Source organism: Hippopotamus amphibius, chromosome X, assembly GCF_030028045.1.
Source record: "Hippopotamus amphibius kiboko isolate mHipAmp2 chromosome X, mHipAmp2.hap2, whole genome shotgun sequence".
Lineage (NCBI taxonomy): Eukaryota > Metazoa > Chordata > Mammalia > Artiodactyla > Hippopotamidae > Hippopotamus > Hippopotamus amphibius.
In genome coordinates this window covers 2,816,319-2,886,714 of record NC_080203.1, presented here as the reverse complement: position 1 = coordinate 2,886,714, position 70,396 = coordinate 2,816,319, and the positions used below count along the sequence as shown (strand labels likewise).

Here is a 70,396-nt window from a genome sequence, read left to right as displayed (position 1 = left end):
AAGCTACACCGCATGTTAAGCATACCACAAGTCTCAATAATCGTATAAGAAATGCAACTACACAGTGAATGGTCCGCAACACACAACAGAAAGACATCTGTAACACTCTCAAATACTTGTGAACTGAATACACTTCTAAGTAAGACATTGGTTAAAGAAATAATCACGGGGAAAATGAGAAAACATTATGAACTGCATGTAATGGAAACAGAACACATCCGAACGAGTTGAGTGCAGCTAAATGCGTGCTCCAAGGGAATGCGTAGCCGTAAATGCTTATGTTAGAAAAGGGAAGGTTTAAAATCAGTGATTTAAGGTTATGCTTTAAGAAGCTGGAAAAAGATGAGCAAATTAAACCCAAAGTGAGATTTATTCCCCCAACAAGTAAGAGAGAGGACACGATAGAGCGGAAAGCAATAAAACAAACAATGGAGAAAGATCAGTGAAAGCAAACTTGCTTCTTTGAAATGATCAACAAAATTGATAAGCCTCTATTTAGGCTGATCAAAAAAAAAAAGACACAAATTACCAATATTGGGGATGAAAGAGGGGCTATTGCTATAGATCTGACAGACATAAAAGGGTAAGAGGGGGATTATTAAGTTTATGCCAATTTAGATGAAATGGGCAAATTCCTTGAAAGCCACAAATTACTAAAACTGACACATGAAGAAACAAATTCTGAAGGGCCTGATATCTAATTAAAGACACTGAATTTATAATGAAAAATCTTCCCACAAAGAAAACTCCAGGTGCAGATGACTTCACTGGTGAATCCATCAGACATTTAAAGAAGTAACACTGAGTATGCGTAAGCCCTTTAAGAGCACAGGAGGAGAAGGAAAGACTTTCCAACTTGTTTCATGATGCCCAGATACCAAAACCAGATGAAGATACCAAAACCAGATGAAGATACCACCAGACAGCTACATATCAATATCCCTCATCAACACAGATGCAAAAATTCTCAAGAGATATTAGCAAATGGAATTCAGCAATATATAAAAGGATAACATACCATGACCAAGTGCTGTTTTTATCTAAGAAATACAAAGTTGGTTTAATATTGGAAAATCAACTTATGGGGTTCACCACATTGACAACATACATCTATGACAATCCTATAGGTAGCATCATATTTAATGGTGAAAGACAACACTTTGCATCTAACATTGACAAGGCAAGGATGTTCACTTTCACCACTTCTATTCAACATTTGACCAGAGGCCCTAGCTAGTGTAATAAGGCAAGAAAAAGAATTGAGGGAATTCCCTGGCGGTCCAGTGGTTAGGATTCCATGCTTTCACTGCTGTGGGTCCAGGTCTAATCCCTGATCAGGGAACTATGATCCTGCAAGCTGCATGGTATGGTCAAATTAATTAATTAATTAATTAAAAAAGAAAAAGAACTGAAAGGCATACAGAATGGAACGGAAGAGGTGAAACTGTGAACTGAAGCAAGGCCAATACACAAAACTCAGCTGTTTCTATGCACTACTAATGATCAATTAGAAAATGAAATGAAAATACCATTTACAATAGCATCAAGACCCATTAAGTACGGGAAAACTTAAGAACCTGTGCACGTGCTGCTGGGTAGTAGTGTTGTGGATCTGCCACCAGCATGGTGGCTTCATGGGAGTGGAAACAAGAGCCTCCAGAGGACTTGGGGGTAGGAGGTTGGTGTCTGGGTTTGGACAGTCAAGAGCCCTGAGATGAAAAGCATTGGAAAATCTCACGGCTTTCAGTGCCACAAAGTCTACAAGTGCAGCCAGAGATCAAAGTGTAAGCTTTTATTACTCCAGGACAACTTGGACTTCACCAATGCCTAGCTTCACGGGGCATGTAGTGTGACTCACAACTGCAGACACAAAATCATCCGAAGCCTGTGCTACAGCCCTGGGCTACTTTCAAAGACATTCAGTTACACGAAACCTGACTTGCTTCTAAAAACGTGAGTCCCATTTTCATTTTCCTTCTTCTCTGCCTTGCTCCCAACTTCCTGCGTTCTTGGGGCTTTTCACTGTCTGGGTAACACAAGGCTTGGGGCTAGCCAAACTTCCGGTAGTGACCCCTCTGTCACAAGCAGAGCCTGGGCCCGAGGCCTCCGGAGCCCGACCTGGCTTGGTGCCCGCGTGCAGCACCCAGGGGTGGCCTGGCTAGCAGGCAGCCCTGTTAGGCTAGCTCCCAGCTCCCCGGGGAAGCCTGCAGACACTGACCTGATGGGAGGCGCTGCTGGACTCCCTAGGGCCTCTCAGAACTCCCACTTCTAGTTAGTGGACTGAACCACGGGACAGCCACACCTCACTTTTCCTTTTCCCAATTACAAGCGGCTGGGAGGGCCCCCGGCCTCATGGGCTCTGTCATCCGAGTGGCTGCTTTCCCCCAGGGATTGAGCAAGGTCCAAAAAGGAGGGCTCAGCGCTGCTGGTGTAGGCTTGGGCTGCGGACACCCTGCCCAGCTCTCAGGGGAGCTGGTGCCCTGCTAGTCCCACTGGACCACTCACCTCTCCTCCTTGGCCCGTGTAGCCGGCAGCCTTCAGACCTGCCCTCCTCCCCGCCACACGCCCCTCCAACGACATCGGCTTTCCTCTCCCGCATATGCTGGACTGAAGGCAGGCCGCTGAGGTGTCCTGCCCTCCCGACAGCCAGCAGCAGCCAGCCCGGGGGCTCTGAGCCCTGCCTGTGCCCACGTCCCAAGAGTCGCAGGGCCACCACCGGCCCTCCTCCGTGAGGATGGAGCCCCCACCCCCACTGCCCGGCTGTCGAGGGTTCGCGAGCTGTGAGAACTTCTGACCATGAGAACTTGGAATTCCGGGTTTAGGGATCTGCCCAGGTGGACAGTTCAGCTCTGAAACTCATCACTCTCTTCGGGCCCCGGCCTGTTCCGGTGGTCCAGGCCCAAGCCTGTGGGGGGGTAAGAAATGCCAGTCAGGTAGCAAAGAGGGGGAGGGGCTCGAGGGCTGGGCCGAGCTTCCCCCTTGTTCCCGGAATGGAACATGGCTGCTGGGGCTTTGTATGTTCTGGAAGCATGGGGGGTGCTGGCACCCCCAGACTAAGGGAAGATGCGTGCTGTCAGGACAAGGAGAGGGAGCTGGGACAGGGCTGTGCCCAGAATACACGATTTCCCAAAGGAAGTGCGGAGGCAGGCTGGGTTCCTGGCCACCGTTCAAGGAGGCGGCTGGCTCGGGGAGCGGGGGTATTGTCTGCGCCCCATCAGAACGAAGGCTCTGAGTGGCCCTCTGGAGGGCCAGCGCCCGGCTGCAGAGCGTGGTCCGGGGGTACCTGGCAGGGAGCTGGACGACAGCAGCTGCAGGCTATCCAGGACGCCATCCTCATACAAGGCCAGCTTCTGCAGCATCTTCTGTCGCGCCGGGTTGATGACTATCTGCGGAGGCTGTGACAGCGTGGAGCCGCCCAGCAGTGGTCCTGGGGTGGAGAGAGCGCCCCCTCAGCTGCAGGGGCCGATGGCCCTGGAACTCCCTGCTGACGTTTGTGGCTTCACAAGCCTTTCTGGTCCCCAGCCTAGCTCTCTGCTGTTCGGAAGGACAGAGGTCCTCAGCGCTCTCTCTGAGGGCAGGGCCTGGAAGGGGCCAAGCTGGGGCCCTGGCTCCCCACTGGGCCTGGAGCCTGGTCCTGAACTGGGCCTTCCTTGTCCCTGGCTTTTGGGCAGCAAGCTCCTGGCCTCTTCTCAGCCAGTTGTGGGTGTGGCCTGGGGAGATGACAGGCCAAGGGAAGGTCCTCTGTGGGCCTTTCCAAGGCCGGGTGGGGGGCCTCTCCAAGACAGTAACCTGTACCTTACTAAGGACACAGTGAGCTTCACAGCAGGCCCCAGTTCCCTCCTACCAGAAGGTTGGGAGTGGGAGGACGGGGACTGGAGGAGGGACAAAGATGTGGACAAAGGAGGCCCCTGCTCCCTCTTCTGGGCACACGTCCCCAGGTACCTTCCACAGCTGTGGGCTGGAGCCCCGGGCTGCTCCCCCAGCTGGACTCTTGGGTGGCACCCCCTTGAGTACAGCCAGCCTGCCCGAGGGGTGCTGGCGTCCACATGGCAGCCTCTGAGCCAGGGCTGCCTGGCCGGGCTGGGCCTGGGGTGCAGCTTGGGGTCAGGTGCCAGGAACGCAGGGCAGCAGACAGGCCGGACACGCTTTCGTCGCTCTCCACGGGCTGGTTGGCACCTTTCTGCAGCCGCTCTGTAGCCTGGGCCAGGGCTCCCAAGGGCACCGCCAGGGGCTGCCACGGGCTGGCACCGCTCAGGCCGCTGCCAGTGGTGGACACGTAGGAGTTCTCCTGCGGGGAAGGGGGGCTACGGCTGGTGGCCTCCGGCTCCAGAGATGCCCCTGCCACTGCCGCCTGTAGCTTCTCCAGCCTCTGGTATACCTGCGAGGAGGGAGAGAGGTTCTCAGGGCGAGTGGCCCAGACTTGGCCGCATACAACAGTCACGGTCCTCACAGAAGGTGGTCCAACTGCAGAGCGGCTCCGGGTCATGGACGAAGAAGAAAGCTGTAGCCACCAAAGCTAAGGACTGTCTTCTAGAAAGTGAACCTCGCTGTCCTGATGCCCTCAAATGGGGCTTCTTTCTCTTCTCAGAGGGAAAAAGGTGGGAGCCAGAGATGGGACTCGAAAAGGCAAATGCAGCAGCACCGTACACCCAGAAGGGGGCGCAGTAAAAGCCTCGCCTCCCTCTGTGCACCCGGTGGGGTTCAGTGGAGCTCCGGCCACTACAAGCAGAACCACAGGGCAGGTGAGGAACGTTTGGAGACTGCCTGCAGAAGGAGGTCCGGGAGGTGCTGGGTTTGGCTGACTACAAGGCAGTGCCAGGAATGTGGGGTTTCCAGCAGGCCACTGCCCCTCCATGGGCAGCTGGCATCTCAGCGGCTTCACATTCCCCTGCCTCACGGGACTACCTGGGTCATGGGGGGTCTCCTCTTGGCCCGGCGGTGCAGGCAGCAGCATGCCAGCTGGCCCAGGGCCAGGCCCAGCTCTGGCGGGCATGGCCCGGGCCTGGGGTCCAGGTGCTTCTTGTAGATCTGCGTGGCGATCGGGGCAGCCCAGGCGTCAGCGGCCACACCTGCTTGGAGTGTGGTGTGGGTGCTTCTCAGGGGCACCCCAGCCTCCTCGGCTTCCTCTTCAACCAGGTCTTTCTGTGGGACACGTAACGTGAGCATGGCCACTGGGGGCTGTGCCTTTCGTCGCGACCCCCAGGCCCTCATCACTGTGTGCCCAGTGCTGCCCCAGGCCCCAGGGACCCAGCCCCACACACAGCAACCGGGCCTGCTTTCACAGAGTGGACTTCCTGGGAGGGGAGAGATGCCGACACGCCTCTAAGCCAATGGAAACCGCGGCAGGGAGGCCAACAGGGCTTTCAAGTGGGGCCCAAACAAGTGACACTTCAGCTGGGATCTAAAGGCATGAACTAGTCGGACAGGGCGGAGCCGAGAGGCGAGCGCCTCGCAGACAGGCACCCCAGGGTGGGAGCAGGACCAGAGGCCACCTTGAGTTCTGAGAGGAAACACCAGGGTGTGGGGGTGGCCTTTCAGGCAGAGGGCAAGGCTCTCACAAAGGCCCTGGGGGTGGGGGGGATGGCCGCGTCCGGAGGCCAGACAGAGGGCCAGTGGTGGCGGGACCCAGGGAGTTGCAGGGTCAAGCCAGGTTACGGGATCGGGCCTTAACCCCAAGCACAGCGGGCAGGTAAAGGGACTTCCACAGTCTCCTCCGGGTTCTGAAAGATCGCTTTGGCTGTGGCACAGAGAACCAATGGGCAGGGCCCCTGAGGGAGGGGGCATGCAGCGCTGAGGCGGTGCTGACAGGCAGAGCGGCCCAGGTGGAGGCGATCTCCTGCTTGCTTGCCCGGTTCTGGTGCAGACCCACCCGAACCCAGTGACGGACAGAAAGAGCCCCAAGTCCGGAGCAGAAGTGCGGGACACACACCAACCTACAAAGCGCGAAGCACAGGCGCCCCCTGAGCGGAGACAGGCCCGGCAAGCCGACGGGAACGCAGGAGGCCGGCGGCGGGTAGCTCGCGCCTGCCCCACAGCACCCGGCCACAGCCTCTCCCAGGCCCCGCCCCCTCGCTTTCCAGGGCGGCCGGGGCGCCCCCTCCCCCGCCCCAGGCGGGGTCTGGAAAGGCCCATGGCATCTGCAGAGGACAGACAGGTTTGTCCTCGGGAAGGTAAAGGAAGCCATCTGGGGCCCTGCCTACTTTCAGGGATGAGTCAGCAGCGGCAGCGGCTGGCTCCTGTGGGGCACCGCATTCCAGATCATTCCGCCCTCCAGGTCTACACCTGTCGGTGGCCAGGAGCAGCACCTCCCGGCCTCCTTCTCTCCCTTCCCTGCGTCGGGAGGCTCACCAGATACTTGGTCTGGGCACCGTGCATTCTCACAGCCCTCTGGCCGGCCAGGGTCTCCAGCACCACCTGGAGAGAGGGCAGGCTGGAGGGTGCGGCAGGCAGGGCCGTGTGCGGGGTGGGGGCGTGGTGGACGGGGCTGCCCGGCCCGCAGAGGCTGCCGGGCGTGGACCGGGGCTGACGGGGGCACAGCCCTCAGGGACAGAGCCGCGCAGCTTGCGGGACTAAAAGCTCCGGCGGTTTGGAGGGCCCGCTTGTAGCAAAAGAATTCAAAACTATACACACGACATGAGGTGCGGGGCTGAGGAAGTGGCCCGCAGCGAGGAGGGTGGGGGCCTGGCGCTGAAGCTTCAGCAGCCTCCCGCCAGGCTGGCCGCTGGCCGACATGGAATGCTCTGGGGCTTCCTGTCCTGGCCTGGCCGCAGCCCCCACCCCCGGGCCAGCAGCGGGCCCAGTGGCTCACCACGCCGAAGCTGAAGGTGTCCGTCTCCACGGCCAGCCTCCCCGTCTTGACGTACTCCTCGGGCAGGTAGGCCAGGGTGCCGCGCACAGTCCGAGTCCGGGCCACGGCGCTGCTCTGGCCAGGGTTGGCCCCTGCAAACCGGCTGAGACGGGCCAGGCCAAAGTCTCCCAGTTTGGGCATCAGTCTCTCATCCAGAAGGACGTTGGAACTTGGGGAGGGAAGGGAGTGGTGTCGGCCGGGCCTTGGCCCCGGCCCACTCGGCAAACCACGGCCCCCTCCCCGGCCCCCGCAACCTGCCTGGTCTTGAGGAAACCAGACTGGAGCCGCCAACCTGCACCTCGTCCACAGACAGTGGCCGGTGAGCCAGCTGGGGCTCTGAGCACCCGGCGCCCAGAGCACCCTCACACAGTCCTTGGCCTGTTTCCACACCTGTCCCACTCTGGGTACTCAGTGACCTGGTCCCCCAGCTCAGCCTTGAGCAGGAGAGGGTGGGCCTGTTCTCATGGGGGGCGCGCAGGGCACCAGTGCTCCCTGCCGGCGGGAGGTTTGGGAGTGGCGCCCCTTGCCAGAGACTCGGCTCCTGCCGCTCTCAGGGGCCCTGAGGGCCTGGCTGTGTCCCCTCCTCACCTCTTGACATCTCCGTGGATGAGGCTGGGGCTGTCTTGATGTAAAAACTGAATTGCCCGGGCCGTGCCCAGAAGGATGTCCAGTCGCTGAGGCCAGGTGAGAGGGGGCCAGGCCTGGGTCTGCAGGGGCAGAAGGCGCAAAGGGGCAGAGGGGAGGCTGCAGGGCCCCCGTGTCTTGACCCTCATCCTTCCCTCCAGCTGTCACCAAGGGGTCTGGACGAGCACTTCACTCTCTGGGCCTCAGTCTCCCCTTCTGGAAAACGAGGAGCAAAGTCTCCAGGAAGTACTTCAGGAGAGGGTGGAGACAGCTGCACCTGCAGTGCTCTCTGCTCAGTGCGCAGGGCCAGAAGCGTGCCCTCGGGACCCCCCACAGACTCTGGCCGTCTTGGCTCCGGGATGATCAGGATGTTGTCAGAGGCTCTCTCCCCCGTCTCCCCCCACACGGCACACTTAGCCTGAGCACTTCAGTGTGAGGTCAGAGACGCTCCTGTCCCGTGTTTGGTTAGTCCTTCCTTGCATCTCGCAGATGTGCCCCTGGACGGGGCCCAGGTGCTGTCCATCGCCTCCTTCCCTCGGGGCAATGCTGACAAGACCCTTTCGCTACTCTGCTTGCAAAGGGGTGAAGCCTGAGACAAGCTACTGTGAGTCCATAACCCCCTTTCAGAGGCACCACGAGCCAGGCTTCCCGGCACCGAGGAGCAGTAGGGAGAGGCCCCACTCGCAGAGGTCGAGAGCCCAGGCCCCATGTCCCACACTGCCTGGGTACCAAGTGTGACACAACATGCCAGGCCAGGTGAGGCTACCTGGACGTGGAGGCGGTCTTCCAGGGAGCCGTTGGGCAGGAAGCCATAGACGAGGCAGTAGAAGCCACTCTGAGCACAGTAGCCAGCAAAGTCCACGATGTTTGGGTGACGAAACCTGCTTGAAAAAGCGGGGTCTGAGCACTTTGGCCCCCAGCATCCACCACACCTCCCATCTGACCGTCACGAGGCAGGGGGAGAGGGGACAGTCCCTGATGGTTCCTCAGCTAGCCCGAGCCTGGCAGGCTTTGGGGGACCGAGGGAGCCAGGTCCCATGACACAGGGTCCTGGTGAGGCTCTCTCCCTGCCCCCAGACAGGAGGGACACCCCAGGCTCACCGTGACAGCTGCTCCACTTCAGTCCGGAAGCTCTGCTTCACTGTGGTCCACTCCAGGTCTGCCTCCTGCAGCCCTCAGGAAGAATGAGGGATGAGGGCGGGCAGTGTGAGGCTCTCGCAGCCAAGGCTTCATGGCCACTCCCACTGCCACCTGTTCTGGGCCCAGAACAAGCAAGGGGCTGGGGGCCTTGGACTGGGAAATGAGAGCCGTGTGGAGCAGTGAGGGGGGTGGGGACCAGAAAAGCAAGGGTCTGCTAACAGCCTTCCAGGGCCTTTGCCGGGATGCTACACACACCTCCTTCAGCCTCTTCACAGCATATACTGTGTTCCTCATCACAGCCCGGTACACACACCCAAAGCCGCCCTCCCCGATCTTCAGGTCCTCTGAGAAGTCGTGGGTGCCCTGGCAAATTTCATGGAGGGGCCAGCAGAACGAAGAGGAGGGGGCCCCCTGCAGGAGGGACACTGGGCTCTCTGGGCTCCGCTGTGGGAAGAGACCCCAGATAAGGTGAGGTCCCATTTCCTCCCCTTTGCCTGGCCCACCCCTGCTGGCCTGGCTGCAGCTCCCCAGTTACTCACTGCTTGTCTCAAACCTCTGGGCAGGGGCAGGACCCACCTACCTTGGTGCAGGAAGGGGCTGGAGATGGCAGTGGTGGCTGGAGGGCCGCAGGGCTTGGGACAGGGCTGAGCTCAGGGTCAGAATTAGTCTGGGAGCCTGGAAAAGCTTCATAAAGACACCAGTGAGAGGCAGGCAGAGACCAATGGCAGGATCTACAGCCGTGGCCAGGGTCAAGGGGTCCTTTCCTCAGGTTCATCAGGCCAACCCCCAGGGCCGCCTTACCTGGGGAGAGGAGGGTGGAGGCCGACGAGGGCAACTTCCGCGGGCTGGGGGCCTCGGCCTTAGAGGGTGCAGAGATGCTCTTGGGCCTCGGGGCGGTGGTGCTGGGGGGCAGAAGGGGGGCGGGAGGGTGCCCTGGGACGCCGAGGAAGGAAAGTTCTGTTAGGCCCAGGCGGGGGGGGGGGGGGGGGGAGGAGCTCCGGGAGAGGCCTTGGGCGGCCCCTCGCCCGGGGTCTCGGGGGGCCCGGGGCCGCGCGCTCACATGCCGTGATGATGTCCCGCGCGCGGAGCAGCTGCAGGTGCGTGAGGATGCGCACGAGGTCGGCCACGCGGGCGTTGCGGTTGATCCAGGGCCACAGGACGCGGGCCGTGCGCTGCCCGGATCGCTCGCACAGCCGCAGATCGGTCTGGTCGCATACGATCAGGGCGGCTGCGGGGCAGGGGGAGTCAGGCTGGGGCGCCCGGGCCCCGCGCGCCCCCCTCCCCGTCCCGCCCCGCCTCCGCCGGCCGGCCGCCACCCACCGAACTGGCACCAGTCGGCGGGCTCCAGGGCGTCCATCACTTTGTAGAAGCGGCACATGACCCAGGACGGCACCTCGTACAAGAAGTGCTGGGCGCCGGGGACCGCGGGGTCTCCCGGGCCCGGGCCCCCGGCCATGGCCGCCGCCGGGCGGGGGCCTCTCGGGGCCGCGGCGGGCGCGGGCCTCGGCCGGCCGGGTCCGCGGACACTGACTCACTTCCCCTTTAAGCCGGCCTCGTGCGACGCCCGGCGGGGCGGAAGGGGCGGTGCCCGGGCCCGCCGCCAGGTCGCCCGCCGCCGCCGCCACCGCGAGCCCCGGCCACACGGGGGCGCCGCGCGCGGTCACTCCCCGCGGAGGCAGCGCCCCTGGGCCCGGCGAGGCGGGCGGGGCGGGCTGCCCGGAGGGGGAGGAGCCGTCTGAGTAGGGCTCCGAGGACTGGAGGAGAGCGGTTCTCAGCCCCGGGGACGACGGGCACGGTGAAGGCGTTCTAGAAAGGGCTAGAAGAGGCCCTCGTAAGAGCCGCTGGGAGGTCCTCTTAAGAAGTTTCGGTTTTATGTGGGAGGCAGTGGAGAGTGGTCAAGAGATCCAGGTGGGACGCGGTCACATGGGGGTCACCCAAAGGCTCCCGGCTGACTCCCCTCAGCTGGCTGTGAGGCTGGCTGCAAGAAGAAGGGTCTGGACGCTCACAGCATCTCCACCCACTTCCTGGGCCCTGGATCCTATCTTTTCTGCCCCTTCAGGAAGCTGCTCCAGCGATTGTTAGGTCTTTGCAGTATCTGCCATCTTTCTGTGTTCTCTGGCTCCTTCCCACTAGCACATAAAACGTGTTGACATCTCTTAGAAACAAGCCTACCGCTCAGGCTGTCCATCCTCCCTCTTGTCACGCTTGAGGATGGCATGCTCTGGCTGTCCCCACCCTCTTTTCTGAAGCACTCACCAGGCACCCAGCTCCACCCCCGGCCTGTTTGACGGCTCCCCACCTTTGTCCCACCAGGCTCTGCAGCCACCGACTTCTCTGGACTCTCTGCACTCCCCCCATTCCCTACCCCGCAGCAGCAGCCATTTTCCTGTCACCTCCCTGAACTTCTCTGGAGTCCATCTCTTCCCCACAGACCCGCTGCCCTCACCACCACCTCTTACCTAGATGAGCCGGCTTCCCTGAGGGCTTGGGGTAGCACAAATCACTCCACACCACTTTCCTGCTTAAGACCTTCCCTCAGTTCCCGAAGCCCTCGATAGGGATCCCAGCTTTTCCGCACAGCCTCCACCATTGTCACAATGTGGCCCCTTCCTGCCCACCTCTGTCTGGCTTTTTGCACACGTCAGCAACCTTAAGCCATCCAGAACTCCTTGGGGTACCAAAAATGCGCCAGGGCTCCCACACCCACAAGTTTGCACCTCTAGCTCTGTGGCCCTCACGCGAAGGTGGAGCTCAAGCAGCTCCTCAGGTAGAACCTGGGCTTAGAGCTCCCTGGGCCCCTTGGGCAGAGCTGCCCGCAGCCCCTGCTGCCTGGCATCCCTGGTGCATCCTTCCTTAGCCTCGGCACTCATCTGCTGCCCCCACCAGATGGGGGAAGACTCCACAAAGCAGCAAGGGTGCCTTCCTCCGTTGTTTCTCCAGCCAGATGCACGCTTGAAAGGCAGCAGGTCTTCCCTGGCCACCCCCTTGCCCTCTTGCTCCTGACCCCAGAGAGCTGCCGCCTTCCCCACTGCCAGGCTGTCCGTCCAGAAACTCAGGGCTGTCTCCAGAAAACAGCTCCGCCCAAGATGAGCCTCCGTTGCAGCCTCTTCCCAGAAGCTGCAGCAACCGCCGGCCACTCCCAAAGAGGAGGCCAGCCACGCCCTGAGCCCCAGTGGCTTCCCATGGGGACAGCCCTTACCAAGACTACCAAGCCGAGGATGGGAAATTATTGGGCATGTGCACACTACGGGAACAGGGACTTGGTCCTACTTGCTCACTGCTGGACTGCAGCTCCTGGGACAGCCCTGGCACCTGAGGGATGCTCGGTACACACACACAGGGTGAATTTCAATCCTTTGTTTTAACGTTCAAAGCCAGGACTGTCTAGTGCACCTCCTAGTACGTGTGTCCACGTGTGCCTGTGATTCTGGAGTCTGAGCAGTTGTTGTCCTCTCCAGGCCATCAACAGCCTGGTGGAGGACAGCTGTGGGGGGGGGCCTCCAGCTCCTGAGCACCCATAGACTCACGGGAAGTCAGGGAGCATGGGCATCGCCCCCTCTGGGCAGGGAGCCAGGTCAGCAGAGGCCATGGGAGGGTCTCAGGCAGGAGGAGTCAGAGCTGGGGGTGGGGGATGGGGGGGTTTCCAAAAGCACCTTCACACATCTGGCACGTCCAGGACAAGAGGACGGCCCTGCCGTGGCCGGTGCAGGGCGCGGGCTGCCCTTTCCTCCCGTGGTTACTCTGAAAGCAGCTGGCTTCTGTGTGTTTGGGGACAGCCAGAGCAGATCAGGAGATGAACCGCTGTGCTGTCCTGGGAGCTGTCTGATAATGAAAGCCCAGACCTGGAGTCACTTTCACAGAGAGATTTATCGAGAATGCTAACAGCACAGGATACAGTACTTCCCAACAAAAGGTGCGAACGCGTCACTTAGAAAGGCATGCTGAGTATTCTTGGCTTTCACACGTATTAAAAAACTTACAAAAATAAAATAAAACTGCGTGCTGCCCATCTTTTCAAATAGTAAAAGAACCTTATGAAAAAATCACTTGATTTTACAACAAAAGACACAAACGGACATTTTTATGTAAATTTATAAGGCAAACTCTTTATATAATAAATAGGTTACAGGGATTCAGTGGGGGGGTGTTTTTGAAACGTATACAGGTACATTCAGACAGGTTTACTGAAATGGTACAAATTTCCTTAATAAATTGCCTTTTGTTTTTAAATATATCAGTGCTTTCAGTCATTTGGCTATACACAAAGAACCTTTTTTTGAACACTACAAAAAAGCAATCAATATATTTTTTTTGTTTTTAAAACGACCTACTTAGTTTTCTAAAGTAATTGTCCCAAAACACAAAAACTGAAGGTGAATGCAATAGAGGGCTTTTGGAGACATCTCCAGCCAAGTCTGTCCTGGGCGGCTCCCCGCACCCCACGCACACCTCTCCTGCCCTCGGTCGGGCTTCTGGGGTTCGGAGCTGGAGCCAGCTCCCTCTGCACAGGGCGGCCTGTGTCCCTGCGACTCAGGAGGGGGCAGCAACCCTGCCTGGTTCTTCCCGCTCCTAAGCCCCATGGACCAATGGTCACTAGGGTCAGTCAGCACTGTCCTCGCCTTTCAGAGGAGGGGCCCTGGGGGTTAAGGGAGCACACATCTGTCCCTGTTCCATCAGCCCTAAACAATGTCTGGGAGGTAAAGGGCTTCTCTGAGGAGGATTGGGTTTTGCCATGAAACAAGAAGGGGGTTTCTCGTGTCCAAATTTTGCTGGGGATCCGATGACAGCAAAGGGAGTGCACCCCCTCCACCATCATCTTCTCGTCTGGGAAAGTGGGGAATCGAGAGGTCACGTTAGTGCCGTGCACGGTGGGATGGGGTGAGAGGTGATGACGGTGCCCTGAACAGTAATGCCCTGTCAACATACAGCTGACCTGTGGTCACGGCGGAGGTCTCCAGGGAGATGCTGAGCCCCTGGCTGAGCCCCGCCCCTCAGACCCACCCCAACCTTCTCCCACCAAGGCGAGCCTGGCTCTGCTCACACCCCTCCTGGCTCCCCTTGCAGGAACATCAACTTTGTCCTTAAAAAATAATAATGATGCTAATAATCATTGGGGGGGGGGCGCAAAAGAATCCACTGAGTGGAACAAAACCTGGTTTTGCTCTGACTGCAAACTGGCAGCGCATGAGCTATGCGGTCCGTCGGCTTTAGGCTTAACTTCTTTGGGTGGCTGCTGGCTGATCTGGGCAGGGGTTCTGTCTCCGGATCTCCCCTCCTGGGGAAAAAGGACAGACCCTCTTGTCCCGGTTACCATCCCCTCCCTCCGAATTCTTTTGTTTGTAAAGAAAAGGTGTCTAGAAGCATTTGTCTCTGGAACAATTACTTTAAACATGGTTACAATACAGACTTCAGTTCAAACACAGAAGAGATTTACTTCGCAAAGTTCCTTTCACCCACCAAAAATTACACAAATATAAGCCTCAACACCACAGTTAAGAGGACCAGTAGAGAGAACCTCATGTTTGGAAACACAAAAGGAGGAATAAAAACCAAACCAAACCCAAACAGAAAAACCCCAGAGAGACGAGGGGAGGGTGGAGGAGGAGGGGAGCGCAAACACAGCACACGTTACAGTGTCCGGGTACACGGAGCCCAGCGCGAGGAGGGGGCTCGGCACACATTGAGTAACAGTCCTGGTGATATTTGGTCATATATTCATCAACTACTGACTCTGGAGCGGCTGTTATTGATTGAAGCAGTGACAACTCAAACAGAAAAGGAGGCCTTGGTAGCAAGGGAAGGAGCAGGCTTCGAGTTCTGCAAAGCCTTTTGCACTCCACTGTCCAGCTCCCCAGAAACACTGAACCGGGTGGGCCCTGCTGCGCGGGCCGGGCAGGACGAGAGGTCACCGGGCGAGGCTAACTCGGCGCCGATTTCAGATCTCGCGCAGAAAGCACGCGCGCGGATATGCGCAGACACCCACCTGCGAGAGGCTGGACAGCAGCGGCGGCGGTCTCCTCTGCCCTGGGCCCAGGCTGGGTGGGAGAGGAGGTGGGGACCCACCGCTAATACTGAACAAAGGTGGGGGCGAGCCCCCAGGCTGGGCCCAGAAGCTGCCCCGGCCCAGGTCCTCCAAGGGGCCCGAGGGGAGCCTGGCCACCCAAAGAGCCTATGAGTGTTTCTCTTTTGGATTCAGGCCTCAGAAGTAAGTAATGATGCGGGGAGGAAAGCTTTTGGCCCTGGTGATTATAATGCTCTCTGCTTTGGAAGAACAAGTTTCTGGATTTTTTTTTTTTTTGGTGTTTTTAATTACTTAAAAAATGATCAAAAAGAACTGTTACGGCTAAACTCTCTAGCAGATATTGCTCATTAAGAATTACAAAAGCAAATGCAATTACTCGTAGGATGGGGGAGAAGAGGAAGGGACATTTCTGGAGTCTTCGTTACCTCCTGGGGGGGGACCCACTGGACCTCATGTGTGGTTCTGGGGTCCCTGGTGTTCTACCTGGTACGGCTCACTTTCAGAGACGAGACACGGCCTTCTGTCTCCCCTCCAGCCCTACTGGCGGGGAGGCCTGCTGAGCCAACTCTCCACACATGATCACTCTGACCGGGTCAGTGGAAGGCGTGGCGGGGGGGCCAGGCCACCCCCAAGGACTCCATCCAGAGATAGAAGGGGACCAGGCAGTGCCATTCTGGGCTTTGCTAGGGCCAGGGAGCACTCTTGCACCCATCCACTGAAATGAGCCATTACGCACTGGTACTCTGGGGCCTCTCTCACAAGCTCGGGAGAAACAGTGCAAAACCCAGGTGCTGCCCGGAGCCTCCTTCGCTCGGCACTGGGAAGCCCTTGAAAGAAGCGAGGAAAGACCACGGATCTGCTTGGACAGAAGTGACCAGCAGACAGATTTGTCATTTTTTTTTTGTTGTTTTTTTTTTCTTTGTTTGTTTTTGGTTTTTTTTTTGTTGTTTTTTTGTTTTTTGCTTTTTTTAATTTTCCCTTGTCCTATGCTATGGTTATCAGAAATATTGTAATTAAGCAACAGGTATAATTTTAACAGGTCTTTTTTTGTGTGTGGAGCCACAAGCAAAATGAGTTTATAACTGTGCAATATACAGATATATATATATAAAAATTCAACTGCTTTGTGTGTCTAGTCGGTGCATTAAATAAAAGGGACAGAAGAACTAAAAGCAAAACTAAAAAGCAAAACAAAAGCCCAGGATAAAAGAGACCAAGCAGGTCTAGGCATATAGTCCATAAGATACTGGATATAATCAGGGTCACCAGGAAGAACAGGTTTGTCACTTGACACACAAACACTGTGGGGAGAAGGGACTACCAGTGGGCAGGAGCCAAACCTCGTGGCCTTTTTATGTCATTTTGTCTCACTGCTGAGCAGGACCTGAGGAGAGGGACGGTAGAGGGGGCAGCTAGCAGAGCACAGGCAACTGGCAAGTTTCCCAAATGTTCTGAAACTCAAAGCTGGACTTCCCTCCGTGAGGGTGTGAGGGTCCTCGCCCCTGCCCTCCCTCTTACCTGGGGGCTCTTGCAGGTGAGGGGCGAGTGAGAACAGCCCTTCACCCAGGCCCCAGGCCCCAAGTAGAGCAGAGCTGGGGACTGTCCTTGGGGAAAGGCCACACCGCAGGCAGAGGCTGGGTAGGAGACAGCACCCTCTCCTTCCTAGTTGCCTGGGTCCTAGTTAGAACTCATCTTTCCTGACAAATCAGCACTTGGGGTAGGCTCTGTGGAAATGAGAAAAGACCAAGGAACAGGTGGTGCTGAGTAGCGAGAAGGTCACAGGCCTTCGGATTCACTGGTGAGAACTCTCCTTCCCACACCCAGAGCTGGGCTCCTGCAGCTTTGGGACAGGCAGGCCTCCTCCCAGGACCAGGCAGCAGCTGAGCCCTCAGGGACTGCTACCCAAGGAGAGATGGGCTCTCCACTGACACGAGGGCCCTAAGGCTCAGATCCAGCAGTTTCAGACTGGATTCCCCTTCACCCGCAGCGCTTGCCACACATTGGGCCAGGCTCCAAGTCCTGTTAGATCAGTGTTTTTGAAAAAGCTTGCTCTTATTCATTCAGAAACATCGAAATGTAGTTTCCTGCTAAATGTTTTCTAGGTCTTCCTTCTGAATTGTGGACAAGGGGTTTCAGTGTTCACATTTTTCCCCTTTAACATGGAACTTTAGACCCTGGGGGAGGCAGTATCCTGGAGAATTCTAACAATTAGACTACGTTGTCTAAAGACTGATAGAGTTTCAAAAGAGAAAGAAGCAGAAACTAAGACTCAACAAACCCCTCGGGTGGGCGAGTTCACCGAGGAAGAGAAGTGAGATGGGGCCCTTGCAGAGAGCAGCTAAGAGCCTGAACACGCCATGGCGGGGCTGTCGGGTCAGGAGAGCAGGGGCTCTACTACAGGCCTGGCAACATGGCCACGCTCCCCCCCACCCCCGGGGCCACTGGCCGGGACTCAGGGGACTGGCTAGGCTGACACCCACAGGGCTCTAGAGAAAGCTTACTTCCCGAGGTCTGGATGCTCTGGGCCACCCATGTGGGAAACTCACATCACAAAACAATTTGGGGCCACCACCCCACTAGGGATGGCTGCACAAAGATACAGCTGGTACCTGTGACCTCCCCCGGCCCTGTCAGCCCAGAGAGCCCAGCAGGAACGCTCTGGAAAGGGGGCACAGAGCTCAGCTGCCAGGCTCCACTTGAGCTCCAGGAAATCCAGGAAGCCACACCTGGTGGATTCACTTCACACCCTTTGTTCCCTCCTGGGCTTGAGCTGCTTATTAAAATTTACTTAAAATCCAGAGGTCCTGTCAGCTAAAGAAACTCCTTTCCCACCAAACGTGGCAGTTTGTTTCTGGCTAGTACCCTCCTTCACGATGGCCACCACAGCAGTGACAAGCTAGGCAGAGGCACAGGTGACAACGTGGGGCCGTTCCAGGTCCCGCTGCCACTGTTCATGGCCTCTAGCCCGGAACGCCGCCGCTGAACACACTGGTGCCAGCACCGGCATGGGGTCTCAGACATAGAAGCCATGGGCTGGCTGCAGCCGGTGTCCCCAGGCCACCACCATGGCTTCCACCTTCCAGGGAGCTGAGGGGATGGGGTCCTTGGCTAGTTTGGTGCTGACGGACTGGGGGCTGTGGCATTTCTGGGTGTCTCCTGTGCCTTTCCAAACAGAAGTACAGCAGCAGCAGAAGGGAGCTGTACTGGAGTCTGGCTGTGGCCCAGGGTCCCCACCTCACTGCAGTGTCAAGGCCAGCAATTACACTCATTAGGATAGGACAAGCCCACCAACGGGCAGGGCTGGGCCGGGCATGGTGGGAGGGACTCGAGGACACATACAGAATTCTGTCAGGAGAGAAGGTAGTCACAAATAACTGGAACGAGGGATGGGGAGACCAAACATGGCTCTGACTGAGCCCCATGTCCATTCCTGCCTTCTTTACAGTCCCTAAGAGATGCACCCTGATATTCACGGTCTTCAAGTACACACAAAATCAAGGCCACACCCCCAAACTGGGCCAGACGCAGCTGGTCATTCCGTGGCATAGGCCCTCCCTCCAACCTCCTGTCAACCTGACTCCAAGACAGAGGTGGTATGGGAGCTTCAGGGCCGCTGCCCAAAGGTGACTCACTAGTTATGCCTTTATTTGGGGAAGAGGGAATGTGGAAGAAAGGCGGGGCGGGGGTGGGGGGTGGGCGGGAACCCTAAGGTGCCTTAGACACCGCCTGCAGCCTTGAAATTCTAGGGGAAGCAGCTGGGGAGTGAGGGGGCTGCAGGTCGGGCCGGGCCGAAAGGAAATGACACTTGAAATTCTGTGTTCTTGACCGGCGCCGGCAGTCAGCCCCACCATGACCTGTTATGTGGCAGACCCAGCTTTCCTTTGTGCAGGACCAGATGGTACCAAGCCGTGGGGAGGCCAGCTCTTGATACTGGTCCCAGGAGCCACATTTTACTGGACTAAAAGTGTAATTAATGCCTAAAAACCTGACCGAGCAAACCAGACGGCACCTCCACGACAAACAGGCTGGACACCGTGCTCATGTGGATAGGAGTCCTCTGGGGGGGGGGGGTGCCAGGAGTACGAGGCCACTGCAGGGTCAGGAGCTTTTTGTCCTTGGAGGAAAAGGGATCCCGAAGGACTCGCCTCCTCCTCCAACCCTCATCCCTTCCTGGGGAGGAGTCAGCAGTGAAGCCCAGAGGGTCGACAGCAGAGCGGGTTGGTTGTTGGACTTGCTTCTGCAGCATCAAGAAATGGATACAAAAATGCTAGAAAGGCCAACTACGACTCCACAAACAGAACGGGGCAAACTCCCTTGCTTCTAACCATTCTGGGAGAAACAGACACGGTTTTTCTTAAGCTACTGATTGGAACTCTCAACTATGGGTCCTGATCACTAAGGACTGGCAAGGAAGTGCTAGACAGTTTCTAAGATGTTTCACTCCTTCATGGTTACACTGCAGTGAGGAAGCCAGGGGACAGTAACTGAAATACACGAGACAACACGCACTTGACAGTTCATGGCAGCGGCTCACATGGGACGTGCTTGTGGGTGTTTCTGGAAGCATAAGACTGCTGTCTCGTTTGCTACTTTGATAAGGTACTTCTCAGTTGGACAGATTTAGATATAAGAGACATCTCTGTAAACACAGAAAAGGATATACCAATATGATGAAGATATGCAGTTAGATAAGGACTTCCTGAACAGAGGGTGAAAGCATGGGATCCCGAATTGACACTGATCAATGAACACCCCACAATAAATCCAAGCTTCTATGCCCCCACATCACAGCCCTAGTGCAGATGTGGAGACGTGTGAGGTACCAGCCCACCCAGTCTCCAGCAAGCAGAGGACACAGAGGTCTCAGCAGAAAAGAACTCGCACTCAGAGGAGCAGCAAGGGGGGCGTCTACACTTGTTCCACCTGCCGCCCTGCCCGACCAATCCACCCTAGCCGGGTCTGGCAGAGGCCAAGGTCAGGGCTGGGCCACTTGATGACGCTGGCAGGCCACAGTGGGTCTCTGTGCTGCCCTTGGCTCCGAAATCCAAATCTAGCCCAACTTCTCCCACCCACTTCTGTTGAGTGGGAAGGCTAAGAAGGCCTGGGACCCGGGGTCTGACCAGGGAAGGGGACTCCTAGGAGAGCAAGACCTTGCCGCTCACTCCCTTGCCCTTCAGAGAGGCCGAGGTGCTAGGCCTGGGCGGATTCAGCAGAGCCTGGGGCTTCCTCAGGGCTCAGAATGGGTGGGAGGGGGGCTGGGGCTAACGGTGGGAAGGCCAAGGGTGGGGGGAGTTCTGGGGGCCTGAGCTGACAGCGTCAGCCTGGGGTACAGTTGGGGCACTGTGCCTGCCTGGAATAGAAGGCATAAACGAGGAGGAGGGAGGAAGGGAAGAAATAAAAGGATGAAATGAAAGAAGGCAGAAATCGAAGGAGAGAAGAGAAACTAATCAGGAAGTCCTTATAAATTGCAGCAAACACTTAGAGTTTCGGAGCTTCGTGGGAACCCTATGTGCTGAGCCCACTTTAAAACAAGCGCAGGTATATACAGATCCAGGTAGTTGTCAACACCATCACGTCTGGTGGCTTGAGGGACAAAGTGTCACCAATTCAAGCCAGTTTGCTCTCAGAACGTGTTTGTTTTGAAGTGGGAACATGAAGACTCAATAGTGCAAATAGTTCTAAGCTGTCCCTAAAGGAGTTAGAATTGGAAAGTTTTGGAAGAACATTTTCCCCTCCTTCCCCCTGGCCCCCTGCCCCATCTACTAAGGCTCTAACTATCAGTCACAACTGCTCTGAGCGACTAGGAATCCCTTCTGCCTGGCCCGCTGCACTCCGCGGTCTGGAGCCTGGGCCAGCCTGCCCGGGCCTTGGTCCTGCGGCCTTGGTGGCCCCTCTCTAGCGCCGCCCACTGGTGGCCAGCCTCAGGCCATCGTCTTCTCCGGCTCAGGCCAGTCTACACCCAGCAGCTGAAAGAACGACTCCCTCCTAGACAGGCCAGAACTGGGGCGAACAGGTGCTACTTCCCCGTCCTGTGAAATGTCCTTGTCGATTTTGGATTGGGGCTGGCGTGGGGCCAGATCTGTGCCACCACAGGTGGGATCACACAGGCTATAGCCACTGGCCATCTCCATCCTCTCTAAAGGATCCAACTGTCTCTCTTGCCTCACACCTCCTTGTCCCGACACAGGTGGGAGTGGGGGAGGCGGGGGAGCTGGAGGCCTGGCACGGTGGGGGGAGAGGAGAGCTGAGACTGGGGCGCCAACGGCACCAAAACCAGGAGTGTCCTCTCAAGTGCTCTCTGTCCCTAATGACCACGTGGGGGGGGGGCTGGGTGGGAGGGAGGTGCAGGTGCACCCTAAGAAGCCTGGGCAACAGCTTGTCTGGTCAGTAGTATCTGCAGCAAGCCTTGTTGAAGGAGCCTAGTTTAGAAAAGTGCAAAGCTACTTCTGGCCCTGGTTAGGTCTTCAACCTGACTGTGCTTGTCGGTAAGAAAAACATCCCCAATGCTCCAACTACTCCCACCCTGAAGCCACGAAACTCTAAGTTTACTGAAAGAAAAAAAAATATTTTTTATTTCAGTTAATCGGGAAGCTTTGTCAGAGCCCTACCCATAAGGAGAAGAGACAACAGCTGCCTTTATTCTTGTTGGTTTGCTTTGCAATCCGCTCTGTGTAAAGTCAGCTAACTCTCTCGGTCACGGGCGTCCGGCTGTCCACAGGCTCCTCTCTGTTTGGCCTTGGCATGGAGGATGAGACAATGTCTTTGCGCTCTCCCTCCCCTCGGTGTTTGTACTTTTCTGTGGCCGTGGCGGCGGTCGCGAGCGCGGGCTGAGTCTTAGCTGGCTCCTTGGGGCAGCCGTCGCTCTCCAGCGAGCCTGCTCTCGGCATCTTCTCCTCTTTGCAGACGCTGCTGCTCAAGTCCTGGGGCTCGGGGGGGCTGGCGGGGTCCTCAGAGCTCTGGGGCTCCGGTGGGGGCGGGGGTGGGGGCGGGAGCAGCGGCGCGGGTGCCTTCGGGGGCTCCGTGTGGTGGTGGTGGTGGTGGTGCTCCTTCTTGGGGGGCGAGGAGGCACTGCCGCTGCGCCCCTTGGGGCTGCTCTCCTTGCTTTTCCGCCCAGGGCTCTTGCAGGTCTTCAGTCCCTTCCCGCTCTTCTCGCCGAGGCTGGACACCAGCAGGGGCTTCACCACCTCCTTCACCTCGATGCTCACCGTCTCCCGGGTCTTGCGCTTCTTGATGGGGAGCACGGTCTCCTGCACCGACCGGATGGAAGACTCCTTCACGGCTTTCTTTTTGGCCTCAGCGGCGGCAGCCGCCACCACACTGCCCGGCTTTCGGCCCCGTTTCTTGGGAACGGCCTGGGGGTCAGCCTCGGCTTTTCGCTTCCGGCCAGGCCGTTTGATAACCATGACCTGGGCCGACGTGGTGGCCCCACCCCCTTCGGCCTTGCTGCCTGGCGAAGCTTGGAAAGGCATCTTGACGAGCAGCTTTCCGGGACTTTTCTCCAGGACCCTCTTCACTTGCACGCCCTCTGACGCTGCTGCCTTGGGTCTCGTGGTGCCGCTCCCTTTGGGGCGTCCCCGACCTCTGCCAGTTCCTGGAGCTTTGGGAGATTTGGGCTTCTTAGGTGGTTTCTGCTCTCGCCGGGAGGGGCTCCCTCTCCCAGTTACCGTGAAGTCAAAATCATTAGGGTCCAGGGAGGTGTCGCCTACCTTTTCGAAGTATGCAATCAACTCCACTTTAGAGCGAAAGGCTTTTCCCTGGGGACTGTGGGAACAAACGGAGAGACACAAAGAATGGTCAGAAGCTTCCACAGCAACATCAGAGAGGGGCAGAGGAGGGGGTGGTGGTGAACGAGACGTTCTGCAACTGACATGCCCGACGACACAGCTGAACAAGAGTCACGCTTAAGGAAAGCTGAGATGAGCGAGAACTAGGGGCCGCAGCCTCGGTCACAGGGGAAGCCATCAGGCCGCCCAACGGCCATAGGTGCCTGCGCAGCCGGCTCTGAGGCCGGAACGGCTTGGTGCTGACTGCTCCCCAGCGGCTGCCTGGATGCCACTGAGTGGTCTGGCCTGGGGACCCTGTCTAGCCATCAGGCTGAACTTGGGTTCGCTGCTTAGCCTCTCCGGGAATCGGTTTCCTTATCCCTCGGTAGGATAATGCTTTGCTCGCCCTGTTCTGAGTTGTTGGAATTAAATGAGTGTATCTGCAAGTGGCCTTTGAAAACTGCTAATCTTTTTGGAATCATCTAAGGGGAACTGAAATGCACATATTCACACTCGTCCTCTGAAGCTCTGGCTTGGAAGTTACTCTGTTTCAACAGGTAACACCCGATGACCAGCCCACAGCTGGACAAAGGCACAAGGGACAGTGGGAAAGGCACACGGAGCTCATCTGGGTCTCTCCCCAGAGAGCCCATTAGAGAGCCCACCTGTACCAACGTGATGCACAGAGTGGACTGAGCCCCTATGAACTATTTCTTTGGGTTCATGAAGCGATCTCATAGAAGGACTCTCCCACAAAGAAGAGGTTTTAACAGGTTCTGAGGAGAGCCCCTCAGCTGGGAGATGGCAGCAACCCCAGGAAGCTCCCTTGCCTCCCCAGCCCAGGCCAGTGTGCTCAGCAGGATCTTGTGTCCTCAGTGCTTCCCAGGTGGCCTCTCCGGGTGCCCCCACTGCGGCCCTGGGTAGGCTCTACTGCTATTCCATCTCCAGAAGAGGCCTTGATGGTGGGTGCGGGAAAGCCACACTCTGCTACCCCATGCAAGTCTCACTCAGGGCAGTGACCTAGGTACACGGTCATTCCAAGCATACTTGGTCACGCCCACAAGCAGTGGTCACTATTGAAGCCCCCGACCCGAGGTGGGGTTACGCACACACATCTTCCTGATCAATGAGCAGCAAAGAGCTACCACTCGAAGGGGTCCCCATCAGTTTCTTAGTGCCCGTCCCTGACCCCCCGCCCACCTGGCCCTCCCCGCTCTGTAGAGACAGAAGTCACCCTTACTTACTTGATCAAATACACATCATACTTCCCAGCGGAGCGGCCAGATTTTCTTTGCTTAAGCTTTCGGGTCCAACCTTCAGGCAGAGTGGGGTCGTCGTACATGGGTCCCCGGTCGCGAATGATGGAGCGCCGCTGTTTGGGGGAGGCAGAAGCTTCTGGCACGGCTGGGGCCGAGCCTGACCCTTCTGAGGTCTCTGCTTTGCCTGCTTCTGCCGGCTCAGCAGAGTGGTGGGCCGCTGGCTGCAGGGGCTCATGCTTGCCCTCTTTGTCTTCTTTCTTATCCTTCTTCACCTTTTTAAACTTCAAAGGTTTGTCCTTCAGGCCCTGGAGATCCTGTTCTTCTGACTTTTCTTCCCTGAAGTGTTAAACAAGTACGTAAGTATCACGGAGAACACACTGGTATGCAGAAACAGTGAGCAACAGCAGGCCCAGGGTGTCCCAGCAGGGGCAGGGCCCCGGGAGAGAGGGCTGCCCTGCTGGTGCTCGCCCAGATCTAGATGCCCTTCTCCTTCACAGATTATGTCAGAGCCCTTGGACTGCCGACAGCGAATGCCCACTGCGGTCACCCTGAGTCCCACTCCTAGTGTGGCGCCACAGGCGGCTTCTCAGTGCTCACAAGCTGTGCCCGAGGGCCTCTGGTTTGATGGATGACGAGAGGCCCTCTCCGACTGCCAGAGAGGGACCTACCCCCCAAAATGGAGGGGGCTCCTCTTCACGAAGGCCTGGCTTGGGTGTTACTACAACTTCTGTGTTTTGGGTTTTCTCAAATGTGTGCTCAATAAAAACAGCACAGTGCAACTTGCTGACGGGAAGAGCCCACCAGTGCCCCTCGGGAGGTGGCACAGAGCACAGCACTGTGGAAAAACACTCAGATTTGGAGACTGCCAACCTGAACTCAAATCCTGACTTCGCCATTTCCAAACACGGACCTGACCTCAGCATCCTGTGCCTCAGTCTTCTCATCTCGACAATGGGTACCAACACCCCAGAGGGAGAAGGGTCACAAAGGCACTGTATAAACACTGGCGGAGGTGGGCAACCGGACACTGCTGTCCAGGGTTCTGGTGTGAGAAGAGGAGCACACCCAGGCCAGGTGAGCTTTTATCACCAGACTCTCCGACTCAAGGCCTTGGCCTTGGCCAATGGGACAGAAGAGCAGGGAGAAAGGAAAGGCGCAGGACACCCTCCTCATTCCAGGGCGGGTGCCTCCCCATTCTTTCATGTTGACAGAACAGCTCCTTCCCTATGCTTCAGTACCACTCGGTAGGGTCGCTCCTTGTGTACTCCGGCAGTGGTCACTGTGAGGCCCCAGGCCTCGTGGCCAGGCCAAGAAGGCAAGAACACTACTTGGGCTAGGGAGGCTCGGAAAGAAGAATCGTGGACTCAGAACCACCCATCTGCAAAGCCCTCAGTTAGCAGCTCATCCTGGAAAAGAGCCAGACTCCTGTGTCCTCCAGATCCTAGCCCCAGTACTGCCTGGGCCCACACGGCTCATGTTGGCACCAGTCGCCACCCCACGCTGGCCCACCCCAAGTGACTTCCCTTTTTGGCCACACCGTGGAGATCGCAACAAAGGCACCACGGTGTGCCCTGGCAACCAGACCTGAATGACATAGCTAAGTCACCAAAGGCGAGTTCGCACCACGAACACTCAGGGTCAGGCATGGGGAGGCAGGGCATGGGGAGGGGCTCGCCCCAGCCTCCTCCCTATACTGGCCCTGCCTCCAGCAGTTTAGGGCCCCAAGCATGAGCTCCAGCACACAGCTGACTTTCTAACTCTCCCAGGCTTAGCTCCTAGATAGGAGACAAGGAAGAGCCCCAGGCAGCTCCATGCGGCCCGCAGCTCACTGTCACCAAGGGGAGAATGGGCTTGGTGGCAGAGCAGGCTGCGGTCACCACAGGAACCCGGACAGTCCAGAGCCAGAGAAAAACACTGCACTGATGGCAAAGGCTGGCTTCTTCAGAGCCCGCATCTGCACTCCCCTGATACTTTACAGTGAAACCAAGCACCGATCACACACCCCAGGAATGCCTCTTAGGTACAAGCAAGGGTGTTGATGCCACCTAGGACCATCCCTTCTAGAAATCTACCTTGAAAAGAGAACCGTGGAAATGCAAAATAACAGATACACGATGTTACTGGTGACAGCATTCTTCTCACTGGCTCAAGACTGAGGCCAAGCCAGACAGCCACCACCAGAGACCTGCTGGGCAGACACCGATGCGCTACCATGCAGAGCCGGGCGGCCTGAACCACGGGGGAGGGACCCCCAGGACCTCCTGTGAGGAGTACACCATACACTGTAGGCTGCCCTCTGGGGGAGAAAAGAAGGGGACTTTAGGAAGCAGATGGCAAAAACGAAGGGAACCAGTCCTGGCACGGGGTAGGCGGGACCGAAGTAAGGACTGGCACGGGGCAAGACCTTGCCAGGTATGCAAGACCAGAATTTCAATTTCTGAATCATGTAAAAGTTTACATGACCAAAACCAAAATGAAAACAAAAGGGAACAGAAGCGAACATGCCTTGCATCCATGGAGGGGAACCAGGCTGGCCCGGAGAGAAGCAGGGTCTCTGGTTCTGGACTCGCCTCTGGGCTGGAAAGGTGGGGCAGTGCATGGGGGTGACAGAAGGATCAAAAGGACGTGGGCTGAAAGGGCTCCTCCGCTGAAAGGGCTACACAGTGACCAGGTGAGTGTCCAAAAGAATGAGCTGATTAGAATATAGTGAAGACAAACCCCCCTTGGTGATGCTGTGGGAGGAAGAGAGACATACAGGAAGTGAGGGTCCCATGGAGCTTACGGGGGAAGATGGTCCGGGCAGCAGAGAGGCCTCGAGGGGCACTTGGGGCTATGTCGGGTTTTATCCTAAGCATGACGCGATCCCTTTGGCTGCCGTGTGGAGCACAGCCTGCAGGGGACCTAAGCGGGCAGCAGGGAGCCTGTGGGATGCCTCTTGGGGCGCTCTGGGTGTGGTCTAGGGCAAGGACGGTGAAGACTGGGGACGTGACCAGGAGGTGGAGCAACAGAGCTGGCCGGTGTGGGGACGAGGGCCCGGGAGGAGCTAGGGACCACGGCCAAAGCCTGCGCTCATGGCAGTGCCGCCAAATGAGGAGGGCGAAGGCTGGGGGAGCTACAGCCACACCTGTGACGGGAAGCTACAGGAGCAGCTAACACAGCATGGGAAACCTGCTACACTTCAATGCAAACAAACCAAAAGAAGCTCAAGGAGGGGAGGACATAGTTCTTTGGCTACAAAGTGGGGAGACCCCTGTGCCCAGACTCTGACTTGGCCTAAACAAACTGTTTGGGTGTTTAATGTTTTTTATTATGATAAACAGAAATAGTTAGAAAGGTAAATTTTACGTTATGTCTAAGTATACAATAAATGAATTTTTAATGGCACCAAAGATGGGAATAAAAGGGCCTTTAACTGTGATATTTTAGCTCTTTTAAATTAAAGTTACTTGAAACAACTGTGAGAATACGGTGATTTTCAATTCTGTGCATTGAGGGGCACAGAGGTGTTTGGTACTTTATTTTCTGACTGCTACTTCTCTGCTTAAAAACAAAAGCTCACGAAGAAGCCTGGAAGCCATTCCGCTGGGCGTGGAGTGGAGGCAAAAATGATGGAAAACAGGTAACCCAACTGAGTTTACCCTCGGCTCAGCCACCTGCTCAGAGTCAGGGTGACCCGAGGGAGGCAGGCCAGGCTGGGCTGCCAGGTGAGTACTCAAAGCCCTCCCACCAGAAGGGTTATGGGGTTTGTTGAAACACACTTTTTCAAAGAAACCAAGCAGGGACTTCCCTGGTGATCCAGTGGCTAAGAGTCCATGCTCACAATGCAGGGGGCCCAGGTTTGATCCCTGATTGGGGAACTAAGATCCTGCATGCCACAATTAAAAGATTCCATGTGCCGCAACTAAAGATACTGCATGCCGCAACCAAGATCCTGCATGTTGCAACAAAGACCTGGCATAGCCAAATGGATAAATAAATATTAAAAAGAAACAAAAACGAAGAAACTAAACAGCACTCTTCATCCTCCCTCTCATCAGACCGTGTATCTCTGTGTGCACATGTACACACACACAGACCCTGAGAAGACCGTGAGAACTGAGCGCCTAGTTCTTAAGTTCACACATGTTAGAGTGGGGAGTATCCACCTGTTCCACTCTTCAGTGCTACAGGTGAAAAGAAAAGCAAGTACAACCAAACAAGGGAACCTGTCTGAGGTCACGACCTAGTTGACGTGTGTTCACTGACTGCCCTTGACCTGAGCCAGCCCCCCATGTAGGGGCTGGGAGGCCAGGGTAGAACCAGCATCATTCCCTGGTCTTCACGAGCTCCCAATTTGCCCGGGGGTGGGGGGGGTGCAGCACGAGAGGAGGCAACAAAGAAAGAGTGATCCTTTCCTCTGTTCCAGGCACAGGGGAAGCCCAGACACAGCTGGGTCTTTCGGGCTGATGCGGAGTACTCATCCCAGGCAACAAGGAGTGCTCCAGGCAGGCCAGACCAGGAGCACTCCAGGTGGGCCTAGGCAGCACTATCAACAGCCCTATCCTGTCCCCACTATGACACCCCTCCCTAGAGGGAGAAACGAGTGAGGATAAAAACCCTGTGTAACCAGCGGCTCTGGGCCAGCCCTCGTTCTTGTCTTCTGAGAGGCCTTCCCTGCTCCTTGCACAGTGTACTTCGAATACACCATCTCTTGGCTCAACCCCCCAGCTGGCGTGCGTCTTCTTTCCTGTTGTCTCCCTGCTCAACCCACAGGAGCAGCGCTTAATAACTGCGTGTCAAGGCACGCTCACAGCCCACACGCTGTGCCACCTGTGCTTCCCCTGATGGCCATATCCCCTGGCCGTTAGCTCCACGGAGCAGGCGCTGGCTTAGCACCCAAAGCAGCAGGCCCGAGCACCTGGTGGGTCAGGGTTGGCAGATGGCAATGGAGTGGTCACTGACAGCTCAGGAAGGCAGACGGCGACGTCTACAATAATGGGGAGGGAGGGGTCATGGGAGACGGTCATGTTGGGACAACAGATCCCAGGCTTCCACAGATCAGCTCCCAGCAACGAGGCAGACAGGTCTACAGAGACTCCTCTTGCTGAAACTACTAAAAACGCCAGACCAAACATCTTCTAGAAGATGTCATAGAAGACAGTGTTTAAAAAGTCTTAACTGTACTCACAAGCTGGCAAGAAAGTAAGGAATACGCAGGCTAAAGAGGCAGGGAAGGAAAGGAGGGGTCCTGTTCGCTGGAGGAGGCCGGCCAGCAGAAGAGCCAGGAAGAACAAAAAGCGGTAGCAAACAGCCCCTCTTGAGGCCACAAGGAAATGCCTGGAAGAGTTCAAAGAGAGGGGCAACCCACACGTCGGCAGGCCTGGACTCTACAAAACGGGCTGCCGCATGGGGAGAAAAAGGGCCAGGGACTGCTCCTGGTTCCATCCAGGAGAATGAAGAGATGGGACAACCAGGAGCAACGTGCCATCCTGGACTGGCGCCCTGGTCCGAAGGTGCTACAAAGGTAGCAGTGGGGGGTTTGGGGAACATGAATATGGTTGCACGTGAGCTTGATACTGACGTCCTCGAGTGCCTGAACTGCCCTAGATGAATGTTCTGAGGAGAGCTACCCTTCAGGGCTCAAAAGTGCGATGGAGCAACTACCAGCACGCAGGGGCAACGGGGCAGTGTGTCCACAAAGGCGGAGATGACAGCGACATAATCAGAAACTGTGCTGCCGGTCAGGAATATTTTGAAGCTGTTTCGGTCAAGCTTTCTAACAATTAAATAGAATGCCTTCACATTACATGAATACATTAAGAGAAAAGGCTGGAAACCTTGCAGAAGTGCCTTCTTTTAGTGGCTCAAAGAACCACAACGTTTTCAACAGTGTTATGTTCTGTATGGTGAAGCTGTGAGTGTGAATGAAGGTGTCGAGATACTTCCTCATGTTAAAAAAAAAAAAACCACTGCCAAAGGCAGCTTTGCCCAGCACCTGACTTTTAATAACGATGGAACAACTAATCTGTGAATCGTGTGGAAGGAAGCACAAACCTGGGGGTCACGGTGAAAAACACTCAGCTGATGGTGATGCCACCTGCAAATCCAATAGAGCCTTCAGTGTGCCCTGGTGCTTTTTTAACCACAACTGTCACTGGCTTTGTGAGCTTTGGTTACCAAATCCTACAGGTTTCACGTGGTCTACCTCATCCCAGTTTTCACCATAACAACTATTTTTTAAAAATAAATTTATTTATTTACTTATCGGCTGTGTTGGGTCTTGCTGCACGTGGGCTTTCTCTAGTTGCGGTGAGTGGGGGCTACTCTTTGTTGTGGTGCGTGGGCTCCTCATTGCTGTGGCTTCTCTTCTTGTAGAGCACGGGCTCTAGGCGAGTGGGCTTCAGTAGTTGCGGCACATGGGCTCAATAGTTGTGGCTCACGGGCTCTAAAGTGCAGGCTCAATAGTTGTGGCACATGGGCTTACTTGCTCTGCGGCATGTGGGATCTTCCCAGAGCAGGTATTGAACCTGTGTCCCCTGCATTGGCAGGCGGATTCTTAACCACTGCACCGCCTAGGAAGGCCAACAACTCCTATTTTTTGTGTGATTGGTAGAACACAAGATTTGGGGGGAAACGTACATATCACATTGAAGCAGAAGGCCTTCACAAATCTTAAGTATCTACAAAGACTGAGAGAAGGCTCTTGTGTAAAAAAAAATCATTCCGTAATTTTGCCGCTAAAACAAAATCATTAGACTAAATCCTTCCTTTGATCTACCAAAGGAAAATAAGAGTTGCAGGAATCTTGATCTCAGGCCAAATCATTGTATCCCAAGGGGTTTGATAGCGAGAATTGATTGTATTTTCCTAATGAAAGGAACCTCCAGTAATTGTGCAGGAGGCAGCCCAGGCACTCTTTTGATCCAAGGCTCCTGTGTGTTCCAGGGGTGCAATCAGTCGACAGCTAGCATGTGCAGCTCACCAGACAACTGCAGCTGAGGTGGGACTACTCAATCCCCAAGGCTTCCAGATTAAAGAAAGAAAAGAAAGTCCCCAAAGCCAGGTGAAAGCCACAGCTAAAAGGTGTTCTTCAGTTGAACTGGAATCCAGCCCCCTCCAGAGTGAGCACTGGGAAACTTCCAGAGCCTCAGCAATATCTTGACCTTTCCCAATTTCAGTCATGTTTGCATCAGGCCAATCTCAGGACATGACATGTCTCAGCACCCTTCATTCCCAGTCATCCGCCCCACAGAGCTACGTAAGGAGCCCAAGTACCACAACAAAGCCACAAACTGGAAGGGCAGGGTGGCAGCTACTTCCCCAGATCAATGGTCAGGGACCAGAGGAGAGAAATGGCCTCCTTGCAGTGGCTGCTTCCATCCTGAAGTAGCATTGGCTTGGTGTTTCCAATTCTTTCTACCTCCATTATAAGCTGCAGAATCGCAGAATCAAGGAGGTTTCTATGCACGAATCAACAAAGGTAGCAGTGCTTTGAGATGCCAGCTTTGGCCCCTTTAAAGATCTGAGAGAAATCAAACTGGCACCGGAAGAGAGTCTCAGTGGTCTCTGGGGAACAAAAGAGGGGATAGGGTTCAGCTTGAAGGCTTCAATGGTGGAACCTGAAGTTTAGCAGCCCTGCTCTGAATTCAGTGTATTTTCAGTTTTCAGAAGATGCAAGAAACTGTCTATGTTTTGAAAAGCTAAATAAAACACCCAAAGGTAGAACCCTCCCCAAAGTGAAGGCAATCAGTGCCATATGGCAGGTCTCATATTGATAGCATGAGTCTACCATACACGGGAAAGAAAAGTAAGTCGGAAAAAACACTGCCACTGTGGAGAATAGTCAGGCAGTTCCTCAATAAGTTAGACGTGGAGTTCCCAAGTGACCCAGCAAGTCCACTCCTATGTATGGACCCCAGAGAGTTGAAAACAGGGATTCAAAGAGGTATCTGGATGCCGATGTTCGTAACAACACAATTCACAGTAGCCAAAAGGTAGAAGCAACCCAAGTGTCCATGGACAGATAAATGCAGAAACAAAATGTGGCCCATTCATATAATGGAATGTTATTCAGCTTTAAAAAAGAAGGAAAGTCGGGAATTCCCTGGTGGACCCAGTGGTTAGGACTCCACATTCTCACTGCCGAGGGCCTAGTTGCAATCTCTGGTCAGGGAACTAAGATCCCACAAGTCCTACGGTGTGGGGAAAAAAAAAAAAAGGAAACTCTGACACCTGCTACAGTATGGATAGACTTTGAATTGAAGATGTTATGCTAAGTGAAGTAAATCAGACACAGAAAGGCAAATACTTTATGATTCCATTTATATGAAATGTCCAGAATAGGCAAATCCAGAGATTGAAAGTAGATTATTCATTTCCAGGGGCCAGGGGTCATGGGTAATAGGGAATGACTCCTAATGGGTACAGGGATGTTTTTTAGGGGCAGGGTAATGAAAATGTTCTGGAACTAGACAGAAGTGATGGTTGCACAACACTATGAAGGTACCAAATGCCACTGTACACTTTAAATGGGTGAATTTCATGGTATGTGAATTATATCTCAATTTTTACAAGAACCCACTAAAATGACAGCTGACTACACCAATTACCTTAAATCATAAGGATAGGTTTTACGATGCTCCGGCAAGTAGCTCTGCTGTCCATCCGAGAGAAAGAGGTGAGTGTGGGGACCAACAGTGACACATGCTAGACTGGACCATGCTGACCTGAATGCCATCTCTGAAGCCCAGAACACAGTCACCACAACAGTCAGAAAGGAATTTAGTCCAAGAAGTTTAATGACTAGGCATTTAGCCAAGTTGAAGGTTGTTGGCTAAATATTCTGAGGGTGTTTGATCAATCTTTTTTTTTTATTGTGGTAAAATGCATGACATAAAATTTACTATTAGTAGCACTTAGTACATTCACCATGTTGTGCAACCATCACCACTATCTAGTTCCAGAACATATCGTCACCCCCCCCACCCCCGGAGGAAATCTCATACCCACTAGGCAGGTACCCCTCCCCCAGCCCCCTACTCCTTAGCAGCCTCTCATCTCCTTTCTGTCTCTAAGGGTCTGCCTCTTTGGCCTTTCATGTAAATGGAATCATATAATACATGGCTTTTTGTGATAGGCTCCTTTCACTCAGCATAACGTTTTCAAAGTTGTTATACATTCTAGCATGTATCACAACTTCTTCCTTTTATGGCTGAATAACATTGCATTGTACAGACACACCACACTGTTTATCCATTCATCTGCTGATGGACATCTCGGTTGTTTCTACCTTTTAGCTGCTGTGAATATATTTTTTTAATTTATTTATTGGCTGCATTGGGTCTTTGTTGCTGCACACAGGCTTTCTCTAGCTGTGGCAAGTGGGGGCTACTGTTCATTGTTGTGCGTGGGCTCCTCATTGTGGTGGCTTCTCTTGTTGAGGAGCATGGGCTCTAGGCGCATGGGCTTCAGTAGTTGCAGCACACAGGCTCAATAGTTGTGGTGCACGGGCTGAGTTGCTCCGTGACATGTGGGATCTTCCTGGGGTAGGGCTCAAATCCGTGTCCCCTGCATTGGCAGGTGGATTCTTAACCACGGCGCCACCAAGGAAGTCCTGCTGCTGTGAATATTCGTGTACAAGTTTTTGCATGGGTGTATGTTTTCAATTCTCTTGGGTCTACACGAAGAGTGGAATCGCTGGGTCACAAGGGCACTCCACATTTAACCTTTTGAGGAAGTGCCAGACTGTTTTCCACGTTGCTTCCTCTTAGGGTGATGAAAATGTTCTGGAACTAGATATGAGTAAAGTAGCATGGCAGAAATTGCTTTCGCTCTGAAATGCCTAGCAGGGAGGGGCAAGATTTGAACAGAAATCATCATGACAAGGACACTGGGAGTGGAGTGGGGGTGTTTCATGTCACGCACTCACTCATTCAGTAGCTGACACTCTAGGTACCGGGCCCTAGCTGTGCTGGGGCCAGGGCTGCTCTGGCAACAAGACACGTTTTCTACCTGCATCTGTTTCTCCTCTTTCTCCTGGTACAATCTTCTAAAGCATCTAGCCAACAATGAAATCACAGCAATTTTGATGCGTGGTTTGGAGATAGCGGGAGCCAGGGGAGGCCCGTGGGGGAGCCGGGGTAGCGCTCCGGGAGGTGAGGCGGGGCTGCTGGGGGTGGGGGAAGGATTGGGCCTGGCGTGATAAACTGGTAAAGTCGTGGACCATGACTAAAGCCAATGTAGGTGGCTTCACCATCAACTGTCCCCATGCAGGCCACTGCAGAGGGGACTGGCCAAACGAGATAAGAATGGAAGAAAACCAAAAACCCAATGCGATGACTGACGCCTTTGTTATTTCACCTCTTCCTCTGGACAGCCTGTATTGTGACGATCTGCTCCCTGGCCTCCGCATCTAGGTACTGCTCTTCCATCATGCTTCCCGGCCCTTGTGTTCCTCTACAGCGCAGAATGCTCATGGCAACCCTTCTCACAAACAGGGGGATGCTCACCAGGGCAAAGCTGACCTCCAGTGCCCCCACGACAAATATCCAGCCTTCGGGTCCCCAAAGCCAGTCTGCAGGGGCACTCAGGTCACACCTGCCTCTTTGGTCCCCAGCAATAGATTACCACAGCTCCCTCCTGCCGCAGTTTTCTGTCAATGCTGTTTTCCTCTCACTTGAGGTGATGCCCTTGTTTTCACTGCTGTGCCTCTCACTAGTGTAGGTCACCCCGCAGCTGCATGCCTGACAGACTTGCTTCCCGGTGATGACATAGCAGCCACTGAAATGACCAACAAAATAGAAAAAAGGGGAAATCTGTCTGTCAGAATTGGCAAACAAGAGGGTGCCACCAATGGCTGAGGTACTGTGAGCGACACCAAGGAGGGACCTGCCAGGGGAGTCTGGGACAGGATCGCACCCCCACCACCAGCAGACCCTGAGGAAATCTTCAAGGTCCCAATGGTGGGACCAGGGAGCCAGGCTGGCTGAAGTGCAGTTTGCCAGTGGCAGACGGAAGGACTTCCCTGGGCACTGCTGGGAGCAGGCAAGGCCAGAGAAGGACAGCAGGCAGCAGTGGGCAAGCAGCAGGGACTAAGTCTCGATCCCGTAAACAACGCTGAGGACCAGCTAAAAAGTGACATGCTTCGTGATAAGACAATTATCAACAAATCAGTGGCTTCCCTGTGTATAAACACTAACTGGGTAGAAAATACAATGGGAAGATTGACTACCGGCCCTCCAGTGGAGATTTACCTAGAATCAGCGCCTGTGAACAGTCAGAGAAAGCACGGAGGGGCGGCAGGGCCGTGACGTGCTTCTTGTGACCACTGTGTCTCCCATCACACAACAGAATCAATTCCACATGGATCAGACGATTAGGTTCAAACGACGGGTTACAACGTCCCACAGAACTGCTCTCTCCCAATCCCTAATAAAATGAGAAACACACAGACGTGGGGAGGAGGAGTGTGAAGGGCAGAATTCATCAAACAAAGGAAAGGGACATAAAATCGAACGCAGTACATTTGAAAACCTGGCAGCCAAGGAAAGAATTCCAGAGAACAAAGCAGCAGCAAGACTGAGCTCCTGCCCCACCCCTGGAAGCCGTGCGGGGAGCCCACAACACCCCCGAGACCTCTCCTCCACTAAGCTGGAAAGAAGCAACTAGGTAGGACTCTGTTACTTTTTCCTTTTAGGCCCAGGAACTACAGAAGCTGCTACTGGGAGGTCCACAAGAAACAGGTAAAGTACTCAGCGAGCCAGGCCGACTTTGCGGGAGGTGACTGCTCTTGGGGACACACAGGCTCAGGGAACCACCAGGAGCTTGGGGTGCCCCCTTTCCAAATCCCTCGTAGGAATGCCATACATGTCCTTCGAGCGGCTAGAGTGAGCCTTGGCCTAAGACATTTAACACAATTTCTAGGCTGGAGACAAGACTCCAGATGCCGTAGAAGAGTCCCCCTGACTGCAGCTCCCCCAGTTGTGCAACTTGTCTCTGACCACAAGCTCACGACATCCCAGAGGGGAAAGCAGTGAGAGAGGATGCCAGAAGACTGGGAAGAGAGAGCCAGAACTCCCCTGCTGCACCAAAGCAAACAGAACAACTGGATGGAGCTGTTTAAGCCTGAGCCAAGTTGACAAGAAACAACATGGTAACTTTAGAAACATATTATGGCCGAAAGCAAAAAAAAAAAAAAAAAGGCAAAACCCACCAAGAAGAGAATACACAAAAGGAAGAGAAGGAAATTCTTCACAACTTTATAAGAACATGTTCTCAATAAGAGTTCAAAGATGAGAAGATAAAACACAGTAAGATGAAAGGGTAAATTCCCAACCTAGGGAAACAAATTGCAGACCCAAACACATCATTACAGAACTAATAAATACATTTAAAAACAGCCAGAAACAGAAAATACACAGCTGAAAATCGAATTAGACAGTGTATGAAAAAGATAAAAGGTAACGCAATTACAGTGACGCTAACAGAATTGGAAGAAAGACAAAGACGATCCAACATAAGGATAACTCACGTCCCTGTAGCACACAGATGCCATCAAAGATACATCATAAGAGAACTAACCTGAAATGAAGATGAGCTGCATCTGCAGCCTGAAAGAACAGACCATGTTCCCGGGAAAACGTGATAAAAAAAAAAGTCACCAGTAAGAGGGACTGTGGTCAACCTCCTCAACTTCAAAGATAAAGAATTCTTCAGGCACCCCAAGGGATCATGTAAAGAGGGGCCCAAGCAAGAGCCAAGGCCCCCGACCCCAGGAACAATCTGGCATGTTCCAGGAAAAGCAGGAACGATGGGCTGGAGCCAAGTGAGCAAGGAGGAGAAAATGAGCTGAAAATGAGGCAAGCCTGGCTACATAATCTGTAGGGCCCAGTATAAAATAAAAATGCAGGACCTCTTATTCAAAAATGGAGAATTCTGAGATGGCCGCAGTAGAGCACTCAACCAGGCATGGCTCTTCTAAGTCCTGGGCATCATATAGGCTGCATGTCTGGGAAAGCTGGCCCTGTGAGGGATGAGAGGCCCCCAGAGGGTTTTTCTCAGGGGAGTGACATGATCACATGAACAGTTTGAAAAATCTCACTCTTTATGGAAGATGTGGTGCAAGGGTGGATGAGGGGACAGGGAGACACAAGATGCTGCAGGGTGTGCTCATGGTTTGGGGTGCTAAACATTTATTAGGGATTGACATCTGTGAACGGAAGGGAGAGGAATCGGATCTGGGCAGGGGAAGAAGGTGAAGTGCAACACAGACTCAAGAAAGCTCCAGGCCACCTTAGGCAATGATGGCAGGGTGGTGGTTTTGTACCCCCTCCCTCATGCAGCCACCAGGGCACTGCCCTGAAACTGGCATGACCAGGTGAGGAAGCTCTCACAGCTGAGGCCAAGCTCAAGGCCAAGCCCAAAGGAGCCAGCAGCTACAGGATGCCTGCAGACTGCACTCCTGGCTGGGGACCTGCACAGTTACCTACTTGCCTGCTGTGTGCAGCTACTGCAGAGCTTCAGCAGGCGATGTGGCGGCTGGTCTAGGTGTCATCAGTGGAGGGCATGTGTGTGCTGGGGGCAGGGGGAGTGCAGGAGATCAAGAGTTCTGACTTCCATATTTTATGTTTTCGGTGTTGAGGCATTTCGCCTTCTAGAGGTCCAGGCTAGAGACAGAGATCTGGTCATCATTAGCCCAGAGGTCTGAAGAGTCAGGTGAGTGAGTGAGTACACCTCAGATGTGAGTGTGGACAACTTTCCTCCCATCTGCAGTTGTGACAAAGAGAAAGAGTCAGCAAAGGACACAAAGAGGAGTGAGAAAGTAGAAAGATGATCAGGTGTACCTGTCCAGATTGTGGCAAGCAACAGAGAGCAATTCTAGCTGATTTACGCGGACAAGAACTTGATTAAACTGGAAGATGGAAGGCGGTGATGTTCACACAGTATGAATGTACTTAATACCATGGAACTCTACAGTTAAAAATGGCTGAAATGGTAATTTTTTTCATGTGTATTTTACCCCAATAACAAAAACTTGGGTCGGGGGGAATAAAAGGGTATTAGGTGGCCAGAGGGTTGGAGAAACAGGTTTGAATCTAGTTAGTCAAGAACAATACTCCAAATCCTGCTGCCAGGCTGGTGCAGGGAAGCCAGCACTGCCTCTGCCACGCTGCAGGGGGCAGCACTGGCCACTGACCAGCAGCCACTGCTGCCTGGGAGCTGGCCCTGCTCCCTTAGAGAGGGTGGGTCTGATATGAGAGCCAGAGGCACAGGACCATACCCCCTTGCAGGGCTTAGGCCATTTTTTTCTGTAAAGGGACAGTAAGCATTTTCTGCTTTGCAGGCCTCATGGTCTCTGTCACAACCACTCAACTTGCCTCAGACAATGCGTAAAGGAAGGAGTGGGGCTGGGCTGCAATAAAACTTTATTTACAAAAACAAGAAGTGGGCCAGATTTGGCCTTGGGATGTAGTTTATCAACCACTGTTCCAGCTGAAAGGGAAATTAGGAAAAGAAGAATATGGTACTTTCAGCGACTACAGTCAGAGGTCACTTGGTCTCTCATCAAACTCATAAGATGGGGTAAGAGTTCCTTCAAACAAATACAGGGGCTCAGATGTGAAGTAAGGTGGCCAACTAAGCCAGTGACACTGCACCAGGAGAGGGTGCTGGCGGGGTCCCTGAAGAGACACCAGGAAGGGGATTCCAGGAGGGAACAAGCCTGTCAAGAGGAGGAATCACTACCACTGGCCCAGGCAACGCAAAGATCCGCTAGGGGCTGAGCAAAAGTGGGAGGTGAGGAGTGGGAATACTGAGTAGCCAAGTCTTGAAAAGCTTGGCCAAAGAGGGAACAGAGAACTGGGCAGGAGCTAAGGAGGGAACGCTCAGTAAAGATGGGAGATTTGAAAACACGTTTGTATAGTGATGGGCATGATTCATGACACCAGGGAAAACTGACATGTTCCTGGGGAGCTAGGAACACAGGAAGTCTTTGTCACCAGTGGAGCTGTTTGTTAGAGTTGCAGGGGTGGAGCAGTTTTCAGTGATGACAAAGTCCAGGCTGTGACCTTGGCAGTGGGTGGCTGAGGTCACTGGAGCAGAGGTGACCAGAAGTTGGAAGCCAAGCACTAGGAGGGCCCTCTGTGCGCACGCTTGTCACCTGTGGGATAGAATGGCTGGGGACAGAGAGACAGACTGTGAGCCTGGCACCAAGTCCTCAGTGGAGGGGGAGCTGTCCAGGGTGGCGAGCAAGCTCACGACGGAGAGTTGAGGGCCTGCGCGTCACAGCACGCTTTCTATCAGAGCGCGGATCACACACGCGGAGAACAGGCTCTTGCTCCTCCTGCCGCCTGGGGCGTGTGGGCCGGGACAGTCAGCAGGCTGCCCTCTGGTTATAAGGCACCTGCAGGAAGCCGGAGCTCACGAGGAGACATCTGACCCAGATGGGGCCTGGGAGCCTAGGAAGGACTCTGCAGGAAGAGATACCCAAGGCGAGTCTTCAAGAACCAGGAGGAGAAGGAAATGCAGCAGGGAAACCCAGACAAAGGCCAGGAGCATGGGTGCAGTCCTGCGTGGCTGAGGGGCACATGGATGAGAAAAGGAGTGGTAACGAAAGAGGCAGAAGTGTGTAAGGGCTCTTGACACCATTGAAGGACAGGGGCCCCACTCTCGGGTTTAAAGCAGGAGGGTGAGATCTGATACTAGGGACTGCATGGCAGGGAGAAAAGTGGAGGAGAGCTGGAAGGCTTGAACTAGGTCGGTGGCGAGAGGGACGCAGGAGACAAGAGGTGGGAGAAATAAAGGGCTGAGCAGGGCTGGCAGCACTCAGGTTCCCAGCCTGCATGAGCAGTGCTGCTATCCACCATGACAGAGACCAGAGGCACAGGCTTTGGCCACCTGGCCTTCTGATCTATCCAACTTCTTGGGGGGGGGGGGCGGGGGCAGGAGGGTGGTAGGGTTGAGGAGAATGGGAGGGAGAAAAAAGGGCAAAGACCTTTAAGTGCCTTGCATGGTAAAATCTGACTAGCACGCGCGTGCATATCCCCCCCACTCCCCACCATGAGCCTTTCTCTCACCGAAGGGAAAAGAAGTTCTAGTTCGTTCATACTCCTTTTCAGTGCTCTCCGTCGCCACCTAATGGGATGTCAGCTGAAACCCCAAGATTCACCTGTGGACTGACCTGCAGGTAACTGGAGGCCTGAGGCAGCGGAGGACGGGCCAGCACCTGGGTGGAGAAGAACCTGCTTGGCTCAGTTTAGATCTCTGAAAACACCTCTAGGGTCCTAGGGACCCCCTTCTGGAAGATTAGAGCTTCCTGGAGCTAACAGAGACCGGCGTGTGTGGATAATACCGAATTCAACTTCAGATCATTTTCCACAGACCCGCTTCAACTTAGTTTCTCCGCACTCTCAGGATCCGCCATCAAGTTGAGGTGGCTGAGAGAAGCACATCCATGAAGCAGTTCCTTGGTGGGAAAAAAATTCCAGGGCACTTGAGCCTAGCTGAGCTGTTTCTGGTTCTAGTGTTCCATATGTCACCTGTAGGGTGAGGCTGACTTACTTTGTAAATCTGAGACTGCATAAAAATCTTCTACTGAAACGTCTTCGCTCTGCGGATAAAACAAAGAGCTACACCCCTTGCTGCTAACTGCCCTCCTCCTAGAGCTCTGATAGACCTGTCACTCGCTGAACAAGAAGAGTAACAAGTGCAACACCAGAGAGCTAAGGGGAGGCTGTGGTGGGCAAGCAAAGGCAGTCACCGCCCTCAGTGGCTTCACCCTAGCAGAAGGCACATGCAGCAAGACACAGCGTCATCATTACATGGGAATACTGGGAGGGAAGACTGCAGAGCCCAGTGTAGTGGGAGGGGACAAAGAGCCGAGGGCCAAAGGGCACCTGGTTAACTCCCCTTTCTGTCAGTGAAGAGTTGCAAGAAAGAAATCAATATTTTCACATGCCACGGAGAGGCTATTAAGATAAATGCTGAGTCTGGTAAGTTCTCACCTGTAGAGTATGGATAAGGACCAGTCTGTCTCGTGTGGGCTGGTGCAGATTCCATGAGCGGATCCTGATCAGGCAGGCAGACAGCAGCTGGTCCGGAACCACCGCACAAGCGAGTGAGTGTGTGTGAGGTGGGGGAGAAGTGGAAGCACTGAGTGGAGATGTGATCCCAAGAGCTGACCAATGGGACATGGAGAGCATGAATATAAACTACTCTTTTGGAAAGCCTGGCAGAGAGAAGATGCAAAGCATCCAGAGGTAAGGGGTAGGGAGCTAACAGAAGGCCAAGACAGAAAATACACTAAATTTGTGATGGAATCTAAGTTAGCTTTAAAAGCATGTTCACTGTTTTTCTTAACATGGGTGTCTTAGCTCTCAGGCTGCCACAGTGAAACACCACAGGCTGAGTGGCTTACACAACAGAAATCTATTGCTCACAGTTCTGGACGCAGTAAGTCCAAGGTCAAGGTGCTAGCAGATTCCTTGGTGAGGGCCCTCTTCCTGGCTTGTAGATGGTTGCTTTCTCACTGTGTCCTCACATGGCACACGGCAGGGAGTAAGCTCTTTAGTGTCTCTTCTTTTAGAGACATTGATCCCATTGGGCCCCAGCCTCATGACCTCATCTAATCCTAATTATCCCCCAAAGGCCCCATCTCCAAACATCCTCACATCTGGGGTTAGGGCATCAACATATGAATTTGGAGAGGGGGGGGACACAAACACTTTAGTCCATAACAATGGGGATGCCTATGTTCTACTGTTAAATGGCAAATGAGAAAGCTGTATATGGCACGATGTATACTGCATAACACCAATTAAGACTATTCCAAGAGATGGTAGTACAACAGCTTGAATGTATTGAATGCCACTGAACTGTGCACTTAAAAATGGTTAAGATGGTAAATTTTATGTTACATGTATCTTACCACGATTTAAAAAACAACTCAATCTAGGAGAAGGCAAGAAAGGAGAAAAAAAAATAAAGAACAGAAAATGTGGAAAAACTAGAATGCACAAAATAAAACGGTATAGACAAATCTAAATGCATCAGTAATTAAACAGATGATAACAGATGCAACAGACAGAATGGATTTTTAAAAAATTAATTACTTAGATCATACCAGGTCTTAGTTGCAGCAGGTGGGCTCCTTAGTTGTGGCATACAAACTCTTAGTTGCAGCATGCAGGACCTAGTTCCCTGACCAGGGATTGAACCCGGGCCCCCTGCCTTGGGAGCGCAGAGTCCTAAACGCTGCGCCACCAGGGAAGTCCCTGGATTTTTTTTTATTCCAGCTATTTGCCATTTTCAAGAGCTACATCTAGTCTATGAAGACACAGAAGGGCGGAAAATGAAAAGTGGCAGTGCTGAGCAAAACCACAGAGGCGCTGCAGCACCGTCACTATCAGAGGAAGCAACGTTCAAGGCAAAAGCACGACCAATTACATAAAGGGTCACCTCATAATGCTAAAGGGTTCGATTCACCAGGAAGACAAAATGATTTCTAAAACTGAAAACCTGGCCTCAAAATAAATAATAAAGCCCAAATTAACAAAGCCACTGGAGAAACTGGAGTTTGTTACACCTGCTCCCCAGCAGTGAGGAACTCCAGTAGATAGAACAACAGTAAGAAGAGAGGACACCTTCATAATCCCAGGGATGAGATGAAGAAGACAAGCTTCCTCGGGCTCCTGCACCCCACCAACAGGCTCGTGCGGGTGGTCCTGCACTGCTGCACAAGCGGAGGCCACCGTCTGGAGCATGGTGCCATTTAGCTAGAACTTGATTTTTAAAATTAGTAACTAGGAAAAACCCCACAAGGCCATGTACTTGGAAATTTAAAAAACACATTTCTAAATAATCTGTGGGTCAAAGAGGAAACATCGAAGGCATTTCTTAAAAAACCCTTCGAGCTGACTCCAAGCGCAGACGCGACACATCAAAATGATGCAGCTGAAATCGTTTGAGGATCAGCTTTAAATGCTTATGTTTGAAAAGAAGGTTGATAACCAATGAGCTAAGTTTAGAATTTAAAAAGTGAGAAAAAGAAAACCACAGAATGTACCCCACGAAAGTAGAAGATATAACAAAGATAAAATCTGCCATAATGTAATGAACTGGAAAGCAGACACGAGTAATACAGGACAACAATGCCCACACGTGCCCTCTGTGAAAGACCAGTAAAACCCACACAATTTTATCAGGACAAGGAAAAAAGGGAGAAGGAACAAGTAACAGCACTAGAATGAAAAACGAGACCAATACAGATGTTGCAGAGGTTTATAAAAAGGTAAGCACAGCTTCTTGCTAGTAAACTTAATAATGTAGACAAAATGGATAAAAATACACGTTGGCCACACTGACCCGAGCAGGTGCAGGGAAATAAAAATAGGGTTTGCAGTGCGTCCACGTACACAGAACACCTCAAAGGACATATACAAGCCCGTGGAGGCAGCTGTTCCCTGCAGAGGGGCCCGGGTGGCAGCAGGTACACTTACAGACCAAGCATCCCTCTAGAGCTTGCACTTCCTGAACTGTGAACCATGTGCTTGGGCCACCTGCTCAACAGTGGATCCAAATGCCTGCAGAGATGAGGAAAGGCCTCATCCGACGGTGTGTGCAGGCCAGCCCAGGACGTGGGGCATGAACCATGCAGCGGGAGCTGATCCCAACATTTGCTGGTACTAGGTCTTTCCTTTCCATTTGTCCTTTTCAATCTTTACAAATTTGGTAGGTGAAAATGGCATCTTCTTTGTTTCCATGTGTGTCTCTTTGATTATCACTGAGGCAGAGCTCTTTTCCTATCTTCATCGGCCACCTGTACCTCTTCATGAATTTCCTGTTCATATTCTTTGTTCATTAGTGGTGACTGGTAGTGAGTTAGCAGGAAGAACTGCTGCACTCAAGTGTCGAATGAAAAGGAAATTTAAAAATCTGCCCCAGTGCACCCACAATGATCATTGTTCCCACTGCCCAGTGGAAGGCATTAAGCCTAGGATGATCCATTGGATAGTGATCTGCAGCTTAGCTATATTCTCCAGACACTTTAGACTTGCCCAGATCCCAAGAAATTGCAACGCAGCACTCCTCCATTCAGCAAACAGCCTCTGGTTGTCAAGCACCTCTGTGCTTTGCCGGAGGCCAGGGTCTGCCGACAGCCCTGCTCAAAGTAGGCCCCAGTAGCGCTTCCTGTCCTTTCTCACCCCCTGCCCAGAGGGGCCCTTTGAGCTGCTAACAGTACTCCTACGTTGCTAACCCAAATGATATACAGTCCATCAAAAAGCTCAGACCAGTATACTCTCCCTATACTTTCACAATCATCGCTTTACATACAACCTCACTGAATGTTCAGAAACACACAAAAGCGGCGTTTAAATAAAGGCAACACTGAGGCTCAAGGATGAAAAAGCAACCTGAAAGCTAGCAGGCGAATGAACCAGGATTTAATCCTAAAGTGACATGGCTCAAAAAGCCTCTGTTCATCCACTCTATTCAAGATAAAACAGAAAGCATCAAGGTCCTGGTTGCAAGCAACAGAAAACAACTCTAGCTAACTCCAGTCACAAAGGAGTTCTGCAGCAGAATCTGGAAATGAAGAGAAGACTAGAAAACTAAGCCCAGAAAAGCAGCTGCATGACTGAAAACATTGCCAAGGTTGTACCCTGGGCAGCGCCACCACCTCATCATCGAACGTCAGCCACTGCTGCTGGCTCCCTGCTGCACGTGCCACTACCATGACTTATCCTTCATTGTCTTTCAAGAGTCAAAGTCTCTTCAAAAACAAGAGTCAAAGCTGGGGAACTCCCTGGCGGTCCAGGGGTTAGGACTCCAGGCTTTCATTGCCAACGGCCCGGGTTCAATCCCTGGTCAGGGAACTAAGACCCCCCCGCCTCCGCACCCCAAAAAAGGTCAAAGTCCCTGAGGGCAGAATGGGTTTGGCCAAGCCTGGGTCTCATGGCTGCCCCCTAGCTTCTGGAGACCAAGAGGCAGGAATATCTGTCCCCCAAGGTAGGCACTGACAGCTGCCCCCCACCCCCGAATACCCAGGTCCTCTGTCTGCCTTCCTAACAGGAGGACCCTGCGCTTAGCTAAGAAAAGCTATCTCCCAGCTTCCTGGCAGAGCCGGGAAAGCGTTCTGGTCAATGAGAACACAGCAGAGCGCACTGCTTGTTCCATTCTCTTTCATGCCTGCTCTCATCCTGTGGACTGTGGGCAGAGCACACCTCCCCACCCACTGGCTCTGCACTTGCTCACACATCTGGCTTCACTGATGGGAATGAGAAGGAAGAGCCTTTTTAAAAGGCCTGTGTGTCTGCTCACTCCTCTTGGGCTCCTGACATCCGCCTAATAAGACAGCATCCCTGGAAACTGCTTCTCCCTCCTCGGTCCTGGAACGACAGGCTTGAGAACAGATCTGAACCTCATCTTGCACCTGACCCAGACCCATGAGTGACAAATAAATGATTGCTACTGTAGCTTTTGTTTGTTCCTCAGGAAAAAAAAGGATGGACACAGAGATGGAAATGGAAATTATTGAATGGGACTGGAGGGTGTGCCAGCAAGTGCCCTTTTCCCCTTCCCCCATGCCCTCCTTCTTTCCTGGAGAGCAAGATGCAATGGCTAGAACTGCAACTGCCATCTTGTGACCATGGGCGACCTTGAGGATGGAAGTCACCTGCTCAGGGTGATGAAGGAAAAAGACTGAGGGGCCCTAGATCCCAGATATTTATGGAGCCACAACAGTAGCCATGGACAGCCTGCATCCAGACTTCAGGGCACACAAGAGGACACCACAAGCCTCCAACCCCATCTTTAGGCTTTCTTAAGTAGAAGGTAGGATCCACCTGCTTCAAACCCAAGATCCACAGAGTAGGGGATTCTTTTAACACAAAAAAGGTATGAAGATACTTAGGAAGTAAAAAAAAGTATTCATGATAAACCATATGTGAGGTTTAGTTGCTACACAGCTTTTTCACCAAGTTATCACAATCACTATAACACAAGCTACTGAAAAACAACAAAATAAATTCTGAGCTTCTTTCTTCCTATTTCTGTTGGCTAAAAATGCAGCCTCTGAATTGTGTATAAGGGAGTTCAAGAGACAAAAATAAATCCAGATAATTCAGAATGTCCTGAGGACAACACATGCCTTCTATGTGATAAGCTCTCAGAATTATTTATTCAAAGAAAACTCATTGCAAAAATATAAAAAGCTTTAAAATAAAACAATTAATGACACAACATACCATTTCCTACACCACCAGATTCCCTTTCTTTCCTTCACAGTAGTGAGTGTCATAACCCAACCAGAACAAAAGCAAAACAGTGTTTGAATTGCTGAGACTCAAAAAGTTCAATCCGCCAGAGCATTCCGCTCTCCCAAACCAGAGCCGCCAGGCAGGGAGTGAGCCAGGACTCCAGGGCCAGGTAGCGGGCGGTGGGACGCGCACGCACACACACACACATGCACCAAGAGGCTGCATGGTGAGCCAGAAACCCTGCCCCCTACAGCTCCCAGGAGGGCTGCCATCGGCTGCTCACGCCAGGCGCTGTATTATGCAGGGGAAGGCCCCACGGAGTCACGTGGGCTCTTTGCTCCAGAAGCTCATGACCACTGGGGAAAAGCAACGTGTAGAAATGGTTGTCCCTTCTGGCTACAGGGCCTGCACCAGATGTCTGTAGGGGTTGCTAAGGGCCCAAGGGAGGAGTGGTCAGGCCCCCAAGGCCTAGAAGCTGGGGTGGGCAGTAACCACCTCTTCAAAGGCCATTCTCATGAGTACTTTAAGCTGCACATCTGTTGGCAAAACACAAATATTGTTACACAAATATGAGCCACAGATGGGCAAAGGTACCTGACGGCCTTTAAAATTCATTTCTCCTGTTTTGTAAAGCTGTGCTGGGAAATCGTGCTGTTAAATTATACACTCATAAAGGATGTACAGACATACCTCAGAGATACTGTGAGTTCAGTTCCAGATCACCACAAAAAGCAAATATCACAATAAAGCAAGTCATACAAGTTTTTTGGTTTCCCAGTGTATATAAAAGTTATGTTTACACTAGACTGTAGTCTATAAGTGTACAACAGCATTATGTCTAAAAAAATGTACAAACCCTAATTAAAAATACCTTATTGCTAAAAAATGCTGATCATCACCTGAGCCTTCAGCGAGTCATAATCTTTTTGCAATAGTAACATCAAAGATCACTGACCACAGACCACCGTAACAGAATATTAATAATGAAAAAGCCTGAAATATTGTGAGAATTACCCAAATGTAACAGACACAAAGTGAGCAAATGCTGTTGCAAAAACAGCACCAATAGACTTGTACGATGCACGGTTGCACAAACCTTCGATTTGTAAAAAATGCACTTCCTGTAAAGCACAATAAAGTGAAGCACAATAAAACAAATTATGCCTTTATGTTTAAAATGTGGGGGGAGTTCCCTGGCGGTCCAGTAGTTAGGACACAGTGCTTTCACTGCCATGGGCCTGGGTTCTATCCCTGATCAGGGAACTAAGGTCCCTCAAGCCATGCAGCATGGCGAAAAAAAAAAAAAAGTGGGGGACCAGTGTGGGTGCTATTTAGGCTTTCATCAATTTATGCCAGTTTTTGATAACTGCAAATCCCCCAAAGGTACCTCAAACTCTTAACTCCACACATCCGCCCTTTGTGTGTACCTTCTGCTCCAGACTGCAGATTTAATTAAAGCATGAAGAATATCGTTCCTCTTGGCCACAAGAGAAGCTAATGAGTCAATAGCAGAGCAGGCTGCATTCTATCCTGCCCCTCTTAGTATAAGAGAAAATCTTAGGGCAAGGTCCCACTGCAGAATTCACCCATCCATCCATCCATGATTCTAAGCACTGGAGATACAGCAGAGGAGAGGCAAAAAAAAAATCCCTCTGCCCCCATGGGGCTTAGATTCTAGTGGCAGGGGCTGAGGCCCTGAGGCAGGGATATACCTGAAGGGCTCAGGGAGGCCACAATGGATGAGTGGCAGGAGAGCAGCAGGAGAGGGGATCTCAGATTGGGCCTTGCAGGCCACTGTAAGAACTTTGGCTTTGACTCTGAGTGAGAGGAAAGTCTACACGTTGCAGGACTGAACAGAGAGAAGGCCAAGGTGAAAGGCAGAGGGAGGCGGGAGGTCAGAGCAGGATGGGAAGAGTGGAGCTGGGGAGAGTTGTCAGTGGTAATAAGTAGCGTTCATGGAGTAGGAGGTGGTGTGAGAGAGAGCAGCACGGGGCACTAGCACCGGCACTCTAAGCTGAGGAGCAGAAAGATGGAGTTGCTGTTTACTGGGAAGGGAAGGCCAGGGAAAGGCCAGGTGTGAGGGACTGGGAACTCAGGCTTGAACGGGTACAGCTGGAGAAGCCTGCTGGCAGACGAGCAGAGATGTCGACAATGCGTGCGCAGGTCTGGGGTTCAGGGGGCTCAGTCACCCTAGAGACATAAAGTTGGTAGCTCGTGGCTTGCGGGTGCAAAAGAGAGCCCCGAGGTCGGGGAAGATCCCCTGGGGAGCGAGGGTGGAGAGAAGTCTGAGCCCGCCCCCCGCCCCCCAAATAGTGCACAGGGCGCAGAGGCAGACCCGGCACATGCTCAGCCAGGACCTCTCAGGACCCAGGGACACCATCTCAGGTGCCCAAGCCACCTCCGTGAACACAGTGAACAACCCCACCCCACAGAGTTCTGCCCCAGCAGGGATGACAGACATTTAAGATAAACACAGTCAGTAACCTATTTTATTAGAAAGGGACCAAAGCTAAGGTTTGGAAAAAGCAGGGCAGTCAGGGTAGGCCCAGCTGAGCAGGTGCACAGCCTCAAGGGAGGGGAGGGACCGAATCACGTGGATGCCAGGGTCACTGATGCTAACAGGCCAGGGAAGAGGAGAAGTGACAACTGGCCCCCAGATTTTAAGACATAAAGGTCATCACTCATGTCAGCAAATGGCCAGTTGGAATGGGCCCAAGAGAGCACATGGAGACACAAAGAAGAGTCCTGCCAGTGAAGAGAAGCAGAGCAGCTGGAAGGGTACTGGGTTCAAGAGCAGCTCCCTTTCAGGTTGGAGAGGCGGCAGCAGGCTGAGGCGGATGGGAAGGAGTTGGCACTGAGGGAGCCATCTCTGATAGGAGAGAGGGGTCCAGGAAAGGAGAAGGGAGCGAGCAGCAGAGGCCGCCGAGAGGATCCTGGGCCTGGGGACGTTCTCCTCGGATTGCTTCCCTGCTCTCCAGGAACCAGGAAGTGAGGTATCAGCTTCAAGATGGTGTCACAGCTGGTGAGGAGGGTGGGAGAAGCCAGGAGAGACTGGGAAACTGCAGTATACCAGTTAGGCAGCGTGAAATGCTCCTGAAGTGAGTGCACATGAACTTGAAATAAGAACAACCAGGGGGCCACATTCAGCTACGGGGTAGAGCAGGTGTGAAGCAGGTGGATGACAGCATTTTACCAGGTTTGGGGCTGTGTCAACTGAGTATAACAAGGCAAGAAAGTGGCAGAGCTGCGCGGAGACCAGAAGGAGGTAATCATGACTGCCTGTGCTATTGACACTGGGAAGGAGATGAGTGAGGATACAAGGGAGGTAAGGTCAGAGAAAAGATGGAAACATCCAAGGTGCCTGAGTGCCTGCTAGAGGAAAGGATTATTGGAGTTTGTTATAGAGAAGGTGCGGTGAATGTATAAGGAAAAAAATTAGGGCCAAACTGGCACCAGCACTAGTCAGTGTAAAAGTTTGACAGAAAGAATAGAGAGATGTGGCCACCCTTCAGAGCATATGCATCTTTAAAAAGTTGTCTCCAAGAACACAATTTTAAGTACTTTCACTTTTTAATGTTCCATTTCCGTGTCTCATCATAGAATAAGGTACAGAAGTATGAGAACGGACTTAAGGGAACACTTGATTTCAACTACATGAACTTTTCAGTGAATAAAGAACACTGTCCTGTTATAGCTGCCAAACTGTGGCAACCAGATAGCCAGGAGTCATATGGGTGCCATGTGAACACTACTTAGGACAAGATGAGCATCTCATTAAATTTACCATGAACCCCTTTAGCTAAAACTACTGTGGTTATCCTACACGGGATAGGACCAAATTGCCACTGCCCGTCAGCTTACAGCCTGGATTCGATTGAAAGCAACTGTTCTGTGGGACTCCTGGCCTTCCCTGGGCCCTTCTATCCTGGAGACGGACAGCCTTCTATAGCAGGTTCAACGGTAACCCCCAAAAGGTATGTACACGTCTTAACCCCTGGACCCTGCGAATGTAACCTTATTTAGAAAAGAGGTCTTTGCAAATATAATTAAGTGAAGCATCTCGAGATGAGATCATCCTGCATTTACAGTGCGAAGACACACATAAAATCGAAGGCCAAGTGAAGATGTAAGCAGAGATTGGAGTGATGTGACCAGAAGCCAAAGAACGTCTAGGATTTCCAGGCAGCCACCAGCCACCAGAAGAGGCAAGAGCGAATCTTCTGCTAGAGTCTCTGGAGGGAGCGGGACCACGCGACACCTTGATTTCAGACCTGTGGCCTCCAGCACCATGCAAGAATGCGTTGCTGTGGGTGGAAGCTGCCCACTTTAGGGTCCTTTGTTGCAGCTAGTGCGTAAACTCACAAGCTTCTACCTGAGCTCTAATTCTCACTAGACTCCTGGGCTTTTACAAAGGATCCATGTGCCTTCTACTCTTCCTGCCTTTTTCAAAGTGCCTACCCAGAGCCTGCCCTTCTGTGGCCTCCCACCAAGCAAGGACTCTGCTCATCCAGGACCCTGCCTTCTCCACCTCCACCTCCTCATGCAAGTATGCTCTTAGAGCCACCCACCTGAAAAAGACTCTCTGCAACCCCCATCACCCTCGATCCCACCCACCCCTATTACTCTGGTCCTCATCACAACAAAACTGCTCAAAAAGAACTGTCTACACCCAGTCTCCACTCCATCTGGCTTCTGTCCTCACCACCTCTGATGAAGTTCACCACATTACAGCTAGTTCCTTGCTTAGAATCCTTCACTAGAGGATGACCAACTATTATACATGCATTTGCTACCTAGCCCTTCAAACTTCAAAGAAACAAAGTACAGATGTATAAAGAGGAAGAAACTTCCAACAGAGACGACAGAAACAATAGCAGGAAGGGATTTCCGAACAGAAATGTTTCACAAATTTCTAGATGCTGGAAATAGGAGGAGTGTGTTGACTAACAGAACAGGGTGAATGTATACTCTACAAAGGAGATGGAAGCCCCTGTGCCTGTCAGAACCCCCCGAAAGGCTCTCAGATCAGAGCTGACCAGACCAGGGGCAAGCAGTGTCCCTCAAACTCTCATGGACACACAAGTCACCTGGGAGGCTGTTGACCATCAGATTCTGATCCCGAAGGTTTGGAGACAGGGCAGTTTCAGCAAGCTCCCAAGGAGGGGCTTACAGTACTGGGGTTAGTCAGTGGAGCACATGTGGAGTGGCAAGGTGCCACTTCTTCCCATAGGCAAGAAACCAGAGGGTCTTTTCTAAATCAGTGGCTGGAACCTTCCTTTCCTCCCCGCAAGGCTCCTGGTGTGGCAGCAGGCCAGGTGAAGCCCACCTCTGTCTGGCCTCCAAGGGTCCATGGCATGAGGGAGGACCCCATTTGCTTCCCACCAAAGCCAAGTCTGCAGGTCAGCCTGTCCTGCTCTGCCCTACCCCCCACAGAACTCCTACTCCAACCCTCCCTACGGGGAGGGACCCCACAGGAAATGGGTGACTCCACCAGAGCAGGGGCAGGGTGCCAGCTACCCAGGCTTCTTGCCCCCAACCCGCACAGCTCTCCAGGGTCAAAGGAAGAGACCCAGCAATATGGAAGACAGATCAATTCTGTCCCTAGAAGAAACAGATAATGTTTTCATATTTTAGAAGATAATTCAGCCATAAAACCAGAACAGAAACATCCACAAACAAGAAAGAAACAGAGGACAGGAATTCAGAGATTAAAAATGGGTTAGTTACAAATAGAAAACAACAATGTGTCATTGTTTACAATAGGAAAAGACTGAAAAGTACCCAAATGTCCATCCACAGGGAGCTGCTTAACTAAAGCATGCTTCATCTATACAATGGAGACTGTGCAGCAGGAAGAAAAAAAATGAGGAAGGGAGAGCTCCACACCACCATAAACAAGGAGGGTATCGATGCTGACAGGGAGCGATCTCCAGGATAGAGGAAGTGAAAACAAACTAAAAACAAGTTGCAGAACAGTATAACAAGCATACTTTTCGTGTAAGAAAAATAAATAAGAATACATACATTTATTGGTTTATCTTTTTGTAAGAGGAAACACTAGAAGGATGAACAAGAAACTAGTAAGTTCTGAGTATTACATAGGCTGAGCTTCTTAAAATTAAAAAAAAATTTTTGGCTTTACTTAAAATTATATAAGTTTCAGGTGTACAGCATTCCACTTCTATATACATTACAAAGTGATGACCATCACAAGTCTAGTTACTTACCATCTGAGGCCTGGCTTTTTTTTTTTAATTCAAGCCTGTTATAGTAGATTCAACAGATACCAAATTTCATTTCAATAAATGTAATCAGAATATAACAAAACAGAACTACAAAACCCATACATGTTGTTTACATGTACATAAAGTGTGCATATAAGCTATTAATATAAACAATCATTATGACAATTATAACTTTGTTATTTCACAATCATAACTAAAAAAAGTTCGGTAAAGTAGCAATTCCCCAATTAAATTAGGCTTGACTTCTGAACCATCGAATACTTTATGCATGCCAAAAATAAAAGAGAAAAAGGCAAACCACAAAACTGAAAACAAATAAAACTATATCAAATCAGTAACATAACCACACAGAAAAGAATTACTCCAAGTGACTTTTTTTCCAACACATTATAAAGAAAAATTTGAAACATATAGAAAAATTGATCAAACTGTACAAAGAACACCCACATACTCATCACCCAGATTCTACCACTGTTGACATGATTCATCTACCCATCAATCCGTCTTATTTTTGATGCATTTCAAAGTTCACCAGTACACTTCATCCCCAAACACTTCAGCATGCATATCATTAACTAGAGATGAAAATTCATTTTCAATTTCTTAGGTAAAATTTACATGCAGTGAAATGACAAATCTCAAGTGTATTATCTGATGAGTTCTGTCAAGTGTATGCATTTGTATAAGCCAAACTCCTATCAAGACAGAAGATGTTACCATGGCCACAGAAAGTTCCCTGGCACCACTTTCCAGGCAGCCCCACCCCACATCCTCAGCAACATTTGGTGTTATCAGTTTTCAGTTTTGGCCATTCCAGTGGGTGTGTAGTGGTATTTCATTGTGGCTTTAATTTGCATTTCTCTGATGACTAATGTTAGCACTTTTTCGTCGGAATACTGATCATCATCATTCAGATGCCTTCCTTTATGAAGTACTTGCTAAAATTGTCTCCTGTTTTAAAATTAGATTCTTTTTATTACTGAGTTGTAAGAGTTCTTTATATATTCTGGATATAAGTCCTTTGCCAGATATGACTTTCTATTTACGACTTGTCTCAACTATTTCCTCAGTGACTTGTCTTTTCATTTTCTTAATATTATCTTTGGAAGAGCAAATGTTTTAAATTTTAATGAAGTCCAATGTATCCATTTTTTCCTTTAATAATTATTGCCTTCTGTATCCTAAGAAACCTTTATCTTCAGGTTGTGAAGATATTTCCATTTTTTTTCCTAACAGCTTTATATTTAGGTCCATAATCCATCTGGAATTAATTTTCATGTATGGTGTGAGGTAGTGTTACAGGTTAAATTGTGTCCTCAAAAAAGATATGTTGAAATCTTAACCCCCAGCACCTAAGAATGTGATCTTATTTGGAAATAGGGTCATTGCAGATGTAATTAGTTAAGATGAAGTCATCCTGGAGCAGGGTGGGTGCCTAATCCAATATGACCGGTACCGGTGTCCTTTTAAGAAGATAGCCATGTGAAGATACAGACACAACATAGAGAACACCACATGATGATGAGGAAGGCAGACACTGGAGTTATGCAGCTGTAAGTCAAGGAACACCAAAGATTGCCAGCAAACCACCAGAAGCTAGGGAGAGGCAAGTAAGGATCCCCCTACAGGTTTCAGAGGGAGCATGAGACTGAAGACACCTTGAGTTTTAAGCCATCCAGTTTGTGGTATTTTGTTATAGCAGCCCTAGGCAACTAATATGGGTAGGGTCAAGTTTCCTTTTTGTCTGGTATGAACAGAACCATTTGCTGAAGAGCCTTTCCTTTCTCACACTGAATCGCTCTGAGGCCTCTGTTAAAAATCAATCATAGAAGTTTGGTCAATTTCTGGGCTTTCTAGTCTATTCCACTGAACTATGTGTTTATCCTTATACAAGTACCAGGCAGTCTTGATTGTTGCAGCTTTATAGTAACTCAAACTCAGGTAGTATAAGTGTCCCAATTTTGTTCTTTTTCAAGATTGCTTTGGACATTCTAGGTACTTTGTATTTCCATATACATTTTAGAATTGTAAAGATTATTTAGTCGTTCAATCCATGAACATGGTATATCTTTCTATTTATTTAGGTCTTCTTTCAGCAATGTTTTCAGTTTGTGTACAGACCTTGTACATTTTTCACTGAATTATTCCCAACGGGACTGCATTGTAAATTTCATTTCCAATTAATTTTTGTATAATTGACCTTGTATCCTGAGACCTTGCTGAATTCACTTTTTAGTCTGAGTACATCTTTCTCTCTTACAGATTCTTTCAAATTTCTACATTACCTCCAAAAAGAAACAGTTTTACTTCCTTTTAATATGCCTTTTACCTTTTTTCTTGCCTTATCATACTGGTTAGAACTTTTCCCTGACTTAAAGGTACATGTGTTTCAATATTTTACCATTAAATACAATTTATATCTATCTCTTTCTTAAGGCATTTTATCAGATAAGGAAGTTCCTATTCTTAATCTGCTGAGTTTCTATTATGAATGAGCAATGAATTTTGTCAAATAATTTTTCTATATTTATTGAGTTCATGTTTTTTTTCTCCTTTATTCTCTTAATATGGTGAATTACAGGTTGGTTTTTAAATGTTAAACCACATTTGTATTCCTGTGATAAGCCTCAATTGGTTGATATATCTTTTTTTTAAATTATTTATTTATTTATTTATGGCTGCATTGGGTCTTCGTTGCTGTGCGCAGGCTTTCTCTAGTTGTGGCAAGCATGGCTACTCTTCATTGTGGTGCACAGGCCTCTCACTGCAGTGGCTTCTCTTGTTGCAGAGCACAGGCTCTAGGTGCATGGGCTTTAGTAGTTGTGGCACTTGGATTCAGTAGTTGTTATGGCTCATGGGCTCTAGAGCACAGGCTCAGTAGTTGTGGCGTGCGGGCTCAGTTGCTCCATGGCATGTGAGATCTTCCCCGACCAGGGCTTGAACCCGTGTCCCCTGCATCAGCAGGTGGATTCGTAACCACTGCGCCACCAGGGATGTCAGATTATCTTTTTAATACACTGTTAGATTTCATTTGCTAATATTTTATTAAGATTTCAAAACATGTTCATGAGGGATAATAATCTATAGTTTTCTTTTTATTTAATGTCTTCATAAGACTTAGTATCTGGGTTATGCTAGACATAAAACAAACTATGAAATGTTTCTTCTTCCTCCTCTATTTTCTAAAAGCTTATGTTTATGTAAGATTGGTGTCATTTCTTAAATGTTTGATGAAATTCAGCTGTGAAAACCATATGGGCCTAGAGATTTCTTTGTGGAAAATTTTTTTGATAATGAATTGAATCTTTTTTACTAAATGAAGGGCTCTTTTTCTATTTCATATTATGTCACTTTTTATATGTCCTTTTTTTTCAAGGCATTTGTCCACTTCATCCAAGTTTGTCAATTTTAGTTGTTCATAACATTCCTTTATAATCCTTTTAATGTCTGAAGAGGCTTTAGTAATATCCCCTTTTATGCCTGATACTGGCAACTTATGTGCTTTTCTTTTTTTTTTTTTTTTTTTTTTGTGCTTTTCTTTTTATATTCATTAGTCTGGCCAGGGGATTATCAACTTTGTTGATATGTTTTGGTTCTGTTACTTTTTCTCTATTCTTTGTTTTCTGTCTCATAAATTTTGCTCTTAACTGTCCTTCCTTCCTTCCCGCTACTTAATTTGGGTTTACTTTGCTCTACTTTTCCTAGTTTAAGATGGAATCTTAGATCACTAATTTTATATCTCTTTTCTTTTCTAATAAATGCATTTAAAGCTATAAATTTCCCTCTAAGTATCCCTTTAGTTGCATCCCATAACACTTAATATGTTGTATTTTCATTATAATTCATTATTACTTGAAATCTCTAATTTTTCTTGTGATTTCTTCTTTGACGCATGGGTTACTTAGAACTGTGTGGTTTAATTTTCAAATATTTGGGGGTTTTCCCCTAGATCTTTTATGATTTCTAACTTAATCCCATTCTGATCAAAGAACATAACCTGTTAGGATCTTCTGAAGTTTATGGAGACTTGTTTCATGGTTCAGCAAATGATACATTGTTGAACAGTATCATGTACACTTGAAAAGAATGTGTGCTCTGCAGTTGTTGAATGTGTTACTGTATATATGTGGCTGGTAATGCTCAGATGTTCTACTCCTTACTGATTTTTTGGTCTAGTTCTACCAATTATTGAGAGAAGGGTATTAAAATTGCCAAGTGTGATTATGGATTTGTCTTTTTCTCTAATTCTGCCAATTTTCTTCATGTATGTTGCAGCTCTGTAATTAGGCACGTACACATTTATGACAGTTAATTTCTTCCTGATGAACTGACCCTTTTATCATTATGAAATGTCTTTTAAACTCTGGTAATATCCTTTGTTTTTAAGGCTGCTTTTTTGATATTAGTATTGCCACTCCAGCTTTCCTACTTACTCTTTGCATGGTATATCTTTCCCCACCCTTCTATTTTTAACCTAGCTGCATCTTTATATTAAAACTGCTTATCCTATACACAACATATGGCTGGGCCTTGCTTTTTAATTTGGCTTACCATCTCTGCCATTTAACTGAAATTTTTAGTCCATTTACATTTAATGCATTATGGATAAGACTGGTTTTTAGGACTATTAATTTGTTCTTTCATTATGTGCATATTTTATGTCCTTGAGCACAGTTATAACAGCCTAAATTAGTAACTACGTACAGAAAAATATTTGCTTATCCCTGCTCTTGAGTAAGGGTCACATTTTTCCTATTTCTTCAAATGTCTAGATATTTTGAGTGATACACTGTCAGACTTTTGGATTCTGTTATGTTCCAATGAAGAGTACCAACGTTTTATTTTAGCAGGCAATTAAATTTGAAAGAACTCAGAGTCCAAACTGTCTTCCCTATGGTGGGCAGCAGTTGAAATCTCCATTCATTCTTCTTGCCTTAGCTGGAGTTTAATAGATTTATATGAAGAATTTGAAGCCTCCCACCCCACCCCCCACTGCCAGTGGCTATCTGCTTTCCAGGATTTCTGCCTTCAGTCCTTTGATTCCTTAACCCTTGAGACTGCAGGTCTCTAGCCAAGTCTCAGTCTCCCTGCAGCAGCACTGACTAGGATTGCCCTTGGGTAAAAAGCCATTATAAACAGGAAATTCATCTAATGCAGTTCCCTTCTTCCAAGTATCAACTTCCCTTCAGTTTCTGCCTGCTTTTAGTCACTGTCTAGCGCCTTTAAATAGTTGTTTTTTTATTTTTGTCTTGAGTTTTTAGCTGTTATCTGCAAGGGGGTGGGGGTGGGGGTAGTCCAAAATGAGCTACTTCACTACTTCTGGAAGCAAATCCCCCAGGTGACTCTGAACACAATAATTCTGATTTTACATACTTGGTGAGATGTATCCTAAGGACAAAAAGAAACCTTAAACTTCATATAGGATTTTTATTGTTATTAGTAACACTGGTAAAACAATTTTATAATTATTTTATGTATATTACAAGATAAATAACTTCATGTTAATTAGGAATGAGCATTTTTTGTGTAAGAAAAAGATACACAAGGACACATTAAAAGTTAAAGACAAACCCTCTAATGTTAAATTTCCACTGTAGATATCATTATGTATTCGTGAGTTAAGAAACTTTTCAATGTTTTCTAGCTTTGTCCACTGAAAGAGCCTAGATGCAATGTCACCCCAGTACGAGTGTGCATATCTAACATCCAAATCTTGGATTCTAAATACCATTTCCCACTAAAAAGATCCAGAGCTCTTGGAACCAGTTCTGGGGTAGGAAAAGCACACATTGGGATGGAATGTCTTGTGCCAGAAAGAAAAGAATCACTCAAACACTAATTAATAAGGGTATGCTAAGATGATACAGGCGCCAACATAAAGGGAATCTCACTGACCAAGTTTGGAATAATTTGATCAAAAAAGAATAGTGACTTTGGCTGAATTGTAAAACATTTTATAAATGAAACTCCATGAGTCCATACTGACATGAAAGAGAATACAAAATATTGATACAACAGCAAATATTTTGTTACCATTTGAGGTGACCATTACACCAACTCCTTACTCTGGAATTTAGTAATCAAAGGCAAAGATTTACCATTTATACTGATGCAGGATCATTACATCCCATTATATAGAGGGGAAGTGCCATATGGACTAAAGGTGACAGAACAGGAACCACTGTTTAAAGTTACAGAGAAAATGTGAATATGAATCTCAACAAGGGAGGTGATGTAAGCTGTCTTCTTTCATTCAGGGAGTTAATATAACTCCCCAATGTTGTCAATTCAAGAAAGATGTATAAGCATACAATTTAGTTTTGATGGTAACTATCAAAGAAACTAAAAGTAGAAACCATTAAAAGCTGGCATCTCTGGGTCATGGAACAGGAAGGAGGAGGGGTAGACTGCTGTCTTCAACATAACCCCCTTTCAGAGAGGTTACGTTGTTATCAAGTGGCTGTAATATTTTGATTAAAAAAAATCAAAATCCAAACCACCTAACCCTTCAATAGTTTCCTACTGCTCTGACATTAACATCAAAAATCCTGCACCCAGCTCATCAACCTCTCAGCCTGCATCTCTGTCATCCCTCCACCCCTGCTCTGCTTCAGCCACACTGGGCTGCTTGAGTATCTCATATGCTTAAACTCCTGCCAGACACAGGGCATTCACAAATGCTCTTCTCCATCAGGAAAGCCCTCCTCCACTCTGTGCCTTGCCCACATCTATTCAGCCCCTTGCTTCCCCAATTCAGCACCTTCTCCCTAGGGCAGGCCTCCTTATCCATCCCAAGTCTGGGCTGTTCCTGCATTACACATGATCACAGTGAACACTCCCCCCAACTTGTACTTTAGAGCACTTAACCCATTGTAATTACATAATTACTTGTGAATTATTTAAAATCTGTCTCTCCAGCCAAACTTAAGCTCCACGAGGAGAAATACCAACCTGTCTCAGCCACCCTATAGCCTGCCTACCACAGTGCCCCAGGTACTGTAGACACCCGACTCCATCATGGAATGAATGGCTGGATGACAGCCTGATGAATTGCAGATCCTTCAGCAGGGAGCAGCAAGAAACTCAGTACTTAAACTGAACTGTACTGGCCAGATGAAAAAGTTACAAAATGTGGAACAATTCCATCGTTTAGAAGTAAGTGTCACTGTAACAAACAGGCCTATGAAACATGTAGTGTTTCCTAGTGTTGGTTAGAAAGCTGTTCAATATGTCACCCAAAGTCCCACTACATCCATCTGAGAAGTGACTTGTGGCAGGGACTGAGGTCTTAGTGGAGACGGTGGGAAGTGGTTGCTTTTGGGGTACATTTTGAATGTAGAGGCCCACAGGACTTGCTGGTGAATTAGAGGAAGGTGAGGAAAAGAAAAGAATCAAGGACAACTCCTAGAATTTTAGATTGGTAACTGGGTGGATGTTGATGCTATCTAATGAGAGAGAAACTAGGAGGAGAAGCAGATTTGAAGGGGGAAAAAAAAAAAACCCAAGAGTTTTGCTTGGGACCTGTTACGTTTGAGATGTCTATGAGCAACTCCAGGGGAAATACTGAAGAGGCCATCCAATGTGGGGCTCAAGTGGGAGGTTAGAGACACAAACTAGAGACACAGGCACAAAGTAGAATGGTCAGCACACAGCCGTACCCATCATTTGGAGCAACGGAAGCACAGAAACAATGGAAACAACACTAATTAAATCAAGGTATAGCCATCTATAAAATGTCAGGTGGTCATTAAAAATGATGATGTAAAAACATTATCCAGGGACTTCCCTTGTGGTCCAGCGGTTAAGACTCTGTCCTTCCAATGCAGGGGGCCCAAGTGTGATCCCTGGCCAGGGAACTAAATCCTGCATGCCCCAACTAAAGATCCCGCATGCCACAATGAAGATCCGGCACCCCACAACTAAGACCCAGCACAGCCAAATAGATAAATAAATAAATAAATATTTAAAAGTCCTTCAAGACAAACAAACATTATCCAGATGTTATCTATCTGTAGATGGCAGATTTACAGGCAATTCTTACTTTTCCTCTTTCTATATTTTCTAAAAAACATTTTTGTTTTCACGAAACAGATAATACTTCCATAGAAAATACAATTAAGTTATTTTTACTTTAGGGAAAAGTGATGATATATATTTTTACTGACATGGAAAGATATCTACAACATTATCATTGAGGAAAGGAGGCAAGTTACAACAGCACATACTATATGATCCCATTTATCTAAAACAACATATATGCATGCATACAGGTGCATAAGGAATACTCTAGAAGGATGTTTAAAATGCCAATAGCAAAGATAACTTTTAGGCTATTATTTTTGCCAGTTGTAGTTGCATTAAACTTTGCTCAGTATCTGGAAAACACTAAATGTGTTCATAAAAAATATTTGATATAATAATCTGAACTAAGTTTTAACGTCATTCTGTCTCTCTTTACTGCATCTATGCTTTAGGGCTTTTCTGAATCTCTTTCCCCAACACAGTACCACTCAAGTGCTGGCTGTTCTTGTATTTGTAGTTGCGTGGTACAATGGACACAACCGGCATTCTTAACCTTTTTCTGCCATGGGCCCCCCCTTTTTTTTACTTTTATTGCGATATGATTGACACGCAATAAACTGTATATATTTAAAGTGTACAACTTGATATATTTTTTATTAGTAATGTATATATGGCAATCCCAATCTCCCAATTCATCCCACCCCATACCATGGGCCCTTCTGGCCCTCTGAACCACTCCTTAGAAGAATGCTTTAAAATGCATAAAATAAAATGCATAGAAATTGATTAACGACTTACTTTGAGAACTGGTGCTAGAGTAATATATGCTTCTTTAGTACACTACTAAATAACCAGATGTAGAGGTGGGTCTAATAGCTAAGTTTTGAATTGTGATGAACACAAGTGATATTTCAAAATCTCTGTAACTGTAATATGATATGAAAGCATCTTTGATCTCTATTGGTGACAAAATCACAGGTACTCCTAATACTACCATGGTCTGCTGCCTATATTTGTCACTAAATTTTCAGTGAGAGGTTAGTGAAAATAAAGATGGAGTATTCTTCCCATCCAAGGTTACAGAACCCCTGACTTGTCAATCCTGAGTCAGAACCCTCTAGATGAAAGAAACACACCAAAGAGTAACAGCAGTTTTCTCTGAATGGTGGAGTTTCCAGAGTGATTTTCACAGCATTTTCTAAATTTTCTACAATGATCTTTACTTATGTAATTAAATAATAAAGAGCATAATGAATACTGTTTTTGTTTGGTTGGTTGGTTGTTTTGTTTTGTCTTAAACAACCTGGAAGAGTGGTTAAGAAATTTTATACAGTTGCTTACAAGCTGTATTAACAGTTTCTTAAAAGGTGATGCCACTTAAAAAAGACTTCCAACTTCCCTAACTACTTATTATAATGACTTGAATCACTCCTGTGTTCTTACAAGCCTAGAAAAATAATTCACTAGAATTATTTATTCTGGAGTTAAAAGGAACAAAGACAAACTGCCACAACTGCAGACATTTATCTATTTTTTTTACCAAGTGTAATTCCAAAAACAGCTGAAATATTAAAGTGAATTAGTACTTAATATGGACTAATACCTTCTGCTGTTTACAAAAACACAAAACCCAGAAACACACGGAAATTTATATTTTAAAAATAAGTTACTAAAAATGTATATACACATTTAAAACACAACTTTTCGAAATGTCAAAACTTAAGTACCACTAGAAACCCCAGAAAAACTAAAATGCTTTAATTTTTCAAAAATAATTTACATGTAGAAAGTCAGCTCATCCTGAAAAGTGCTCAAGTTGGTGTCTTAGCAGCAACGTGGAATGTTGCAAAGGAGATGGGAATGAAGGGAAATGTGCATATCTCAGACGCCTGCTTTGATTTCTTTCAAATCTAAAAATAAAACCTTTGGACTGCTCTATTAATAAGTCTAGAAAATGGATGCCTTTTTTTTGTGGAAAGCTTTCACAAACACAGAAATAAAAATACCTTCTTCCCAGTTAACAGACCCAAAGGATGTAAACATAAACCAGATGTCAATCCTTGTTTCTCGACAATTCCATTCTCCTTCAGGGCTCTGGTGGGACTTTGGTTGTAAAGATGTTTCCACAGCACAAGGAGACATGCTGAATGAAGGTCTGCACAGAGCAACATGGACCAAAAGCCAAGTATAGTGTCAAAAGAGCAAGCTGCAGAATGTCACATACAGTAAATTTGCAAAACACCTTCGAAAGTTATATACTGGTATGTGGCACACAGCATAGAGCTTGCATGGAGAGTATCCCCATCACCTTTGGGGGATGGGCTACCTCCAGGAGACAGGACGGCAAGTGCAACCATGGGCTGGGGTGTCACTGGAGCTGTCCCATTCGAGTTCCATAAGAGGAGGCTGATGTGAACAGGGCAAATTGCCAACACTTCCGAAGTCTGAAGAGAAAGTACCCGAGCCTACCCCGTGAGCAGAGCACAGAGGCTGGGGAGGAAGAGGGCCGGGAGGCCTGTGGGAAGGCAGGACCTCAAAAGCAGCGGGGTCAGGATGGCCTGCGGGAGCGTGGAGGAGCGGGCACCAAGGAGCCCGCCTCCCAAGCCTGGGCTCGCGGGGATGACAGCAGTGCAGTCCACAGAGGCTCATCAGGGTGGACCTGGTCCTTGACAAGACAGGAGTGAGCTTGCTTATACATTGCTTCCTTCACCACGAAAATCTTGGCAAAAAAAAATAATAAGTAAAAATCAGAACTAAGCAGTGCGTTTGGTCCCACAGTTGATTCACACACCAGGCAAGCTCTCACCCTCCTCTTGGTATCGAGTATGAGAGAGTGGAGCATGTGTGAGAAGAAGCCCTGGGGCAGAAGTGGAGGGAAGGAAGGTTCCAGGAAGAGATCTGGAGCAGGAGCCCTGGGGGCCTGATGGGTAGGTGGCCAGCCGACTCAGTGCAGATGGCCTCCAGAGCAGGGGATGGGGGTGGGGAAAGGCAGGGTGGCCAGAGCGCCTAGCACCACCTCCTGGGGCTCAGGACCCTCTCAGAGTGTGAGGCGGCTCAGAAGGTAAGCCGAGTCTATTTGGCACGGCCAGTGCAGCTGTGTCCGATCTCCCACCAGCACATTCTGCCAGCGCAGCTGCTCTGAGACCCCCGAACATCTCATCCCCACAGCCTGAACCCTCGGAGCCAGCCTGACAGTTCTCTGTTGTCTGAGCCTCCATACGTGCTGCTCTCTCCTCCACACATACTTTCTCCTGGACTAGCTAATGCTGCCTTATCGTTCAGGTCTTGCGGTGGGGGGGGGGGGGGGGGGGGTCACTTTTCAAAGCAGTCTCTTCCCTGACCCTATCCCGAAGTCTAGGTGGGATCCCTCTAATGTTTATGTGCACCCTCAGTGGCCACTGTAGCATTTATCCCCTTGTAAAGTAATGGCCTGTCTGTCTTCCTTTAGACCAGAAGATCACTGAGGGTAGGAATAGTCCCTGGCACCTAGGACAGGAACTGACAAATAATAGATGCATAATAGATGCTCAATTAGTACCGGGTACATGAATAAAGTACTGCAATATACAGAGTACCACAGTCAAAGAGAAATGAAGCAACAGCAATATGTTCCTGAATACTTGCAGGATATTCCTCACGCACATTACAATACAAATAAGACACAAAGTCCAGCAGCTGCAGCACTCTTCAACCCTGAGTCCCAAAGAGCCACTGAAACTTAGAACAGTACCAAAATAAAAATGCTCTATTTTCTTCAAGATTCACAAACGACAACAGGCTGAAGTTCCCCTTGCCAAGTAAAGGGTCCTGTCTCAGCCTCTGCTCACACACAGTTCATGAAATGGAAGCTTCCGAAGTGTTGCTTTCTCATGCTAACTGCTGAAAACGATTTCTTCCTAGCCTAATAAACAGCTCTCTAATCTCTACAAATTGCAGTGCAATCATACATTTTTGTGTTTATCTACTCATATGCAGTTTTTTTCTCTACAACTGTGCAATTAAAAGGCCATCCTTGACTTAGCAATACCTATCAAAGGTTAAAAAGCATATACTCTTTGACCCAGCAAGTTCCATCTCTAGGAATTTCTCCTACAGATAAACTTGGCTGTGAGCAAAATGGCATTATGTAAAAGACTATTCACTACAGCATTAATGAAATAAAAAACATTGCAAACGTAAATATTCAGCAAGAGAAAACCAGTTAAAGAAATTACAATGCATCCATAATGGACTACTACCCCAACCCTTAAAAAGAGTGACACGGCTCTGGGGTGGGATGAATTGGGAGACTGGGATTGCCATATATACATTACTAATAAGAAAAAAATATCAAATTGTACACTTTAAACATATGTAGTTTATTGTATGTCAATTATATCTCAATAAAAGTTCTTATAAAAAAAGTGACATGCCTCTATAGAAACTGATACCGACCAATCACCAAGATATATTAATTAAAAAGAGCAAACTTTGCAAATGTGCACAGTATCTTACTGTCTGGCAAAAAAACATACACCTTTGTGTGTGCAGACACACACATAAAATAATATACATGAACACATATATAAAAATATATAATATGAGGTATCTAGAATAGTCAATTTCATAGGAGACAGAAAGTAGAAGAGTCATTGCCTGGGGCTGGGAGAGGAGGGAGGAATGGGGAATTATGATTTAACAGGGAACATTTCAGTTTTGCAAGATAAAAAGGGTTCTGGAGATACATAGTGGTGATGGCTGCACAACAAGGAGAATGTACTTAATGTCACCCAACTGTACACTTAATAATAGCTAAAACAGTAGATTTTACGTTATGACTATTTTACCACGATTTAAAAATTACACACACACACAGAGATTAATAAGAAACTGTTAATGATGATTGCCTTCAGGGAGAGAAATGGATGTCTGCGGACAGGGTGGCAAGGAGATCTTACACCATGTAACCTTGTATACCACTTTTTTCATTCTGTACTCTATACCTATTTTAAAAAAATCATTAAAAAACCTCAACCTTATACAAGAAGCATTTTCCTTATTCACAAGTCATTTATATCATTTCTTTAAGTAAAAAACAAAAATCAGGATTCCACTTCAGTTTTGAGGGTATTTATTAGATTTAAATGATGCAAGTTGCAAAAAATTACACTTATTCCCCTAAGATTATATTCACTAAAATCCTCTTTATTTTTCATCAGCTATTACAGAAAGCTTCAAAATCATCACAGAAGAACATTACCATTTTTATCAGTACGCAACTTTTATTCCATCACAGCCAAGCCAGGTGAATACAGAACTATTTTAACAGCAAAAAGCCCTCATCATAAATCAAGACACAAATCAGCCTGCAATTACATGAGTTAGAAAACAAACTATGCTTATGTTGCAGTCTACCCTAAAGCTCTAACTTCTATGTCAGAGCTTGAAACACACACATGCACACACACACCTTCTGGATTCCTCCTAGTTTATGTAAAACCTACTTTTGTGAAGGTCCACTATTTTCTTGAGTCTTCCGGAATGAGCACTGTAGCCATGCAGCTGGCATCATGACCTCTGTAGCCTGCCCCGGCACCCCTCGCCCAGTTAAGGCGGCAGCACTTGGAGGCCCAGCACCGCCCCTGGCTCAAAGCAGGCGCTAAAATATTTGTTGGGTGAATGAATAAATGATTACCTGCTGACAGGCTTGCCATCAAGCCTCACAAACAAAAATTCAGAAAGAAAAAAGTAAGAGATGCTTTGTTCACTTCAAGTCAGCATATGATAAAGGTGAAGACCAGATGACTGCTTCACTAAATGGCTATGACACAACTGGCTAGGTGGGCTCTAGACCACATCCCATCCCAAAGTTAAATACAAAAACAAGTATTTTATATACCATACAAAAAAACACAGGACAACTTACCTATGATATCTTTTTTAAAGAAAGGACTTTTTTTTGATAATAAATTTTTAAAATTATTTATTTATTTATTTATTTATTTATTTAGGCTGCGCCAGGTCTCAGTTGCGGCACGCAGGATCTTCATTGTGGCATGCGGGGTCTTTTTTTTTTTTTTTTACTTGCAGCATGTGGACTTCTTAGTTGCAGCATGCGAACTCTTAGTTGCGGCATGCATGCAGGATCTAGTTCCCTGACCAGGGATGGAACCCAGGCCCCCGTGCATTGGGAGCATGGAGTCTTACCCACTGGACCACCAGGGAAGTTCCATCACCTATAAGATTCTTTTGCATGTATTGAATATGTATGTTTGAATATAGCACATCATCAAGTTTTTTAGGAAGAAAGAAAATATGGATGAACATTGCCATGTTTTTAGAGTAGAAAAGGGCTTTCTAAGTATAAAAGCAAAAGAAGAAACCATAACACAAATCTTATATATCAAAAAGACAAGCAGGATCAAAAGATATATGACAAAGTAGGAAGAATATCTGCATGATGACAAAGAATTAATATGCTTAATACATTAAGAGTTCTTATAAATTGACTTAAAAAGAAATATCTTGCTGGAAGAATAAATGCAGAATATGAACAGGCAATTCACAAAGACCAAATACAAATGGCCAATGACCACTGATGTTCAGCCCCAGTAATAACCCAAGGAGCCCAAATTTAAAAGATGGATATCCAATTCTGGGAGCATACGGGAAGTGGCACTTTCTAAGATGTCGTGGGAAATAGGATAGACATTTTGGAAGGTGATCTGGTAGTACCCACCAGCAACTCCAAGTCTAGGCAGCCATTCTTCAAAAAGACTGGCACATGAGGAAGTTCAATCCAATAGCATCTTTAATAGTAAACCGTTAGAAAAACCAATAGGGGGACAATGCATGACAGTAAACTGGCACAAAACCACGTTTCTATCTAACAGAAATAAGGCAGAGAAATGTGTCACATGGATAGATGCAGAATATGTACAATACCATCCTTGTTTTGTCAAAAATACAAAAGGTGCATATTTGCATAGTCTGAGAAGAAGATTCAGAAAGATCTATGTTAAGCTATTAACAGCAATTAATAGTTACTCTGGGTAGTGGGTGCAGAGAGTAATGGGGAGCTTTCACTTTTTTACTTGATATACTTTAAAATGGTTTGAATTTTCTATAAAAAAGTATGTATTATTTTTTTAAATTCTTAAAAAGGAAAAGAAAAATAGCAAGATATCAAGCACTTATCTATTAAAGACAGGTTCTGTCCTTTGAGAATTACCTTCAAAGTTCCTTGAAGCTCAAATGGCCGTCTTTCCCATTCATAAGTAATAAGAGACATTTTAAAAAACATCTCTTCCTTTCTACATTTCTTAGAAGAAACTATAGTCACCACCGTCTGTTTTATAAAATCCATCCGTAATCTGAGAAAAAGACTATTAAAAACATAAATCACCCCCTCAGGCCTAATATCTATCAGAAGAAACCCATTCACTGCCTATATTACATTTAGTCCACATAATTCCTGAGACAATGCACAAAGTGCCAGCCTCACAACTCCCACCAGCATAAATACATGGCGTACAAAGAACACCCTGTCAGCAGGGCCCAGAGCACACCCAGCAGTGGTAAATGGGAATGACAATTTGAGTCACAGGATCAGGAGTGGAACCCAACTTGGGACTTGGAGGCAGTGTGATGCTCTTCACTTCCTTCTACACCTTTTATTCTCCTCCATCCAAACTCTGCCCCTCACACAGACCTGAAATGGGCTATCTGTTACAGACATCCACGCAGCTTTATACTGAGGCATCAGAAGCCACTAGAGAGATACAACAAAGTGCTACTTGAGGGTCTCATCTGGAATCACAATGGCAGCATATGTGTATTAACTCACCGTTTCTTTCTTAGGAAAAGAAATGAAAAAAAAATCAAATTAGAACGTTCTGTCTTACCACACGGAATGTTTGAAATCCAGATGTCAAAACAGCAAATGTGGAGTGACCCCTGACTCTAAAAAAGCTTAACATATTGAGCCTGACAGGTGAAAAATTAAGCAACCACTCATTTTTACAAAATTAAAGTCCACGCAGTAGCGTCAAAGTAGCCCAAAGCAAGGCTGATAGAGCCCCTGAATGTCAGACTCAAATGGCTTAACTTCCCAGCTTTTCAAAAGGCATTCATTCTGCTCTAGAGTCTCAAGAGCCAGAAGTGTATCTGGGTGCTCTCTGCAGTCCCCGTGAGAGGAGTGCGGCAAGCACACGCCATTAGCCATAGGCTCAGCTGTCTGGCAACAGCTTTCAGGAGGTCATCCTTCCAGGGGACCACACACCAGTTCCCGCGTCTGAAAATGCATTACCGCCACTCACTAATGTTGACCAGGAAGTCATTTACCCAAGACCAAAGCAAACAAAGCACAGTGCTGAAGGCCGCTAGGCGACAGCAGTAGCGGCAGGTGAAGAGCTCAGTCAAAGCACTCTCAGCTCAGCTGACCTGCTTGAAGGTGAACTGAAGGTGCAGGTCACCAGTTCCGGCTCTAATCTGACACCCACCCCCAGATCACACCATGGCTACAAGCAGCCCTACCCAAACTGACCGTTCAGGGCTCAGGGAAGTGACTTTTTTTTATTATATGGCACAGTTTGGCACAGTTATGTCTTTAGTCGTTGGGGTACTTTTATACTGTCCAAGAGTAGTACATCTTGTTTTATTCCTTTTTTTTTTTTTAAAAACAGATGGCCAAACCAGGACATATACTAAAAAAAAAAAAAGGAAGGTTACTTACCTGAGCCCTAACATTCCAGCTACCATGGAATCTTGTTGGAGCTGGTCTACAGAAGGAAGATGTATTCTGGGGAGTCACATGTCACATCAAAGCAGGAACTGGTGAGTCTGTATTTTTATGGAGCCTAAAACAAAGAAAATCGTAAGTTGAAAGCCCCCATTGTGCTGCACGACCTTTTTCCCAGGGCTATTTGGGACATTTTGAAGATAAACATACAGACAAAGTACTATACTATTTCCCGGCTTACCTAGCTAGAAACAAAGGATAAACTACAATTTACTGGCACATAACACACATGCGTGTTAGAACCGACACTATCACAGGTCTTGTCACATCTGAGGGACATTTTGACACTATAAAGCATACTGTTAGTAGCGATCCCTGGTTAGTATTTCTTGCAACACGTCATATAGAAATACTCAGGGAGAGAAGACGTGTTCAAGAGAACATGCAACATCAAAATAACATCCCAGGAGAACACATGAAATCCACAGACAAAGTCTCCCTTCATTTTCAAGCAGCTGAAGTTGCAACAAGCTGCTGTAACATCACATAAAGAGGCTTTAACCCTGAGAGAAAAAAGGCAGCACCAACAGAAACCAAGTACCCTGGGAAGCCAAAGCCATCCTCAAAAATACACAAGTCTGTTTTTGAGCAATCACTTTTAAGCCTCTCACATCAGGAAATCGAAATGTTCAACAAACAATTAATAGTTTGATAGTCTCTCTTTTGCTTTTGAACACAGGTTCAAAAAAAGTCTTCTGTCACTATGTTTTTCATCATCAAGACAACTATTATTTCCTTGTTAAAACCTGCACTGCCTCATATTAGCTAATCTCTGATACCTTGCTGGCCCAAGAGGAGCACTTTTATCTTTAGACTAAAAAAAGCCTAGAGTGTACAACCTAAGAGACTATTCACACAAACAATTACTCATGTAATCAAACCAGAGGAAGAGCAACACCAACCAAGTCTTTTACTGCGGCTCTGTAACTACCAGGATGGTACCTGGAATTACCTATTGAGGTGCAGCAAGGCCTTATGATTCCCTTAAAGAGTCGAGTCATAGAATGCTTTGAAATCGCAGAAGTAAAGGTTACAGCATCACTCAGTTAGCTATATAAGAAAAATTAAACTGGCACCCTGGCTGGGAGGCCCTGGAAAAGCGACAACTTTTCACAGCTGCATTTTTTTTTTTGGTAAATTGCATTTTTATTTGTAAACGGAGGGAGCTGGACTAAAGTTCCTTCTAGCTCTGAAAGTGTAAGATCTCTGACAACTCAAGATTTCGTGGGAAAAAAAAAAAAAGAGCCAGCAAGCGAGAGCACTTAGGTGAAGACCCAATAAAGCAGTATTTGCAGGTCCACATACATAGTGCCCCCAGCTCTTAGGCACGGAAGCCAATGGAACCCTTCCTAAGTCTTGCTCCCTAGAGTCCAGACTTCTGCAGTACTGCAAAACAGCTATGCTAAGGACACAGTCATATACCAGCAGAACCAACATAAGTGTTCCTCGAAGAAGTGAAAAAG

At 49.4% G+C, this 70,396-nt stretch overlaps 2 protein-coding genes across 8 annotated transcripts; both read right to left on the bottom strand.

The window, feature by feature from the left end:
• Positions 1-1,777: 1,777 nt before the first annotated feature.
• Positions 1,778-10,146, bottom strand: IRAK1 (interleukin 1 receptor associated kinase 1). 3 transcript variants are annotated; one of them, XM_057718778.1, is made up of 14 exons: positions 9,932-10,146; positions 9,672-9,839; positions 9,413-9,544; positions 9,192-9,295; positions 8,867-9,055; positions 8,573-8,637; positions 8,238-8,352; positions 7,436-7,554; positions 6,809-7,016; positions 6,349-6,414; positions 4,906-5,142; positions 3,943-4,378; positions 3,284-3,427; positions 1,778-2,905 (listed from the first exon to the last, which is right to left on the bottom strand). In XM_057718778.1, exons 1-14 carry the CDS (start codon positions 10,065-10,067, stop codon positions 2,844-2,846), a joined length of 2,181 nt encoding a protein of 726 aa, XP_057574761.1. In that variant the 5' UTR covers positions 10,068-10,146; the 3' UTR covers positions 1,778-2,843. The 3 variants fall into 3 exon arrangements, with proteins under 3 accessions (XP_057574761.1, XP_057574762.1, XP_057574763.1); XM_057718779.1 differs by lacking the exon at positions 6,349-6,414; XM_057718780.1 differs by lacking the exon at positions 8,867-9,055.
• A 4,749-nt stretch (positions 10,147-14,895) lies between these two features.
• Positions 14,896-68,991, bottom strand: MECP2 (methyl-CpG binding protein 2). Of its 5 annotated transcripts, none has more exons than XM_057717824.1 (6): positions 68,868-68,991; positions 40,635-41,580; positions 34,887-35,061; positions 33,994-34,413; positions 23,641-23,991; positions 14,896-22,394 (listed from the first exon to the last, which is right to left on the bottom strand). In XM_057717824.1, exons 4-6 carry the CDS (start codon positions 34,107-34,109, stop codon positions 21,311-21,313), a joined length of 1,551 nt encoding a protein of 516 aa, XP_057573807.1. In that variant the 5' UTR covers positions 34,110-34,413; positions 34,887-35,061; positions 40,635-41,580; positions 68,868-68,991; the 3' UTR covers positions 14,896-21,310. The 5 variants fall into 5 exon arrangements, with proteins under 5 accessions (XP_057573807.1, XP_057573808.1, XP_057573809.1 ...); XM_057717825.1 differs by having other exon boundaries at positions 34,143-34,413; XM_057717826.1 differs by having other exon boundaries at positions 34,231-34,413.
• Positions 68,992-70,396: the final 1,405 nt, after the last annotated feature.

Coding starts and splice junctions, on each gene's coding strand:
- IRAK1 (XM_057718778.1), bottom strand. CDS start 10,067: ATGGCCGGGGGCCCGGGCCCGGGAGACCCCGCGGTCCCCGGCGCCCAG. Junction 8,638..8,866: donor CTGTGAAGAGGCTGAAGGAG/GTGTGTGTAGCA, acceptor TGAGGGCTGCAG/GAGGCAGACCTGGAGTGGAC. Junction 7,017..7,435: donor ATCCACGGAGATGTCAAGAG/GTGAGGAGGGGA, acceptor TCCCTCCCCAAG/TTCCAACGTCCTTCTGGATG.
- MECP2 (XM_057717824.1), bottom strand. CDS start 34,109: ATGAGCATTCTGCGCTGTAGAGGAACACAAGGGCCGGGAAGCATGATG. Junction 23,992..33,993: donor CAGGCTGTCCAGAGGAAGAG/GTGAAATAACAA, acceptor TTAACACTTCAG/GGAAGAAAAGTCAGAAGAAC. Junction 22,395..23,640: donor TATGATGTGTATTTGATCAA/GTAAGTAAGGGT, acceptor TTGTTCCCACAG/TCCCCAGGGAAAAGCCTTTC.